Source organism: Chlamydotis macqueenii, chromosome 3 (assembly GCF_036417535.1).
Source record: "Chlamydotis macqueenii isolate bChlMac1 chromosome 3, bChlMac1.mat, whole genome shotgun sequence".
Lineage (NCBI taxonomy): Eukaryota > Metazoa > Chordata > Aves > Otidiformes > Otididae > Chlamydotis > Chlamydotis macqueenii.
In genome coordinates, this window is record NC_141558.1 from 127,609,176 (window position 1) to 127,677,844 (window position 68,669).

The 68,669-nt window shown below is 52.7% G+C and overlaps 4 protein-coding genes and 1 pseudogene across 4 annotated transcripts; 3 read left to right on the top strand and 2 right to left on the bottom strand.

Annotated features, from left to right (window-relative positions):
• Positions 1 to 721: 721 nt before the first annotated feature.
• Positions 722 to 3,288, bottom strand: LOC147601531 (fibrinogen-like protein 1-like protein pseudogene; annotated as a pseudogene).
• A 9,618-nt stretch (positions 3,289 to 12,906) lies between these two features.
• LOC147601532 (coiled-coil domain-containing protein 183-like) lies at positions 12,907 to 19,898 on the top strand. Its single transcript, XM_086744693.1, has 16 exons — positions 12,907 to 12,927; positions 14,265 to 14,398; positions 14,950 to 15,248; positions 15,350 to 15,471; positions 15,631 to 15,708; positions 16,468 to 16,632; positions 16,770 to 16,874; positions 17,074 to 17,196; positions 17,576 to 17,704; positions 17,848 to 17,908; positions 17,998 to 18,098; positions 18,378 to 18,538; positions 18,878 to 19,037; positions 19,182 to 19,307; positions 19,556 to 19,652; positions 19,789 to 19,898. Exons 1-16 carry the CDS (start codon positions 12,907 to 12,909, stop codon positions 19,896 to 19,898), a joined length of 1,992 nt encoding a protein of 663 aa, XP_086600819.1.
• Positions 19,899 to 28,053: 8,155 nt separating this feature from the next.
• LOC147601533 (ubiquitin carboxyl-terminal hydrolase 42-like) lies at positions 28,054 to 30,032 on the top strand. Its single transcript, XM_086743221.1, has 6 exons — positions 28,054 to 28,195; positions 28,642 to 28,752; positions 28,828 to 28,930; positions 29,079 to 29,146; positions 29,308 to 29,378; positions 29,946 to 30,032. Exons 1-6 carry the CDS (start codon positions 28,054 to 28,056, stop codon positions 30,030 to 30,032), a joined length of 582 nt encoding a protein of 193 aa, XP_086599347.1.
• Positions 30,033 to 47,899: 17,867 nt separating this feature from the next.
• On the top strand, positions 47,900 to 48,568 carry LOC147601534 (fibrinogen-like protein 1-like protein). The gene has a single exon (XM_086744500.1). The coding sequence runs from the start codon at positions 47,915 to 47,917 to the stop codon at positions 48,449 to 48,451; it is 537 nt and encodes a 178-aa protein (XP_086600626.1). The 5' UTR covers positions 47,900 to 47,914; the 3' UTR covers positions 48,452 to 48,568.
• Positions 48,569 to 51,929: 3,361 nt separating this feature from the next.
• Positions 51,930 to 54,501, bottom strand: LOC147601535 (fibrinogen-like protein 1-like protein). The gene is made up of 2 exons (XM_086745052.1): positions 54,304 to 54,501; positions 51,930 to 53,352 (listed from the first exon to the last, which is right to left on the bottom strand). The coding sequence occupies exons 1-2, from the start codon at positions 54,404 to 54,406 to the stop codon at positions 52,724 to 52,726; spliced, it is 732 nt and encodes a 243-aa protein (XP_086601178.1). The 5' UTR covers positions 54,407 to 54,501; the 3' UTR covers positions 51,930 to 52,723.
• Between the last annotated feature and the right edge of the window lie 14,168 nt (positions 54,502 to 68,669).

The following is a 68,669-nucleotide window of genomic DNA, read 5'->3' on the forward strand; positions in this document are numbered from 1 at the left end:
TCAGGTCTGCTCCTGGCAAGAAACTGGCAGCAGTTACAAGAAGTTCCCAAGCAAATGAAGGATATTTAGGCATGTCTGTGAAGATTCTGAAAACAATTTTATTCTGCAGGATTGTTGTAGGTTAGCCCTGCTCTGAACCAAGCTACGCAGTCTCTCTCTCACTCCCCCCACCCTCCGAGAGACCGGGGGAGATGATATAAGAAAAAAGGCTTGAGGTTTGAGATAAGGTCAGGGAGAGATCCTTAAAGTTACCGTTATGGGCAAAACAGACTCGACTTGGGGAAAAATAGTCATTTATTTCTCAAACCAAAGCAGGAGAATGAGACAGAGAACAAGATAACCTCCCCCCACCCCCCCTCCCCGGGCTTAACATTATCTCTGCCACCTCCCCCCCCCCCGAATGGCACAGAGGGGGAAGAGGGAATGGGGGTTGCGGTCAGTCCATCACACATTGTTTCACGCCGCTGCTTCATGGTCGGGGGAAGAACTCCTCACATTCCTCCCCTGCTCCTTCGTGGGGTCTCTCCCATGGGCCACAGTCCTCCGTGAAACTGCTCCGGCGTGGGTCATCTCTTCCACAGGGTGCAGTCTCTCCAGAACGGCTGCCCCAGTGGGGCCTCCATGGGCCACAGCCTCCTTCAGGCACCTGCCTGCTCCGGCATGGGGTCCTCCCCGGGCTGCAGGGGGACCTCTGCTCCTCCATGGGCCTCCCCGGGCTGCAGGGGCACAGCCGGCTCCACCATGTTCATCACCACAGGCTGCAGGGGAATTCTGGCCAGGAGCTGCATTACTGCTCCCCCTCCTTCTGCACTGACCTTAGCGTCTGCAGCCGTTCCTCTCACAAGAAATTCTTCTCAACAGGCTGGCAGACGCCTCTCAGAATCTCATTCACATCCCATCTTCTCTACTCTTTTTTTTCTGTTTTCCCCTTCTTAAATCTGTTATCGCAGAGGCGTTATCAGGGAACATTCTGCTACCAATCGGCTCGGCCTTGGCCAGCAGCGGGTCTGCCCTGGGCCCCGCTGAGTCCACTGGATAAAGGGGAAACAACTTCTAGAAGCTTCTTACAGAAGCTGCCACCGTAGCTCCCCTCACTGAATAAAACCAGGACATTCCACCCCTCACCTCTGTGAATTTGTGCATGTCTGTGCAGATTCTGAAAACAATTTTATTCTGCAGGCTAAAAGCAAAGCAAGAAGAGAATAAGACCTTGCTGGATCAGGAGGGTTTTAGGTTTCTGTGCAGTTTTCTCTCCAGATGGAAAATGTTTGGAAACTGCTGTGTTTGTATAAAGACTTGTTCTACTAATGATCCCTAAAAACCCACCACAGGTGAAAGGCTAGAGACAAAGCAGGGAGCTTTGCTACTTTTCAGGAGAAGAGGAAAAGAAAACAGGTCTTCATATACAGGAACAACTCGATTCACCCCCAGTCCCCCAGCCAGCAAAATGGGTCCCAGCAGGACACTGGTCTGGCCGTGTGCCTGGTGCAGACAGGAGAGGAAAGAGTACTAATGGTAGGGAGCTGGTTTGATGAGGATGGCAGAAGCTTTGCAGTTCCCGTTGCACAGGCTGCCCCACTTTATGGCCCCCTTGACGTTCAGCTGTACGGAATAACATGCCGAGTACCACCACCCGCCCCCAGAGCGGGAAGCGCAGTTCCCTCTATAAGTGTCCTGATCCCAATCTTTTGTGGAGAACTTCATGTTGTTGTGAATGTTCCTGGGATTGTCTGAGTCCATGGCATCCTCCGCTGTCCCCGAGTACGTTCCCAGCCTCAGCCGGTACCCGTGGGACTCATCTTCCACACTGAAGAGGTTGTAGTCTGCAAACTTTGTATTGTTTGCGGCATCCCAGATGACAAACCTGACCTGGTAGACTTTCTGCCTGGAGATCTGATGGATGTACTCAGTGCCCAGCCAGAAATCAGTGTGCACGTTCCCAAAGCCATACTTGTAGGTGCTCCAGGACTCAGCCCAGGTGATCTCCGTGCTCTGCCGGTTCCTCTGGATGACCGTCCAGCCCCCGTCTGTTGTGTTCATCTCGCAGTACACCACGATGGGGTGCAGGCCTGTGGGCTGGATGACGTAGACGCCACTGGGGCTGGCAGCAAGGACCTCACTGCAGTCCTTGGGCAAACCTGCAGTGGGAGAGAAGGTGATATAACAAAAGTCTGTGCAACAGGACAAGACCATGTTTCACCCTGTGGCAGGGAAGAGGGACATCTGGCCAGAGTACCTGGGGGATAATCAGCTGTCCCAGCCCAGAGAGGTGAGTGTGCTTGGCTGGAGGTGAGAGTAGGTTGGCCTCAGCCCTCTGTTCCATTTCCATATGGGACACCTAACAGGAGGCAGCCTCAGTGAAAGGCACCAGACCCACTGGGCTCTGCTGGTATCAGACCAGGAGACTAAGGACACTAGTGGGCTGTTCTGGGTCTCCTGAAAAGGGATTGTGTCACTAAAACCGGGTCACGCTGAGGAGGAAGGTGAAGAGGACCTTGCCTCTGCCTGTGACTGAGGGAATGGGTGAAAAATGACCCCTTCAAGCACACAGATACCCTTACCAGTCTGCACAGTGCGTGCGCACACACACACACGCACATGCATGCACAAGTGCAGCACTGCAATCTGCATGAGGTACACCTCCTCACATCCACCATCCTCAGTCCTGGAGCGGGGCCAGGGCTAGGGACAGCGTAGGGCCCTTCCCCACCCGGAGTTGGCTGCACATGAGTGCGCAGCACTGGGTCCCCCCTGTGCTGGCAGGTGTGGTCTCCCCATGCCTTCAGCTTGCTTGCTGCAGGACCTCCCACTGCGGTAAGGTCATCCTGACAGGTGGGCAGAGCTCCTCTCCACAGCTGAGCAAAGACTGGGGTTGATGTTGCCTCTCCCCAGCGTGCCTGCCTGTATACACTATGGAGGTGGTTTTTGGATCTGAGGCATGATGACACACCCTCTCCCAAGTGTCGCTTTACCAAGCCTCCACTGGCCCAGAGCATGGGCTGGGGCTGCTCACTAGCCAGGGCTGACCCAGACCGAGGAACTGAAGGGGGTTGGTGAGAGTACTGCGATGCCCATGGGATGCTACATACTGGTTTTCTTCAGAGCACTTGCCGAAGTGTTGGAGGGAGATTTCTTGAAGATGTTTAGGGTTTGTACACGCATGGAGTGGCCTGGGGCAGCCAAGACCAGCATGCAAGCAAGGAGTAGGAGGCACTGGGCTGCTAGAAAGGGAAAAGATGGAGAAAAGATGAAATGTGACCCTCCCTCCCGAGAGACGGGAAATCCCATGGCTCCAGCATTGCACAGTGTAACACGACCATGTGAGATGCAGGAGTGCACCAAGCATGCTGAGCAGCATCAGACTGGTCCATGGAAGCTGGAAAGCTTGCCAAAAGGCTTCAACTCTTTTGCCCTAGGGATAGAGAACCTTGCCTTTTCCCCTTGATTAGCTCCTGAAAAGTCACGCATGAGATAATTTTGGGTGGAGTGCCACTACCCTCCACAGTGCGCAAAGACCAGTGCACAGAGCCTCTCCCTACGGCTGGGCTGCCCCACCTGTGCTCCTCCCGTTGCTAGCAAGGAGCGCCCGCTTCCCAGCCCCGTACTCACCCACGGTGTTCAGAGAGGGATGCCCTCAGGAGCACAGAGCTGTGGAGTGGCAGGTCTCACAGAGGCATTTGTAGAGTTCCCTGCTGTGGGCGGGGTGAGTGGATCCTAACCCCCCGCTCCCGGCTTTCTTCCTTCTGGAGGAGGAAACTGGGCTGGCTTTCCTCTGTGCCCTTAGAAAACACCAGCTGAGATGAAGGTGCCTGTGGCTCTAGATGCATAGTTTTCTGAGCTGCAAAGAAAATAACTCCTGTGCCAGCAAAATTTCTTTGAATGGTCTCTTCTGTGAGTGCTTAGCTGCTTGGATTGAATTTCCCCTGGAAACAGCATATTTGGGACCTTTGAAGAGTGCAGCTCAGTAAATAAACACTTGAATGCCAGTCACCAGCCAGTGTGGAAAGCAAACACTGGGGATGTCCCCGCCTCACACCATTACAGCAGGGTGCTGCCAGGTCAACTGCTTCTTGTCTAATGTGCTTGTGAGAAGCCCAGCCTAGCTCTTGGTGGGGAAGTTAGAGCAGTCTTGAGACTCCCAGAGAGACTGACTGTTGTGGGACAATATTTGGAGTGGCTAGTTTTTTCTAGACTGCATGACAGCAGGCAGGTGGTCCCCATCTGGGGGAAGCAGAAGAGGTCTCTGTTCCACATTCCCTATCTGCAAGGATGCAGCTGAATGGGTCTGCTGACAGTGGCTAAAAGGTTTCTGTAGGCCAGTTGAGATAGCTGTGGTCTCTGGGACACTGGGTTTGGGAGACTGGCCATGCAGGATGGATGGCTACAGAGTAGAGCAAGTGTCTGCCCAGGAACGGAACTAAACTGGGTAGATGCTAGGCAGCAACGGGGATCTGAGCATGTAGGGAGGGGAGTGGAGAGGTCTGAGCATGCACACAGGCGAAAACAGAAAGCTTGACCCTGTGTTCATAGGGAAGGAATGGGGGAGATATGAATGTGCACGGCGGGAAAGTGGAGGGGAACTGAGGGTGCCCAGAGGGACTGGAAGGGATCTGACGTTGGGAATCTTAGGAATGGAGTACCCACAGAAGGGACAAGTGGGACCTGAGTGTTGATGGAGGGCAACACTGGGAATCTGAGGGCACTTGTGGAAAAGAGAGATGTGAGTGTGCAGAGAGGGGAGAAGTCAGCACTAAGCAGGCACTGAAAGGAACAGAGGAAATCTGAGTATTCAAGAAGGGGAACAGAGGACATCTGGGTGCACACAGAGGGAAATGGAGGACACTTGAGTGTACAAGGAGGGGAATGGAGAAGCTATGAAACAGCTGGATAGGAATGGAGAGCATCTGAGAATGCTTGGAAGTGGACAGAATGAGTCTGAGGGGATCTAGAAGCACCCAGAAGGGAACAGAGGGAATCTGAAAGCATGGTTTGGATGTAAGGCACTCAGAAAGGATAGCGGGGACTGGGGGGTGCACAGAGGGGAGTGGAGGAGACCAGAGCATGCATGGGTGGGAACTGTGGGGTTCCAAGGCACAGGTAGGGAAGCAGAAAGGATCTACAAGCACTCAAAAGGGAATGGAAGGTAATCGAGGGTCCACAGAGGGGAACAGAGGAAGCATGAGCATAGAGAAGAATGGAGGGGACCACAGTACCATGTGGGAGAACAGAGTTGCATGGAGGGGATCTGGATGCATGTAGAATTGAATGAATGGTTTTGGTGTACCCTCTGATGCTCCCCAGGGTCTTTTATTTGCCCTCTGGTGCAATGCAGAGGCTTCCATTTGGTCTCTTGTCCCCTAAGAATCATTCCATTTACCTTTTGGTGCACCCAAAAGAAGGTGTATGTTCGGAGGGCTCTGATTTCCCTCCTGTACACCTCAGACTCCTCTGTTTGCATTCTGGTGCTGCCTAGAGCCCCCCATTTTCTTTGCAGTGCATCACAGTGTTCTACATTTGCTTTCCTTTTCATGCCAGAGCCCTCTGTATGCCCTCAGGTGCTCCCCAAGCCCTCACCTGCACTCTGTTTCCCTTTGCAAATCCTTGTCACCCCAGAGGCCCTGGGTGATGCTGAGTAGAAAGTCAGGATAAGACTCCAGTCTGGAGATAGTGACAGTCCATTCCTTGCTGGGGCCACAGACCAAGCCTGCCTGCAGAGATAGGGAAGGTCTGAGGTCAAGCCCAGTTCTGTCCCATCGGGGCAGAACTGGAGGAATGAGGCTTGGCACAGACATAGCTGCTGCACAGCTGCCATGTAGCCAAGAGTAAAGATGCAGCTTAAAAGCAACTCTCGAGGAGGAGTGGGCCGTCTCTTCTAGCTTTTTTCACAACAGTCCTTTTCAGTGAAGGAGCTAACTTTGGACATGGCCGGCTAAACTCCTTAACTCAGCAAACTATGCTCTGAGAAGGTGGAAACGACTCAAGGGCGCTGGCATTGGCCCACTCTCACAAGCAGTAACAGGGGAATCTCTGCAACAACCCAGGCAAAGTCCTGTGGTACGGGAAGCAATGCCTGATGGTTCCTAGGGCCAGCTCCTGCCTCAGGATCTAGGTCTTCCCTTCCAATAGGGAAGCACAAGGATCCCCAGTGCCAGGTAAAGACAGGTTTTACTTCCATAACTAGGGACAAAGGACAGTCTCTGGATGCCCAGGTATCGTGGTTACTCTAAGGTCTCTTGGGCTATGGCCCCACCATGCATTCTTCTCCCATCTGTAACAGTGACAGTGTCTGGGGTGGGTTGGGTAAGGGCCTGGGTGCTCTGGGCAAATGCAGAGGCCACAAACCTACAGGAGGCCCTTGATTCAACTATAGGATTGTTTTGGAGGGTGTGCTGATCCAGGAGGATGAGGGTAGGGTGTACTGACCTTAATAAATGTGGTCTGACCAGGCCCTCTTTGCTGCCATTGAGGTAAGATGTTTTCCGGCACTGGGGGAAACAAGTGGTTTGCTGAGGCAGGTGGCAATGTGATGGCCTCTCTTGCCATCTCATTGGGATGTGATGGCAAGATGTGAAAGGACCTCTGGAGATCTCCTGGTCCAACACCCCCCTCAAGAAATATCAGTGACAGCAGGCCACCCAGGAAAGTGTCTGCTTGGGTTTTGAATATCCCCAAGGATGGAGACTCTAGCCCTGGGCAACCTATGCCAGTGTTTGGTCAGCCTCACAGTGAAAAAGTATTTTCTTGTGTTCAGATGGAACTGCCTATACATCAGTTTGTGGTCATTGCATCTTGTCCTGGCACTGGGCACCAACTGGAAAGAGCCCAGCTCGCACTTCTTTGTTCTGTCCCTTCAGGTATTTATACACACTGATAAGATCCCTCTCTGAGCCTTCTTTTCTCTAAGCTGAACAGTTCCAGCTCTCTCAGCCTTTCCACAAAGGAGAACTGCTCCAGTCCCTTCATCATCTTTGTGGCCCTTTGATGGACTCTGTCTAGCATATCCATGTCTCTCTTACACTGGTGAACCCAGAACTGGACTCCAGGTAAGGTCTCACCAGTGCTGAGCAGAGGGGAAGGCCTCCTTCAACCTGCTAGCAACACTACTCCTAGTGCAGTCCAGGGTGCTGCTGGCATTCTTTAGCATGACCGTACATTGCTGGCTGATGGTCAGTTTCTTGTCCACCAGGATCTCCATGTCCTTCTTCACAGACCTGCTTTGCAGCTGGATGGCCCCAGGGTTGACTCCAGGAGTATACCACTGGTGACTGGTGTCCAGCTGGACTTTATGCCACTGATCAGCACTCTCTGGGCCTGTCCATTCAGCTGTTTTTCAGTCCACCTCCCTGTTCACTTCTCTAATCCATATTTTGCCAGTTTGTCTGTTAGGAGGTTTTGGGAGACAGTGTCAAAAAGCTTACTAAAATCGAGGTGAACAATATCCACTGCTGTCCCCTTATCCATCATGCGAGTGTCATTGTAGAAGGCTAGCAGGTTACTTAAATACAACTTTCCCTTTGTAAATCTATGCTGACTAGTTCAGATCATCTTCTTGTCTTTCATGTGCTTGGAAATGGTTTCCAGGACTAGCTGCTTCATCACCTTCTGAGGATCAAGGTGAGGCAGACTAGCCTGTGGTTCCCTGGGTCCTCCTTCTTGCTCTTGAGTAACATTTACTTTCCTCCAGTCTTCAGACACTTCTCCCAGTGGCCAGGATCAATCAAAGATTATTGAAAGCGGCCTTCCAGTGACACTGGTCAACTCCCTCAGCATTTGCAGGTATATCCTGCCCATGGACTTCTGTATGTCCAGTTTGCTTAAGTATTCCCTAACCTGATCCTCTTCCAGCAAGAGTATGTGTTACTTGCTTCAGCCTTTCCCCTGATCTCTTGGGCTTGGGATTCCTGAAGACTGGTCTCCCCAGAAAAGCAGAAGTGAAGCCTTTTCCATGTCCTGTGTCACCAGGGCCTCTGAATGGAGATTCAGCAGCAGATTCACAGGAATTCCCATTTCCCATAGTATTCCTTTTGTTTATTTACTTGTAGAAATCTTTCTTGCTGCCCCTCACCTCTCTTGCCAGATGCCACTCCAGGCCAGCCTTGGCTTTCCCAGCCCCATCCCTGAATTGCTGGACAGCATCTCCTTATTCCAGCAGCCATCATACTCTGCTTCCATCTGGTGAACGCTTCCTTTATATGTGTAAGTTTACTCAGGAACTCCTTGCTCATCCACACAAGCTTTCTGCAACTTTTGCTTGATCTCTTGCTTGTTTGCAGAAAATATAAGAAAAGCATAATATAAACATATATAATAAAATCATGTCCCCTATCTCCATCTACTTTTTTGCTTTTGGGGTGAGAAGTGTGCTGGTGGTCCCCACTTCCATAGATTCCTCTGCTGGGGGTGGCAAGGTAGATGGTGCAGAGCATGGCAGATCACCTCTCAGGATGCTGGTACACACTCTGATGCACTGCCAGCCTCCTCTCCAAAGTGACAGCCAGGCCTAAGAGCTGCCGCAGTCTCTGGGGAGGGTCCACTCTAGCCATCTCATCACTGAGATTCTCAGTCAGCCCCAACCTGCAGCGGGCCAGAAGGGCTCATTCCCCTTTGGACAGTCTCAGGAACTGGATTTTGTGCTTGGCAGCTGATGGCTTCTGTGCTAGAGCTCCAGCCAGGCTGGTTGAGCTGCTGCTGTACAGCTGGGCCCTGCGCCAAACAGCTCGGAGCATACAATAATGAGTCAGGGTCCTGGAGGACAAGGTCACTGTGCTCTGTGTAGCAAATGACCATGTAGCAAGCCCTCCGCTGTGAGACTGCAGCAAACCAGCTCCCTCTCTGCCCTTGGCTGCTCCATGCTGTGCTGAGCCCCTCCAGCACTTGCCAGGGCCTGCCATGGAGAGGAGAAAAGAGCCCGAGAGGTCTGAGAGGAAGGGAGAGCCTATGCCCAGTGGTGGCATCTTTCTGTCACCCTCCTTTGCCAGCTGTGTATGCTCCTGTTATCAGCATTCAGGGTGGGAACAGCTTCATCCCCTTCCCTTTACTTCACACAGCCATCCACCTGAGGGAAACCTGTAACTGATTGCTTGGGACTGAATGCAACAGTGGGATATGGGACATCTTCGACTAGATCAGGTTGCTCAGAGCCTCATCCAACCTGGCCTTGAACAAGCTGTGTGGTGCTGTTGACACGCTGGAGGGGAGGGATTCCATCCAGAGGGACCCTGACAGGCTGCAGAGGTGGGCCCGTGCCAACCTCATGAAGTTCAACCAGGCCAAGTGCAAGGTCCTGCACCCGGGTCGTGGCAATCCCAGGCACAAATAGAGGCTGGGCAGAGAATGGATCGAGAGCAGCCCTGAGGAGAGGGACTTGGGAGTGATGGTGGACAAGAAGTCTAACATGAGCCGGCAATGTGTGCTTGCAGCCCAGAAGGCCAACCGCATCGTGGGCTGCATCAAAAGAAGCGTGGGCAGCAGGTTGAGGGAGGGGATTCTGGTGCTCTGCTCTGCTCTGGTGAGACCCCCCCCCCCTGCAGTGCTGCGTCCAGCTCTGGAGCCCCCAGCATCAGGAGGACGTGGAGCTGTTGGAGAGGGTCCAGAGGAGGCCACAAAGATGATCAGAGGGTTGGAGCAGCTCTGCTGTGAGGCCAGGCTGAGAAAGTTGGGGCTGTTCAGCCTGGAGAAGAGGAGGCTCTGGGGAGACCTTAGAGCAGCCTTCCAGTGCCTAAAGTCCTGGACAGGACAAGGGGTAATGGTTTCAAAATAGAGGGAGGTAGATTTAGATTGGATATTAGGAAATTTTTTTTTACAATGAAGGTTATAGAACACTGGAACAGGCTTCCCAGAGAGGTGGTGGAAGCCCCATCCCTGGAAACGTTCAAGGCCAGGCTGGATGAGGCTCTGAGCAACCTGATCTGGTTGGAGATGTCCCTGCTCCTTGCAGGGGGGTTGGACTAGATGACCTTTGAAGGTCCCTTCCAACCCTAACCATTCTATGATTCTATGATTCTATGATATAGGCGTACTCTGCATATACTGCGTTTGTTTTTCTGGTAGTTGTTTCTTTCTAACGTAAGTCTAGGTACATATTAAGGCCACACAGAGCACTGGAGACACTGTGATTTTTTTTTTCTTCAAGTAATCATATACCATTCTTCCTTTACTCTTTGGCCATTTTGTTACAGGCATAATGTCTAGAAAATCTCTAGCAATAGTTTATCCAAGTTACTGAATTGAAGTCAGCTGGGTTATAAAGTGGTATCAAAGTAAATATGTGATAAAATGCTTTTAGGCAAACAATCAGAGGAGAAAGTAACTTGGCATTTGGAGTGGCTATGACATCAGAAGGTATCTTTGATACATCAGTATCAAGAGAAAGCTTTCCTACAGGTAGCAGTCTGACCTTCCCTTAGTGCTAGCTGTTGAAATGCAGGGTGAGGAGCATCAAAACTATGTTTTGGACTGCTTATGTGCTGCGTGGTACCCAGTTATTCTGGACGCAACCCCATAGACTTCTATATGCAAGCCCAAGACCCCAGCTCTCTATCTCCAGCCTAATCCAGATTTTATCACTCTCTGGTTCTGTTTTCAGACTGTTCCCATTTGCACATGTCACCTCCAGCGCAAGAAAAGCAATTGCAGAAATGTTGGTCCTCAGGGATGGATCCAGGTGTCAAGCTCCCATAGTCTGAATCCAGGCATCGGGAATCCCCTGGGGGACCCTGTTGTCCATATCTGTGGGGTGTCCGGAGGTCACTGAGATCTGGGATGCTCTGACATTGCCAGGTGGCCCTGGGAGGCAGAAGGAGGAATGAGAAAGAGGAGGAGAGAGGAGGAGACCCTTATATCCCCATCTTAGGAGGGGTGATCATGGGGCATCTAGGGGGACCAAGGGACAATTGATGGCTCCTGGGGGCAACTGATGGGTCTAAAGGTGAAAGTATGTGACCCTGGGGGAAAGTGGGGGCATCTGGGTCAATTGACTGTAACTGGGACCCTGAAAGGCACAGTGAGAGGTCTGGGGAAAAATGGGGAAAAGTGGCAGGGTCTTAGGGGAAATTAGGGAATCTGGGGGAAGCAAGGCAGCCTGGAGTTGTCCTGGATGCAAGGGAGGGGTCCTGGAATGGGCCAGAGGACAATGGGAGTCACAGGGGGAAATAGGAGGCCCTGTGAGTTTAGGAGTCCCGGCAGCCTACAGCTGCCCCTGGACACCTGGGTCCCGTCACATTTGTAGGGAATCTCAAGAGACTGAGGGTCCAGAGGGAGTTCTGGGAGCCCCTGGTCTGCAGGGGGCTCCAGAAGCATGGGGATTTTGAGGGTAAGGTTTACCATGTCAGGAAGACTCACACCAGCAGCAGGACGAGCGCCATGGAGCCAAGTGCCAACACCAGCCTCAGCCATGCTGTGTGGTGTGGGGCCATCCTGCTGTGGGGCAAGCACAGCGCAGCGCTGAACCGAGCCTGGAGTGCCAGCTCTGCTGCCACTCTGACACTGTGGGGACTCAGGCACCTTGGGGCGCTGTGCCCCAGGGACCGGATGTCCCTGCAGCACCTGCTCCAGCCACAGACCTCACTGCCCGCAGAGAAGCCAGGCATTGGGAGCTCCTCCTCCACTCCATCTGTCCACCATGGACACAGGTGTCCTGGCACCCCGCTTACACCCCCATGCACCCCTCTCCCATGGACCCAGGTGTCTGTGGTCCCACTCCACCCCACACTGCTCACTGACCCCAAGGCACTCAGGTGTCTGGGCCCACCGTTGAGGTAGAAGTACTTAAGAACCATGCGCTCAGAAGGGACCCCTCGGGGACAGGCAAGGATTTCCGAAGTAGGGTCCTGAAGGGTCAGACCAAGAGCTCCATCTGCAATCCCATGCAGCTCCTCAAACATTGACAGATCTTGTGTGTGCATCTGAGGCACAGAGGAACACATCAGTGCAGCCTGGTCCTCCGGGTACACGAAACAGCAGACGTGTGCATGCAAAGGCACCCGTGTCCTGCACATGCTCGTCATGTCCCCTCCATGCTTCTTGTCCCCTTTGCTCATGCAGGTGTTGGATACCTGGAGTACCAGGGGCACTTAGTGAACAATCCAGACCGAATGGAATTGTTATGTTTGTGAGCAGCAGGCCTCAAGGACATCACTGAAGCCGCTTGTGAGAAAGTAATGAAGCCGCCTGTAAGAAAGTACTGAAGCCACCTGTGAGAAAATAATGAGGCCGCCTGTGAGAAAGTAATGAAGCTTCCTGTGAGAAAGTAAACGAAGCAACCTTGAGAAGAAGGAAAACAGCTGGCATACGTGACTGGGGGCTGAATGTGAAGCAGGGTGCAGGTGGAGAGAGCCGTGCGTGTGAACATGGAGACTTAACGAATCATATTTTAGCTAGGAGCGCGTGCATGATATAGTTAACCAATTAGTAGAGAGCTTGCGTATGATACGGAATTAGAAGGGCTATATTAACCGGGATGTATCAACAATAAATTGGCATTTGCTTGATCATATTGGTCGTCAGCAGTGTCCGTTACTTCCGCGTCAACACGCAGGTGCATGCCCCTCATGTCCCACACATGCTCCTCATGCCCCATGTGTGTGCACACAGAGATGCACAAGCAGAGCATACAGAAAAGTCACTTCCTTCACAGACGCGTACACACAAGTGGACATGGATCTGCAAACACACAAGCGACCTGCCTCTTGCTTGTGTGCACCCTTCACATGCATGAGCATTTGCATGCATCCTGTGCATGCTTATACACATGCTACTTATAGCACACACACCTACTGTAGAAGCAATACCTGCATCTCTTGACAGTCCTCATGCCAAGTGCACAACTGTGTGCGTGCAGGCGGTGGGACCCATGCCCAATCCTCTCATGAATATCTACATACACTTTTGCACATGCATGTGCAACTCATGTCCTTAGCAAACATCCAGGTAATGGGCAGGTGGTGGGGGGTGTCGCAAAGGGTGCGTCGCAGTGCAGCGTAAGGGCTGGGGGGGTGCTGAGCCCAGCTTGGATGCCCATACCTGGGCAGTCCAAGAAAAACTGGCAGTCCATGGGATAGCGGGTCACACGCTGGAAGATGCAGGCACTGGCTGGTACCCAGGGAGGAAGAGACTTGGTGGTCCCAGGGGGATGTTAGATGTAGTAGGGGACAGGGTGTGGCAAGATAGAGGGATAGGCACTCACCACAGGGAGGGACGCACGTTGGAGCTGGTGGGGAGGCAGCAGCTTTAGACTGGGGATCATTGTGGATCCACATCCCTGTGATAAGCCGTAAGGGCTCAGCCTTTGTTCAGCCCAGAAGGGTTCCCTGGGGGCCCAGGCCCTAGGGTGGGCCAGGTTGGGGGTGCCCTAGGGTGTAGATGTCCAGAGTGGGGGGGCCTGTGACAGTCCCTTGAGTGGAGGTCCTGGGTGTTCCCCAGGGTGGGAGTTCTGAATGGGTGATAGCACTGGCCCTGTACCTTTCTACAGCTGGCTCACCTTCACCCAAATTAGAATCAGAGAACCCTAGAATAGTTTGGGTTGGAAGGGACCTTTAAAGGTCATCTCGTGCAACGCCCCCCGCCCCTGCAAGGAGCAGGGACACCTGCAACCAGATCAGGTTTAGGGTGTCTCTGCACACGCCTCGGCCCAGTCGTGCTGACGGGGTCGTCACCTTTGGGGAGGGATGTGTGCATCACCCCTTCCTCCGTCCCACTGCAGCCGCTCACCGCTCCTGCACCTGTTTGGATATTATTGAATACCAGACTAAAGTCCGAGAAGATTTACACGAAGCCCTAGTGTTTGAAGGGAAAAGACTTTTTATAGATGGCTCCTCTAAATATTTTAATGGAAAACACTGTAGTTAGCCGTTAGGGCTTCCCTTTATCGGGAAGAACCTGTTTGTGGATCTTGCTGAAAGTATAGCGGGAGAATTGGAGGTTACCAACTGTTGGGTTTGTGGGGGTCTTCTAATGAGTGAAGAATGGCCATGGAAAGGAATCAGTTCAGGTCCCCTCCAAATTCAAAGGTTTTCACGACACACTAGTCCAGACACACGCAGGGTCTAAGGGAGTGACTGTGAATTACTTGAACCTTCAAGCGCCTGTCATTCAGAACAACCAGCCATGCCTGTGTTTCTATATGCATTCATTCACAAAAGCAACCAACTAGTTTCAATATTTTCTTAACTGGTTGTTTCCTGGGCTGCATCCCCAGCAGCGTGGCCAGCAGGTCGAGGGAGGGGATTCTGCCCCTCTACTCTGCTCTGGTGAGACCCCCCCTGCAGTACTGCATCCAGCTCTGCAGCCCCCAGCATCGGAAGGACGTGGACCAGTTGGAGCGGTGTGAAGCGACAGGGGATGAACTGACCATCACCCCCATTCCCTGTTCTCCCCTGTGCCGCTCGGGGGGAGGAAGGAGGTAAAGTTAAGCCCGGGAAGAGGGAGGGGTGGGGAGGAAGTTTGTTCTCTGTCTCATTCTCCTGCTTTGGTTTTAATATTTTTCCCCGCGTTGAGTCTGTTTTGCCCATAACTGTGACTTTAAGGATCTCTCCCTGACCTTATCTCAAACCTCAAGCCTTTTCTCTTATATTATCTCTCCCTATTCCCTCGGAGGGTGGGGGGAGTGAGAGAGAGACTGCGTAGCTTGGTCCCGAACAGGGCTCAACTATGACGCTAAGGAAGTCCAGTTTCCAAAGCTACATATCTAGGTAGCAATAGACTCCTCTTGGCATTTGAAATAAGCTGGCAGATGGGAGGTGAGCGCTGGTAGTGTGTTTGGGGGTGTGTGTACACATATTGTCCCTGAAATTGCCCTCGCCCTGGTGGGGCTTGGAGGGCTCGCTCGTCTGGGCAGGTGCGACTGCCGTAGCCACGGTGACGGGAAACAGAACTGGGGTCCACGCTGCCCACTCTGCCTTTGTTACCTCAGAGAGCTCAGTGGCTGCTTCTGAATGAACCTGTTGCCTGCAGAAGCAGAGAGGAAGGGCTGTGGGTGTCAATGGCCAAGTGGGAGGCGACGGCTGAGCAGAAGGTGTGCGGCGTGAGGCAGTTGGAGGTGCCACAGCAACGGTTCCACGGCCACCGGGAGCTCAGCTCCGTCCGTGGTGACAGCCCGATGGCGACGTCTCCACGGGGCAGTGGAGCCGCAATGGCTGCCGCGCAGGTAGCCAGGTCGGAGGGCGAAGAGAGGAGTGCCGGTGCCGGGCAGGGCCGGAAAGCAAAGCCCAGCCAGCGTGTCCAGGAGCTGCGCGCCATCTTGGCCTTGCAAGGTGCTGCCCCTTCGGTTTGGCGGGCGTAGCCCAGGGTGAGTGGGGGCTCTTGGTGCGCCCATCGTCCTGCATGGTACCAACACCACCTTAATGTCCTGCAGAGCAAGGGAGGAAGTTTCTCACGCAGTCACGTGAGGAAAAGCTCAGTCAGAACAGAGAGCTGCTCCCCGGCCTGCGTGAGGTTTTGGAGGAGGACGCCCATGCCCTGGGCATTGCCCAGAAGGTACCGACAGGTCCCGTGTGCTGTGTCCCTGCCTGGTGCTGGTCCTGCAGAGCCAGCTCCTGCGCCGGTCCTCTCCGGGAGCAGACTTTGCAGGGCAGCAAGAGGACGTGACCATCCCCAGGCTGGCGGTGATATTCTCTGCCCCTCTCCTGCCCACAGCGCAACAAGCTCACCATCTCCGAGGCTTGCGGAGCGCAGAAGCACTTGGACGTTGCTTTGGCCAGGAAGACAGTGGAGGTAACAGCAGGGTCCGGTGGGCGTGGGCTGCTCGCAGAGGGTCGGGGCTCCGGGAGCGCTGGGAAGAACAGGGTGCACAGCGGAGGGACGTGGTCCTGGCACAAGGACAGCCCCACAGGGCTAGTGTGGTGCGACACAGGGTGTTCACGTCTGTTGCCATAGGTCCCTTTTCACCGTGGGAGCTATCCACACGTGTCCTCCTTTAGCCCCCTCAGCGGATGCTTTGCTCCAGCAGAGCTCCTCGCCTTCCCACTCTGTGTGTCCCCAGGGCTGCTCGAATTCCTGCGGGCTCCAGCTGCACCCCTGGGAGAGAGATGCCGTCTCTGCCCTCGGCTGCCTGTCCCAAGGGTATCACCTGGTCATAAGGCCATGGAAATAGAGGCGCCGGCCCCGCGGAGCTGCCTTTGCCCAGGGGCCTCTTGCAGGGACAGAGTGGCGCCACCGCTCTCTGCCAGCTTCTGCATCTAGGGCACTGGTTGATTTTCTTGACGCCCAGCCCCCGGTCTGCGTTACACGGAGTCCCTAAGCCCGACCCGCCACTGCCGTCAGCAGATGCCCACCTCTCCCTTATCCCAGTCAGCCCCCCAGAGCAAACCGCTCCCAGATCCCGTCCTGCCAAGGGAGTGACAATGTCCCGGACCAACATCCCAGCGTCCCCGGCTCTACCTTGGGAGGAGTTTTCCAGGCAGGACCCTCTTCTCCCTCGGGTGTCCAGTGAGCCCTGTCTCCAGCCTGGCGGACTCTCGTGCGCCCATCCAGGTGGGCCAGGAGAAGGTCCGGGCCGAAATCTATGACCGAGCAAACGTGTGCAACATGCTGCTGTACCAGATGAGGCAGCGCAGCCAAGTGCTGGACGAGCTGCAGCAGAGGTGGCAGCGGCAGCTGCAGGCTGCCGCCAAGGATGAGAAGCGGCACCAGGCGCAGGTGCAGGTAGCCAGGACCCCTTCCCAGGGTGGCAGCACCCGGCGGGGGGGCTCGAACCCAACCCCTCCGTTCCCCGGGTGGGCACTGGGCTCAGCACATGGAGTCATCCCGTGTCCCCCCACCCGTCTCTGCCCCAGGCAATTTGCCAGCTGGAGAACAACATTGAGAAAATGTTCACCGCAGTTCACACGGGACAGACGGTGACCGCCCTGTACTTGGCAGTGCGGGATGTCCTGAGAAAGGTGAGCTCCCCTTCCCTGGGCCATCGGCCCTCCCACTCCCCCTTGCAAAGGCAATGAGGTGCCCCAGGGGCTGCGCTGGTGGGATGTCCTCCTGGCTTGGTGAGGTCCTCCTGCACCCCTCCATCCCCTGTCACAGCGCCAGGGACCCCCAGGGCTCCGTGAGGTGACATGCTGTGGCTCCCTGTGTCCCCTGTCCCAGGAGCTGGCCCACCTGCCTCCGCAGCTGGACCTCCTGTGCGGGATGGCTGAGCTGTGCCACGGGGAGTTGGAAGACATGGAGCTCATAGCCTTGGATGCTCTCAAAGCTGCTGATGTAACCAAGGTGAGATGGGGCAGGGCATCTTGGGGCCCTCTCCCACCCTCCAGAACCCACAGACAGCAGCACGCGCCCGGGCTGGTGAGTCTTCCTGCAATAAAGAGCAAAAGAGACTGAGCTGGGCGTGCCCGCAGCAGCCAGGTGCCTCCATAGCTCCTCCCATGTCTTGCTCTTGGGCCGGGCCGCCCTGGGGTCAGCCAGCCTGAAGCACCAGGCGTGGTGAAGGCAGCATGCTCCATCCTTCAGCCCTCCCCGCCCTCCTTCCACCCCAGTTTCCTACCCAGCCCATTTACACGGGGGGTCATTTTGGACGCTGGCCATCCCAGAAGCTTGGCAGGTCCATGCCAGCTTGGCAGCCACTTCTCCCTTCCCTGATGTGCTCCAGGAGGACATGGCCGAGATGAAAACCCGGTTTCTCGCAGAGAGAGACCACAGGTATCGCTCCCTGGCCACCCTGAAGGAGCACACCAAGAGGCTCTGGCTGAAGGAAGCAATGAAAAGGCACCAGAGAGCGGTGAGCTGGGGGCAGCCGGTGCAGGCAGGGCTGCGGGCAGATGGCAGGCATCAGTGCCAAGCCCCCCGTGGGTGTGGGGGCTGCAGGGCCAGCTCCCCCAGGGTGCTAGCAGCTCGGGGGGGTGACAATGAACATCCTTGCAGCACGGCACTGACGAGTTCACCGTGGACAACTCAACCCTGAACCCAGATGACCCACTGGTGGGTGAGTGCCTGGTGGGGTGCGGGGGGTGGGGGAGCGGGACGAGGGCGCAGCTGCCGGCATCCTTCTGTGCCGCTTTCCTCCCACCACAGGTGCCACACTGGAGGCCACCAAGTCCCGGCTGGGGCACGAGGCCTGGGTGACCGAGAAGATGGAGAAGGCCAAGGCTGCGGCGCAGTGCTCCTGCCTCTGGGTAACGTAAAAACCTGTCTCTGCTAGAGAACCCAGTGCTGCTCGAGCCCCGGGGAGCCAAGACCTCTCTGCTCTCCTTGTTTCATTGCAGGGTTATCTGCTCTGCTCTGTCCCTGGAGCCCCCCAAAGCCCCTCTTGTGCAGGCAGAGATGGAGCTGCCTTTCTCCACGCCACGAGGCTGAAGTTGTCCATGGAGCAGAAACCGCTCCGAGGCCATAGCTCAGATCCTGCACCCTGCAGGAGCACCCTGGGCTGAGTCCTCATGCTTTCCCCTGGCTAGGACATCCCCATCAGGCTCCTGGAACAGCAGAAGTCCTCGGTGGACATGGAGGCCTACCTGAAGGAGTGCAAGGAGAAGAAGCAGGCGCTGGAGCAGACGCTGAAAGAGCTGGAGCTCAAGCAGGCGGAGCTGAAGTTTGGCCAGCCCCCCGGCACAACCAGGTACTGCTGGCCTCGGCCCAGTCGTGCTGACGGGGTCGTCGCCTTTGGGGAGGGACGTGTGCATCACTCATTCCTCCGCCCCACTGCAGCCGCTCACCGCTCCTACACCGGGAGGTTTTCTGAGCAGGGTGCTCCCCCAACTCTGGTCCTGGCAGAGCAGCCAAAGCTGCTGCTGCGGCAGCAGGACCCTTGCTCCTTGCCTGGCGTGGGAAGTTGGGTTGCCAGCAGCATCTCTGCTCTGCAGTTGGAGCGGGGACAACCTGAGCAGCTTTTGCAGCAGGTTTAGGGTGTCTCTGCACACCTGTGCAGTTGTATGGATGTGAATGTGGTTGGCTCCAGGATACTGGAGGAGGAGCTGAGGATGAAGCTGCAGCGGGAAGAGGCCCGGCTGGAGCGAATGCGAGCCCAGATGCTGAGGAATCGGGAGCTCCTGCTGGAGTTTGAAAACGGCATTGACAACCTCTTTGTCCGTCTGCATGGCATCACCATGCCCGGCCAGGTACCCACGTGGCCCTGGGGTGAGCACGACCCCGGCCGGTGCTCGGTGGTGCAACAGCACAGCGCGGTGACACTTGGGGCAGCCACCCTCAGCCCAAGTGGTTCATTTTCCCCACCAAGGTTGTTGTTCTCTCTCTGACTCCAGGATGATTCTGTCAAGGCCAGGAGGGTGGAGGAGAAGCTCCAGCACTGTGAGCAGAAGCTGCAGTACCTGGTGCAGCGAGTGGCCGACCTGCCCACACACAGGCAAAGCCCTGACGAGGAGAACGAGGTGCGCCGGGACTCAGTCCTTGCTGTGGTCTTTGGGGACCCACACGGGGTTCTCCCGCATGGCCCATCCCAAGCCGTCCTCCCAGCTGGGAGGATGGAGGTGGCCCCAGGGAAGAGCCATGGAGCAGCTCAGCCCCAGGTGGCCCTGGGCACTGTGGGGCATCCCCCGCAGAGGGGCATGGAGGTGGGGTGCCCCTTGGGTTGTAACTCACCTCCCCGTCAGCAATTACCCCAGGATGTCTTTCACAGACTTTTGTGAAGGTCAGAAACATTCTGGAGCAAGCAACCGCAAACGATGCACAGAACCTGAAGGTTTGCTTGAAGGACATAGGCAGTAGCGTCCAAGGTAGGAGAGCACAGCGGGGACACGTCCCCCAGCGACTGTCACAGCCCCTGCACGCTGGGATTTCTGAGTGTCTTTGCCTGTCTATCTCCCACTGTCCCAGCAGACCCCAACCGCTCCTCTCCGCTCTCTCCTCCAGACCCCTTTGATTTCGGTGACAAGGACCATGACCTTGTCCTCACGCGGGAAGACATCAAGAAGCAGGGGCTGCACGTGATCGAAAGCAAGAAGAAAAGCAGGAAGAAGTAGCGGTTGCGTCATGAGAGCCTTGGATGCCCGAGACCACCAGTTATACCCTTTTCCTGGCACGTTTAATAGAGCAGATCTTTTTCATTCCTCCCAAGCCTGCGGTAAAACTGGCACAGGGGGCCTAGGTCAGTTCTGTCTCCCGGGACGCATGGGGGTCAGAGCCTGAGGGGTGCTGAGCTGGGTTTGGAGGCAGCCCCATCCTCCTGTCCGTTGCCCAGCTGCTCTCCCCGCAGAGGTGGGGATGGGCTGGGGTGGGGACTGCTTTGCCGGCCAGAGCAAAGCTGAGGGCGAGCTGGCTTTCTCCCCCTTCGTCCTGTGGGGCCAGCCACCTTCCTGCGACGTCTGCCCCCCAGGCAGCTCTGGGACACCCATGGGCTGGCGTGTGTTTGAGGCAGCTATGGGGCAACATGGGGCAGTGGCCAAGACCTGGACGGGTATCGGACCCGAGGGTGGGTGTTGTGGTGTCCGTGCATGGGAGGGGAAGGGCAGAGCCTGCCTTGGAACGGAGAGGGAAATCTGAGATGAAGCCCTTAGACTGGGGCTGCCTGACCTGTCATAGCGTCACTGAATCCTAGAATAGTTTGGGTTGGAAGGGACCTTTAAAGGTCATCTCGTGCAACACCTTCAACCAGATCAGGTTGCTCAGAGCGCTGTCCAGCCTGGCCTTGAATGTTTCCAGGGATGGGGGGGATCCACCACCTCTCTGGGCAACCTGGGCCAGCGTTTCACCACCCTCGTTGTAAAAAACGTCTTCCTTATATCCAGTCTAAATCAAACTTCCTTCTAGCTTAAAACCATTACCCCTTGTCCTGTCACAACAGGCCCTGGTAAAAAGTTTCTGCCCATCTTTCTTAGAAGCCCCCTTTAGGCACTGGAAGGCCACCAGAAGGTCTCTGCCGAGCCTCCTCTTCTCCAGGCTGAACAGCCCCAGCTCTCTCAGCCTGGCCTCACAGGAGAGGTGCTCCAGCCCTCTGATCATCTCTGTGGCTCCTCTGGACTCGTGCCAACAGGTCCGTGTTCTTGTGATGCTGGGGGCTCCAACATCAGTGGGAGGCGGTTGGCAAAACGCAGCCAGCGTGTCCAGGAGCTGCGCGCCATCTTGGCCTTGCAAGGTGCTGCCCCTTCGGTTTGGCGGGCGTAGCCCGGGGCGAGTGGGGGCTCTTGGTGCGCCCATCGTCCTGCATGGTACCAACACCACCTTAACGTCCTGCAGAGCAAGGGAGGAGGTTTCTCATGCAGTCACGTGAGGAAAAGCTCAGTCGGAGCAGAGGGCTGCTCCCCGGCCTGCGTGAGGTTTTGGAGGAGGATGCCCATGCCCTTGGCATTGCTCAGAAGGTACCAACAGGTCCCGCGTGCTGTTAGAGGCAGCGGGGCCGAGGGCCCGGCTCTCGCACGTGGGGAGGCGGGAGGGTGAGACCAAAAACCCCACCAGTCAGGCTTAGGGGCCTGCAGGAAAGGATGCAAGAGTCAAGTCATTGGCCCCACCAATCACGCCTGTCGGGAGAGCAGCACACGGATGACTGCTGTGGTCTTTGGGGACCCACACGGGGTTCTCCTGCATGGCCCATCCTGGCCAAGATTCCCCTGCAGCCGGTGGTGATGAGCATGGTGGAGCAGGTTGTCCCCCTGCAGCCCATGGAGTTCCACGGAGGAGCAGAGATCCACCTGGAGCCCGTGGAGGACCCCACACCGGGGTGGGGTCCGTCAGCAACTGGCTGAGTGTGTGGAGTGTGTGGAGCTCCGCCTGGCGATGGAGGAGGAGCTGACAGAGAGCTTATGGGTCAAGATTAGATGATGGGGATGGACAGGGGACATTACGGTGGGGGTCTGTTACAGGCCGCCTGGCCAGGAGGACAGAGCATATAAAGTGCTCTATAGGCAGATAGGAGCAGCCTCACGGTCACAGGCCCTGGTCCTCATGGGGGACTTCAACCACCCTGACATCTGTTGGAGAGACAACACGGCAGGGCACAGGCAGTCCAGGAGGTTCCTGGAATGCGTGGATGACAACTTCCTCCTGCAGGCGATAGAGGAGCCGACAAGGAGGTGTGCCATGCTCGACCTTGCGCTCACCAACAGGGAGGGTGCTCACCAACAGGGAGGGTGCTCACCAACAGGGAGGGGCTGGTGGGGGATGTTAAAGTAAAGGACAGCCTTGGCTGCAGCCACCATGACATGGTGGAGTTCAAGATCCACGGGGCAGCAAGGAAAATACACGGCAAGCTCTCTGCCCTAGACTTCAGGAAGGCGGACTTCGGCCTCTTCAGGGACCTGATGGGCCAAGTGCCATGGGAGGTGGCCCTGGAGGGAAGAGGGGCCCAGGAAAGTTGGTCTATATTCAAGGAGCACCTCCTCCAAGCTCAGCAGAGGTGCATCCCGATGAAAAACAAGTCGGGCAAAAAGGCCAGGAGGCCGGCCGTGGATGAGCAAGGAGCTCCTGGACCAACTGAAAGTAAAAAAGGAAGCCTATAGAGGGTGGAAGCGGGGACAGGTAGCCTGGGAGGACTACAAAGAGGCTGTGCGAGTGGCCAGGGATAAGGTAAGGAAGGCCAATGCCCTGGCAGAACTGAATCTGGCCAGGGGTATAAAATGCAACAAGAAGAGCTTTTATAGGTACATAGGGGACAAAAGAAAGTCCAGGGAAAATGTAGGCCCCCTCCAGAAGGGAACTGGTGTCCTGGTTACCCAGGACATGGAGAAGGCTGAGGTTCTCAATGACTTTTTTGCCTCAGTCTTCACCAACAAGAGTTCCTGTCCCACCGCCCAAGCTGTAGAAGGTGCAAGCAGGGACTGCGAGGATGAAGAACCGCCCATTGTACTCGAAGAGCAGGTTCGGGATCATCTGAGGAACCTAAAGGTGCACAAGTCCATGGGACCTGATGAGATCCATCCGCGGGTCCTGAGGGAACTGGCGGATGAAGTTGCCAAGCCACTGGCTATCATATTTGAGAAGTCGTGACGGTCTGGTGAGGTCCCCGATGACTGGAAGAGAGGGAACATAACCCCAATTTTTAAAAAGGGGAATAAGGAAGACCCAGGTAACTACAGGCCAGTCAGCCTCACCTCTGTGCCTGGCAAGGTCATGGAGCAGATTCTCCTGGAAACCATGCTAAGGCACATGGAGAGCCAGGAGGTGGTTGGTGACAGCCAACATGGCTTCACCAAGGGCAGATCGTGCCTGACCAATTTGGTGGCCTTCTATGACGGGGTGACGGCATCGGTGGACAAGGGACGAGCAACTGACATCATCTACCTGGACTCGTGCAAAGCTTTTGACACTGTCCTACACAACATCCTTCTCTCTCAACTAGAGAGACATGGGTCTGATGGACGGACCACTCGGTGGGTAAGGAGTTGGCTGGATGGCCACACTCAGAGAGTGGTGGTCAACGGCTCAATGTCCATGTGGAGACCGGTCACGAGTGGCGTCCCTCAGGGGTCCATGCTGGGCCCGGCCCTGTTCAACATCTTTGTTGGCGACATGGACAGTGGGATAGAGTGCACCCTCAACAAGTTCGCCGACGACACCAAGTTGTGTGGTGCTGTCGACACGCTGGAAGGGAGGGATGCCACCCAGAGGGACCTTGACAGGCTGGAGAGGTGGGCCCGTGCCAACCTCATGAAGTTCAACCAGGCCAAGTGCAAGGTCCTGCACCTGGGTCACGGCAATCCCAGGCACAAATACAGGCTGGGCGGGGAATGGATGGAGAGCAGCCCTGAGGAGACGGACTTGGGAGTGCTGGTGGATGAGAAGCTTAACATGAGCAGGCAATGCGCCCTTGCGGCCCAAAAGGCCAACAGCATCATGGGCTGCATCAAGAGGAGCGTGGCCAGCAGGTCGAGGGAGGTGATTCTCCCCCTCTACTCTGCCCTGGTGAGACCCCACCTGGAGTACTGTGTCCAGTTCTGGAGCCCCCAACACAAGAAGGACATGGACCAGTTGGGGAAGGTCCAGAGGAAGGCCACGAAGATGATAAAAGGGCTGGAGCACCTCTCTTATGAGGACAGGCTGAGAGAGTTGGGGCTGTTCAGCCTGCAGAAGAGGAGGCTCCGGGGAGACCTGATCGCGGTCTTCCAGTACCTCAAGGGGGCCTACAAGAAAGATGGGGAAAGGCTGTATAGTAGGGCCTGTTGCGATAGGACGAGTGGTAATGGTTTTAAAATAGAGGGGGGTAGATTTAGATTAGAAATTAGGAAAAAATTTTTTACGATGCGAGTTATAGAACACTGGAACGGGTTGCCCAGAAAGGTGGTGGAGGCCCCATCCCTGGAAACGTTCAAGGCCAGGCTGGATGAGGCTCTGAGCAACCTGATCTAGTCAGGGATGTCCCTGCTCCTTTGCAGGGGGGTTGGACTAGATGACCTTTGAAGGTCCCTTCCAACCCTAACCATTCTATGATTCTATGATTCTATGACCGCAACCCCCATTCCCTCTTCCCCCCTGCGCTGCCCGGGGGGGGAAGGTGGTAGAGATAATGTTAGGCTTGGGAAGAGGGAGGAGTGGGGGAAGGTTATCTTGTTCTCTGTCTCATTATCCTGCTGTTTGTAGTAATAAATTAAGTTTTCCCCAAGTTGAGTCTCTTTGCCTGTAATGTTAACTTTAAGGATTTCTCCCTGTCCTTATCTCAAACCTCGAGCCGTTTTTCTTACATTATCTCCCTCTAGTCTCTTGGAGTGTGGGGGCAGTGAGAGAGACACTGAGCAGTCTGGTCCGGATCAGGCCTGAACTATGACACAAGCCTACACTTAACTAAGATTAATTCTTTGTTGATTTTAATGCTAAAAATTACACTGGCTTATAGATAAGAAGCATTCTAATGAAGAGGGAGTCCCTAAATGTTTAAAACACATGAGCGGTACAAAAAAGTATAGGTAACCAATCAATTATTTTATTGTGGTTATTACTTTGTAGAAAATGCCCCTTGTACTTCTAAGAGGCGTGCTGGCTGTGTTAGATACCTAGCACTCGCCACTGCCACTACAGATTGAAAAGAAATGAGTATCTCAACTCAGTATGTTGATTGGCTCTTGCATAGCGGGTAAAAGAACTTCTGCTTTGGGGAAAACTGATGGCATGAGGCACATCAGTTGTAAGAGAGAAGTCAAATCCACAATAAATTGTAAAAAGAGTGGGTTAATGAAGTGTAATGTTAAATGATACAGTCGTTTAACAAGATTCAATGGCAAGGTACACTGCATTATTTACTGCATACAGGACAAGGTCAGACAAAATTGTCAGGGAGATCTTGCCGTTTAGCGGTGCGTTTCAGAAAGGGCCCCTTACTTTCGAAACTCCTAGTCCCAGACTTTATCAACTGTTAATGTCTAAAAGACTACATATGCACAATGTAGTCTTTATCATCTTAGCAAACCTTTCAATGTTAGGCATCCTGTTAATCCTGTTGTGGCAAGAAATCGCTCAACTCCGAGGAGTAACCTTGAGAGGCATCCCTACTGTTGGCGTGCAGCTCACTCTGCTAGAAAAGAGCTCAATGATTCCTCGGATGCCCCTGATTGATAAAGTATGATTGACTTGCAGCTATAGTTGCATGTCAGCAAGATATCTGGGCCACTTTTCCACAGAGACCTTGGATACCATGTTCCCATCCGTCCCGGTCTCCAGCTTCAGCAGCATGCAGCCATCACAATCCCCACTGGTGTTTATGGCTTAAGTGGGCTGGGGAGCACACAGCCCTAAATTGTCATTCACAGAATGCCAGGTGTATTCCCCGAATCCTGTGTCCCCAGCCTCAGGGTCCTCAGTCATTATTATTGGGGTGGTGTTTTGGTTTTTTTTTGGCAGCCACAGGACTCCCTCCCTCTTTTCCAGGCAAAAGATGCCCTTACAGATGATGATGGTCTTGAAAGGCCTCTTCTTGTGGCTCCCAGTGGCTCTTGGTGAGTTTGCAGGAACAAATACCTGAGAGCAACACCCTAGCTGTCAGCTGTCATCTGGCCAGCTTTACTTGTTGGTTGATACGGCTGGAACTGTGGTGGTCCAAGTGCTTCCTGAGCATGTGCTTGACTGTAACTGGCTTTTGGACTACCAGGAAGATGGACAGTCCCCCAGGTCACGTTGCTGCTCTGGCTACTGGACCAAATGGCTTGCTTAGTGTGCAAGTCTCCAAGAAAAGGGCACGTGCATTTCTGAGCCTGAACTGGGGATTGCCGTACAGGGGGACTGGTGGAGAGGTACATCTCCTGACCTATGCAGCTCAGTGCTCACGGAAGCAGTGAGGGAAAATGGTGGGGCACCGAGTAAACCTCAAGATCATGGCTGTGCCGTCCCCTCAAGCCTGAGGTGATGCCTACCGATGACAAGATGACTCTGGGTGAGATGAACTGCAGGACCCTTACTGCCAGTGTGGATAGAGTGAGCAAAGGGACAGATAGAGGTGGGTAACTCTGGTGTTCCAGCCACCTCCTGCAAGGGAGTCTTGCTGACAGTGCTTGAATAAATTCTGTTGCTTCGCTTTTTAAACACTTAGAACAAACATCTAAATGCCTAATAAATTGTATGCTGCAACTGTAAGATACAGTTTAAGCAGTAAATTATAAAACTTTAACTTTTATAAGTTTTGATTTATTATTTAAAAAAGAGAGACCTAAGACATGCCCCATGTGATTTTACTTTAAGAAACAAAAAAAAATCCCCAGCACTACAATGGAAAGGCTACCAAAAAGACAGGCAAATTTGCTAATGCCTTTGACTGTATCGAAGCATGCAGAGGAACACACTTTTATGGTATCTCAACTCTTAAAAACGGAGAACCCAAAAACATGCACTACGACCAACCGTAGAAGATTTGCATGGGCTGCCATCAACTTTTTGGAGACTGTGCTGACTACGTGAGGTGCCCGGGCTGTGGTAGCTGCGTGGCCACTGTATGTCCCCATGCGCCTCCGTATGGCCCCGTGTCACAAAGAGGCAGTGATGCGGAACCCGCCTGGTGCTTGTGAGCTTGCCTGGCCACGCCTTGGTATCCCGGAAAGCAGGCCAGCAAAAGCTAGTTGGACTGAGCTGGCCTTCGGGATAGCTCGGCTCCTTCCTTTGCTACTTGTGTGGCTAGTCTTTTCCAACCGCTTATCGTTTACTGTCCGCTTCTCCTCAACTTCCATCCTCTTCCAAAGGCGATTATCATTTGACTTTCAGGACAGATAGGGGAGAAAAGCATAGGTTGGTCTAGACCTTCCAAGGTGCAGGCTGAGCTAGTACACCCTTATAGGCTGGCCAGATAAGCATATGGGGAGAGTTCCAGTTTGCTAATTGTTATTTCTTTACCGTATCCAAGGATAGTGAAGTGGGGGAGGGGACAGTGTAGTCTGAGGCATTGGGCTGATGACAAGAGGCCCATCCTGAGTGAAGCGGTAGGCAGGGAGAGAGAAAAGGAGCACAGCAAAGGCAGCTGTTAAAGTAATGGCCGAAAGCCGGCCCCTCCTGCGTACAAGGTGGGAAAGTGTGGGCTGGAGAACCAGAGGGCTCTGCTGCTAACCCTGGCAACAGGCAAGCAGCAGGTCCTCGTCAGAGAAGGTGACACGCAGTACAGTCTTTCAAAAGGGCCTTCATCACTGCTGTCAACTGGATTCCCATGACAGGGACAGTAGGGCTGTCAGCCTGTAGCTCTGCTGCAGTTCCAAGTACCACTGAAACACTTTTGATGGTGGTTGCTGTTCTGTGGGTTGCTGTTTTAAATCATTTTCCTGAGGTGCAATCATTTCTTTGCAACCAGGTGACGGGACTGGCGCTGATCTTCTCTTTCTGCAGCATGTCCTTTGTCCTCCAGAGCTTTCCCCTCTGTTCCTGAGAGGAGCGATGGCTGCAATGGGAAACGACTCCTGTGAGTAACAGCCTCACCCGCAGGCTTGGACTTTGTGAGTCCCCAAAGGCAACAGACGTAGCTGGTGCCCGATCCCTGAATGCTGATGTGCTGACCAGCCTAGCGTGAATTCTGGGGCATTTCCTGAGAGCAACCATGCTTCTGGGTTGGAGGTTCTAGCTGGTTGTCCTGCGTGCTCCTGTACAGAACTCGACTTTGACCATATGCTTTCGTGCAACAATATCGTCTCATCTCTTTTCAAATGTCATTTCCCTGCAGTTGTTGTGGAGGGAATGGCTCCTCCACAAAGAATCCTCTTTCCTCCGGAGAAGATTTGCATGGGCTGGCAGCAAAGACAGAGAGCTGGAGCAGGACTCAAGAACCTGGGCAATACATGCTTCCTGAACTCCGTCCTGCAGTGCCTGACGTACACACCCCCTCTGGCCAACTACCTGCTCTCTCGGGAGCACAGCCGGTTGTGTGAGTGCTTTTATGAACATCTCCTTGTAAATCTGTTGGGCACTTCCCAAGGAGTCCCACAATCTGGAAGCTGATGGAGGAGAAAAGCAGCCCCTTCTCTGGCCATCGCCCAACTTGGTGTTCTTTGGACACTCAAGCCTAGAAGCCACTTGTCGTATCTAGGTGTGTTCATCTTCAGAGAGCCACCTCTTCCTAGCCCTGGGTCTTGGTCCCTATCCCTGCAAGTTATACTCTCCTTGCTTATTGCACAGAAAACTTCTGTCAGTTTAGCATCCCTCTGCAGAACGTTTTCTACGCACGAAAATGTCCCGGGCTTGTTGGGACATTGGCACCCTGGGAGGAGAGGGGCGGAGACTCTTCTTGTAACTTCATGATCTCCGTTAGGTTTCCCATCGCTATGGACATTTTGCTAACCTGAGAAGCTTACTTCCGCCCTCCCTGTTCAGGTCACCAGCAAGGCTTCTGCGTGATGTGCAGAATGGAACAGCACGTTACCAACGTCTTGCATTCCTCAGACAGTGCCATCAGGCCTTTGGCACTCGTCAGTGTTCTCACAAGTAAGTAATTTCAGGTGCTTTGACATGTTTTCTTCCCTTCTTGTAGGACAGAACTACTAACTTCTTCTTTCTTAGGAATAGGAGAACACTTCAGGTTTGGAGTGCAGGAAGACGCCCACGAGTTCTTACACTGTACTGTCAATGCCATGCAGAGAGATTGTCTGACTGGAAGCAGCAAGTAAGCAGAAGCAAGTTACCTTTTCAGTGTTCATGAGCCCTTTGGACTCCTTGATGTCCTCCCATCAAGGAAAAGCTTACACCCAGTGCTTTCAGACAAAGCAAAACTCTTGGAGGAGATAACTGTCTGCCTTTCCATTTGTTCCCAGCTTGGACATCTCTTCTCAATCAACTACCATCATTCATCAAATATTTGGGGGCTTTCTGAGATCCAGAGGTACTTTCCCACAGCTATTGCTCTCCTTGCAATTGTCTGTGCCCTTCTGTCTGCCTGTGACAAACAGCTGATCATGTGACTGGCATAGCAGGTATGAAGAGTGCCTACCAACACGGTCAGTTGACCTCCTCTATCGCTGAGCGTTTTGTTTTGCCTTCCAGTCGCGTGCTTGAGCTGCAAAGCGGTTTCCAACTCGTACGAGGCCTTCCTGGATATGCCTTTGGCTATAGAAGTAAGAGGGTTTGTAACTGTGATTCAAGACGTTCCAAGGCCCCTGTAGCTTTCCAGAATCAAGGCAGTTGTCTTAAAAAACGTATACTGCAAACACAAGAGAGCTTGCTGGTGGGGGGGAAGCGGAATGGACGGTGTCCTTCTGGTGCGGCCATGGCAGTGGTCTCCCTGGAGGTGCTGGCTTTAAGCTGGACAAGCACGCATTGTCCTCGCTGCACCCTTGACACACTCTCATCCTTGTTCCCTTTGCCCTCCCTCAACACCCAGTCTAACTCCCAGGCTGATGGGTTGTGTTGTCTTCATTATTGATGACCCTGCACACCATCGGTAGCCGAACCGTGCGGTGCCTCAGAGAGGTAGCTCTTGATAGCCCTGGGAATCCCTGGGAATGGAGGAAAATGTGCATCACCATATCCTCCTTCTGCCACCTGCTGGACGCTGCTTGTGGGTTGACAGTGGGTCTCCTCAGCATCAGCTACCTGGCTCTCCTTGTCTGCTCCTAGTAAGTGTTTGGGCGAGGGCGCAAACACCTACCGCAGCTCAAGGCTCTCCTTTCTCACTCCTCCAGGCAGCCTCGTCTCTCATCGCAGCTCTGGAGGACTTTGTGAAACCCGAGCAGCTGGATGGTGAAAACTGCTTTAAATGTAGCCAGTAAGATGATTACTAACGACATAGTAATACTAGAGCCTACGAGAAGGTGCTCCATGTCATCGAGCATAAGTTATCTTTTCACATTGGTTAGATGCACGAGAATGAGACACGGACGGTTTTTAGTATGGCCTTATGGTACTGAATAGCCTTAAAATCACGTAAGGATGTGTGAGAAGATGTGAGAGCTTGTCTGGCCTTCTGGGGCGGAGAAAGGGTGCATTTCAGCAGCTGGCTCTGTGCTTGGTTTCAAGGTGTGACAAGATGGTTGCCGCCTCCAGGAGGTTTACAATCCATCGCGTGCCCAAGATTCTCACGGTGTGTCTGAAGAGGTTTGAAGCTTTCACCGGCAGGAAGATCAGCAAGGTGTGTACGCAATTGGAGTGCAACCTTCTTTTCCTGGAGCAGGAGATCTCTCAAAGCAGCAGGCTCTTTCAGAAGCTCTCGTGTTCATGAGCCCCAAAGATGCATTTATACCCCTCTGGCCCCTGGTCTTGGAAGGCTATTTCATCTGGTATTTCAGGATCATTTGTGAGCCCTCTTTGTCCCTCCATAGTTTGTGGAGTATCCCGAGTACTTGGATCTTCGGCCGTACACATCTCAGACAGCTGGAGAACCACTCCTCTACTCCTTGTATGCTGTCCTGGTGCATAGCGGTGGCAGCTGCCATGTAGGACACTATTTCTGCTACACAAAGGTAAAGAGCGACTTCCTTCCTAGCAAGGGAAAAATGTGTCCTGGGGAAGACAAACTCTCATGCTAGTGTTACCGGCAGCCCAGGTTTTGGGGGAGAAGGTCTCCTTACCAGCTGGATTGGATTTGTTTTGACGTACTCTTGGTTCTATAGTTTTTCTGCCTGGGGTTTTGTGGGGAAGCCACCTGCAGATACCAATGCCTTCTTTGCAGGCCAGCAATGGGCTGTGGTACAAGATGGACGATGAGAATGTGGTTCTTCACAACATCAACACAGTTCTCAGGCAGCAAGCCTATTTACTGTTCTACGTCAGGTAATGACAAGCGTCAAACTGTGCTCACAATACGTTTCCTTTTCGTGGTGTTGCTCTTCTTCTTCACCTCATCTTCCTGAGTGTTTCTGTCATAGGAGACAAAGACTACCTGCATTGCTCAGTGCCGAGGTCTTGCTCTGACAGGGGCGGACCTGGTGGGAAGACCTCAATCAAATTTTTATTTGTAGTCTTGCTTATGTCTTCTCTTTGTCATAGAAACCACCCCAAGAAAATGACTGAACCCCGGAGGAGACTGTAAGAAAGGCCCTAAATGCAGATAAATTGTTTCCCTGCAGGTGCTCTGATTTGAAAATTGAAGAAAGGGCTTCTCCCTCACCGGCCCCATCACATGCCCGTTCCTTCCTCAGCCAATGGGCAGCCGGCAGCAAGCAGGCGGGACCTGTGGGACCCCAGGCTCTGCCTGGTAGGACTAAGGTACGTCTGAGGGAGGTGGGTCTGGGCACCAGATGGACACTGAGTTTCTTTCTGGGTCCTTGGCATTGCTCTCGTTGCCCTCCAACACTGCAACTTTCTTCCCAGTTGCAACGCTGCTCCCTCTCAAAGCATCCCGCCTAGATCCATCCCGTTTGTGCGCCTTTGGCCCTTCTGCCTTTGCAGCCCTCCAGGAGAGCTTTTGGGAGGCCCTTAGCTGTCCCCTCACACCCACTGTTCTGGTCCTCTCAGGAGGAAAAAGCAGGATGTTTTCACTGCTCTCTTTGCAGGACATGGCGGTGGGCATGGAGGACTCTCCAGAGGACAGCAGCTCCTCCACAACAGCCAGCACCAGCCAGCTAAGCTGGGCAGCTGCACAGGAGGCATCTGCAGGCTGGCCATGCCCCCACCTGGCCACACAGGCTCAACATGGCCTCCTGGTCCATTGCCAGCCATGGGACCGTGTGCTGCACGCTGTGCAAGAAGACGGCAAGAAAGAGGAGCATGCTTTGAGCCCTTCTTCTTGCTGCCAGAGGAACAGGGCCAGGGAGAGGGCCTGGAGCAGATCACCGCAATGGGGCAGGGATCTCTACAGCAGGTTGCTGGTCAGCATGGACTACGAGCATTCAGCAGGGAGGAGGAGAAATAGTCCTCCTAGCCATCTCCGTGCTCGCAGGCATGACACAGCTCCAGGACTGTCCAACGGCAGCTTCCGGTTGGCCCCCATGGACGGTGTTGCTTGGGAGCAAACCCTGCCAATGCAGAGTCAGTGGGGCACATCCCTGCAGTGGGGCTATGATCTCCACAGCCGGTGTGTGGAGTGCAGAGACTACAACCCGTTAGTGAGCAGGAGGAAGAGGAAGTGGAGAACAAGTCCTCCACACTGTGCCCAGGCCCCAGGGGATGATATAGCACCAGGACCCTCCAAAGCCAGCTCGAAGTGGGCTCCTGCACCCAGGGCTGCCAAGGAGAGCACTCAGCTGAAGCAGAGAAGGTGGAGCAGATCCCTGCAGCGGGGCTATGATCTCCGCAGCCGGTTCGTGGAGCACACGGACTACCAGCCGTCAGCCAGGAGGAGGAGGAGCTGCACAACAAGTCCTCCCCATTGTCCCTGAACCTCAAGGGAGGATGCAGCTCCAGAGCCCTTCAACGCCAGCTCCAAGTCGGGTCCTGACCCCAGGGCTGCTCAGGAGCAAACTCAGCTGAGGCAAGAGAGAGTACAGCAGATCCCCGCGGCAGGGCTGTGATCTCCACAGCCACTTTGTGGACACTACGGACTATCCATGTTCCACTTTTGGGATCAACTTGCAAAAATAACACTCGTTTGGTACCAACAGGTAGAAAAGCAAAAGCCAGAATTAAAACCACTTGTTGGCATTGCGTATGTAATTTCTGAGGTGTTTTCTTCCCTGTAGCTTTTGTGGCAGTTGCTGGAAATACCCAGTGTGGGAGATTTATGTCTTGGGATCTGGAAAGCAGTGTGCTTGCCTGTGCCCATCTTGCAGTCTCTTCATTCTAAATATGGAATTCAAGTCAACCTCAGGGAAATGGGCTGGATGAGCCGACAGGGAGGGGGACTTGACACCGGATAAACGTCCAGGCCCAGAGGGTGCTGCTCAGCGGCACCAAGCGTAGCGTGAGGCCAGTAACTGGTGGTGTCAGCCAGGGATCGGTACTGGGTCTCATCAGCGTGCAGAAATTCTGCTCTGAGCCATGGAGGATGCAAGGCTGGCGATTCTGTGAAAGGGATGCCTAGAAGAGGATCCAGCCACCAATGCTGCCCCCCCTCAGGCGGCCATCGACAGCTCCAGCAGGAAGCTGCAGCCCGTGGAGAGGAGCCCAGGCCGCAGGAGGCTCCTGGAGGAGCTGCGGTCCGTTGTGTGAAGCATTTCAGTGGTGGTCCGAGTAGGGCCACTCTGGGCAATTACAAGCTGCACACAGCTGTGGGAACGCGACCTTGGAGAGGGGAGCTAGGAGGGTTGTTATCTCAGAGAGGGGAGCTAGGAAGGTAGTTCTTGAGCAGGATGTTGTATCCGGGAACAGCTGTTCGCCTTTCTACTACGTCGTTTTGTTTGGTTTTTTTTCCTCACCTCCCTTGAGGTGGTGTCAACAAAGTTCTGGCTTGTTTCTCAAGCCAAGTGGCAACCAAGGCAGGAGACTGTTGGCCCCTGCCCGGCCTGTGGCTCAGCTGCACCCAGCAGCCAGGAACGGTGGGGAAAGGGTCTGTGCTGCTCGTACCAGGGGTGCCCTGAACCGGTGCTACACTGGGGGTAACTGTTTTGGGCTGCTGATCAGAGCCTCCTCAGCTGCCTCTGGCCCAGCTCACCTTGCCTTCTCCTCAGCCTGCTTGGGCCTCTGCCCCTCGGGCCCCAGGCCGGCTGTAACTGACAGGCCACCCTCTGGCTCTGCTGATTGGCTCTGCTGTGGCCAATGGCACAGCTGTTGCCAGGCTGCCAGTGAGAGCCCGGGCCTCCCCTCACCAGCAGGAAGATCAGGGGATTCACAAAGTCCAAGCATGCGGGTGAGGCTGTTACTCACAGGAGTCATTTCCCATTGCAGCCATCGCTCCAGTTACGTCATGGTAAAAGTCGGCGTCGCTGTTGCGCCTCCCCGGTGGGCACAGAAGGGCCTCCCGGAGCTCCCCGGAGGTGGGGACGCATCTGTCTGTATTATAGGGTGAGCGGTGACTCGTCCGGAGGGCAGTGTCAACCAAGGGCTGTTAGACGGTGTGCGAGACCGAGGTGGCTGAGGCAGTGAAGGGGCGAAGCACGGTGGCTGTAGTAGCCGGCACTCTAGCGCTGGAAGGCTGGGGCAGCGGCAGACGGCCGAGGAGGCGTGCGGAGCGTGTCCACAGCTCCCCCAGCCCCCAAGAGCCTGATGATGTGGAGCGGGCGAGGCGGCGGCACTGCTGCCTGCTGGTTCTCCGTTTTCCCCCGTGTAAACCCCACGTGGGCGGCCAGCGGGGTGCAGGGTCTCCCGGCTTGCCGGGGTCTGGAGGGCTCGGTGAAGGGACTGCATAGCATGGGCCAAGGTGGTGGCACCTCGTCCCCAGTTTCCCTGGGGCATGTGTTTCCCCACGGGGCAGGGCGAAGACCGGTGGCCAGCAGCGCTTGATCGGCACTCGAACGCTGAAAAGTCCGGGGGGGCAAGGCCTGCTGTGGCTTCCCCCGGGCTCCCCGGCAAGGTCCCCTTCACGGGGACGGGCGGTGGTGGCGGCACCTCGCCCGCTTTTTTTTTTTTTTCCCTGTCACTCTGGCCTTAAGCTGGAAGCCCGCGAAGCAGGGCAGATCGAGACCAAACGCAGATGGCCCCGGCGGCATGTGGAGCCCGCCTGCAGCTTCCCCTCTAAGAGCCCAATGACGGTGCGGGCGAGGCGGCGTCACCTCGCTGTCTTTTTTGCTGGTGTGAGACAAGCCCGGGCAGCCCGTGGCATCTGGCCTGCCCCGGCTTTGCCAGTTGGCCCTGAGGGCTCGGCAATGGGACTGCGTAGCGCCGGCGGTGGGTGTCAGCTGGAAACCGGTCCTTTTGTTTTTCCGCTCATTTTCTGGCCTTAAGCTGCCCGCCGGACCCCGTGGCCAGCAGCCGCGGGCAGACGGGACGGCCGGGGAACATGGAGCCTGCCGCAGCTTCCCCCGGCCCAGGAGAAGCCTGGCGGCGGCACGGGCAAGAGGGGGGACGGTGCCTTGCCTTCCTTTTCCTCCGGCCCTAAGCTGGAGCCCGCCAAGCGGGAAAGAGGCACGGTGGTGGCCAGCAGTTAAATGCAGATGGACCCGGGGTGTCGAGCCTTCAGTGGCTTTCCCCATCTCCCCAATACCGGGCAATGGCACAGGTTTGAGACTCTGTGCCACCTGGTTTTCTGTGTGGTACTTTTTTTTCTTTTTTTCCCACCCCACACTTCTCACTTCTCATAATGCCAGGAAACAGATGATACAAAAAATTTGGAAGCAGTTATGACTTGTAAAAAATAAGCTATTCCATCTTCTCCAATGAACGGTGTTTGACCTTATTAAATACTGAAAAGCAAGAAAAAGATTATAGGTGGTGGTCTCTATTTATTACTCCCTCTTCTTTAGATAGAGAAGTAGCTGGAAACACTAAAGGAAATAAAGCTGGGGCTAGTAAATCCCTAAATCTTACAAATAAAAGAAGTTAAACAGAACAGGTAACACTACATTAGGACAAAAAGTACATCCTGCAGAATGATAGCATGCCACCTGCAGCAGCTAATCAAATCTAACTCTTCATGTTGTTTTTATTTTTCATCTCAAAGGCTGTCATTCTTCCCTGGGGTCTCAGCCTTCCAGGCCCGCCTTACACTCGGTGGCTCCTCCTTTTCTGCTGGCGTTGCAGCATCACGAACCGGGTGAGGATTCGTTACTGGAGTGGGGGAGGCCGTTTCCGTAACTGCAGAAAACGGAATGCCTGCTGTGTGTAAAGGGGCCGGTAGATTAGCCCGACTACAACAGTAAAAAAGTTGCGGTGCTGCTCTCCCAGCTCTTGCCGGGAGGGCAGAGATAAGGCGCGGCGCGGGGGAAAGGGGCGGCCCGCTGGGGCTGCTCGAGCAGAGGAGGCCGCTTTCCGGTACTGCGAGACCGCCCGGTTCCGAAGGGACGATAACGCCCAGGGAACCCAGCTGGCAGCCCCTCGGGGCTGCGGCTGTCCCGGGCCTGGCCCCCGGGCCCTGCTTGGGGTGTCCCCCGGAACCGCCGTCCGAGCGCAGCCCGGCCCCGCCGCTTCCGCTGCCGCCCGTCCGTGGCGGAAAGGGCCGTGTGCGGCGGAGCGCTTCCGGGGCGGCGGGGCCGGCGGGAGAAGCGGCGGCAGCATGACGACGCTCCGCGCCTTCACCTGCGACGACCTCTTCCGCTTCAACATGTGAGCGCCGCCCGCCCGCCTCTCCTCTCCTCTCCCCGCTCCCGCCCGGCCCCGGGGAACGCGCTGGCGGCTCCCCCTTCCCGCCGCCGCCCCCTCCCCTCTCCACCCCTCTCCCGGGGGAGCTCGGGGCGGCCCTCGGCCGGCGGGCGGGTCCCGGGCCCGTGGTGAGCGTCGCTCTCCGCCCCCCCGCAGCAACCTGGACCCGCTGACGGAGACCGTATCCTTCCCGCTGCCGCCGGGGAGGGGGCGCGGGGCCGCGGCGACAGCTTGCTCCTTAACCGAGCGCCGCAGTACGGGACACCCTTCTACCTGCAGTACCTGGCCCACTGGCCCGAGTATTTCATCGTCGCCGAGGCGCCCGGCGGGGAGCTGATGGGTTACAGTGAGTGCGGTGCGGTGCGGCGCCGGGCTGGCCGGCGCGGCCGTCCCGCGGCGTTGCGTGTTTGGGGGGGGATAGCGCGGGAGCTTTTCGTGCTCTTCGCGTTTTCCAAATAGCTGGCGGGGAAGAGGAGCCTTGTGTAGCATCTTCCCGCTTCATACGTGTCTGAGGGTGTCCACAGGCCTCGCAGCAGCAGTTTCTGGTTTGACGTGCCCAGCGCAGCAGGGACTGCGGTAACCTCCGCCCAGGGTCGTGCAGGTGAACGCGTGTGCGCCTTTCTGCCATCCTGGAACTGGGCCCCTGCACCCCGCGCTGGGCTCGCGCGCTGTCAGCCATCAGGGAGTACAGATGCTGGGCTGGGGTTTTGCATGGGCCTGCGAGGGAGAGCTCTGGGTCTGGATGTCAGTTGCTTCTTTGCCGTGGAATACTTGTGTTTCTCAGAAATTATTCCAAATAGAGCTGGTGGTCTGTTTATTCCTTCCAGCATTTGCTGTGCAGAAGGTTTCTCTGTACCCACCACATCAGTTGCTTATTAGCAGTGACTGGGATGTTTATGGGAGTCCCGTGTGGAAGTATGGAATACTCGAGTGAACTAACACTGGTTTGGCTCTGTGTAGAAAGGAGAGGAACTGTAAAGAAGCCCCCCAGAACAATGTCCCTCTTTTTTTATTTTCTTTTTTTTTTCCCCCTCCCTTAAACATACTGTGTTTGCAAGCCTTAGCTTTCTGCTGCCAGCTTGGCAAAATGTCCCAAGCTCTGTTCTCTCTTGGTCACCAAAAGTCTCCAGTAGTTGTCGGGATGGTGAATTAGCTTTGGGCCTCTAGCCCTCCGTTCCTCCGTTACTTTAGTCAGGTCTTGAATTCAGCTCAGGGAAAGACTCATGAGACTTGCTCAAAACTCGGATTTGGAAGTCATTCCTCAAACAATGAATTTGCAAAAAAAGTTTTGTTTTGTTTTGTTTGTTTTTTTTTTACACTGGTCAAGAGACCACTGTAATACTTGAGCAAAATGACATTTTTAATGGTTGCTGAATCGGAGCAATAACATAGAGATCCCTCTCTGAGCCTTTACCACTGTCATTGCAATGTTTGTTTCTACGCTGTTTGGTTCTTTTGTAAAGATGTACAGCTGTGGGTGGTGCATCATTCCAGAGGCGCTACCGCGCTGATGCTCTGTATGTTCACAGTCATGGGTAAAGCGGAAGGCTCTGTGGCTAGGGAAGAATGGCACAGACACGTTACTGCTCTCTCTGTTGCACCAGAATTTCGACGGCTGGGTTTGGCTGCTAAATTGATGGAACTACTGGAAGAAATTTCAGAAAAGTGAGTACTATGCTTATCTTTACATTTGTCTTTTAAAGTGATCTTTCTACAGATGCATGTCTGTGGCATAGATATTTGATTTGCATGAAACAGACCCAGAATTTTGCGTTGAGTAGTGTTCTGATTTGCTGAAATTCCCCATAGCTGGAGAACAAGAATTATGAATGTTGCTTGGTGGTTTAAAATCTCAGGGTTTCTCTGAAAGCTGCCTTGCTAGGATGAGTCGGAAGTAGCCTGAATTCCAATAGAGATACTATATAAAAGATCCTTTTCTTGGCAGGAAAAGAGCTTCACTAAGCATCAGCACTGTTTCCCACAGGGTCTCCAACATAGGTGTTCAGTAATCGTGGGCTTTGTGCAATTCCCTCAGGCACAAGCTTGGAGCAATTTTGTACGGCAGAGAGAATCTGAGCTTAGTTTTCATCTCGTGTGTGGTTACGTGTACCCGCACAAACTTTAATTTAGCGTCAAATGAACCCACAGGGAAATGTCCCCACCTCATGCTAATAGGGCAACAGCACTGTAGTTGGTAAAATCAGAAAATAGTATGATTTTCTGAAAAATCTGCCTTGTGAGGAGAAGGACTGTCTCCTGTTAGGCAACTGAATTTTGTGGCTGATTCCACTGCCCCACCTATGCACTTTGAAGGAGGTGCTCCTTAAGCCGATGCAATCTAAAATGTGGATTTTATAGAATCATAGAATGGTTAGGGTTGGAAGGGACCTTCAAAGGTCATCTAGTCCAACCCCCCTGCAAGGAGCAGGGACATCCCCAACCAGATCAGGTTGCTCAGAGCCTCATCCAGCCTGGCCTTGAACGCTTCCAGAGATGGGGCCTCCACCACCTTTCTGGGCAACCTGTTCCAGTGTTCTATAACTCGCATCGTAAAAAATTTTTTCCTAATTTCTAATCTAAATCTACCCCCCTCTATTTTAAAACCATTACCCCTTGTCCTATCGCAACAGGCCCTACTAAACAGCCTTTCCCCATCTTTCTTGTAGGCCCCCTTGAGGTACTGGAAGACCGCGATCAGGTCTCCCCGGAGCCTCCTCTTCTGCAGGCTGAACAGCCCCAACTCTCTCAGCCTGTCCTCATAAGAGAGGTGCTCCAGCTCTTTTATCATCTTCGTGGCCCTCCTTCCGACCTTCTCCAACTGGTCCATGTCCTTCTTATGTTGGGGGCTCCAGAACTGGACACAGTACTCCAGGTAGGGTCTCACCAGGGCAGAGTAGAGGGGGAGAATCACCTCCCTAGACCTGCTGGCCACACTTCTCTTGATGCAGCCCAGGATGCGGTTGGCCTTCTGGGCCGCAAGGGCGCATTGCCTGCTCATGTTAAGCTTCTCATCCACCAGCACTCCCAAGTCCTTCTCCTCAGGGCTGCTCTCAATCCATTCCCCACCCAGCCTGTATTTGTGCCTGGGATTGCCGTGACCCAGGTGCAGGACCTTGCACTTGGCCTGGTTGAACTTCATGAGGTTGGCACGGGCCCACCTCTCCAGCCTGTCAAGGTCCCTCTGGGTGGCATCCCTCCCTTCCAGCGTGTCGACAGCACCACACAACTTGGTGTTGTCGGCAAACTTGCTGAGGGTGCACTCTATCCCACTGTCCATGTCGCTGACAAAGATGTTGAACAGGGCCGGGCCCAGCACAGACCCCTGAGGGACGCCAGTCGTGACCGGTCTCCACATGGACATTGAGCCGTTGACCACCACTCTCTGAGTGTGGCCATCCAGCCAACTCCTTACCCACCGAGTGGTCCGTCCATCAGACCCATGTCTCTCTAGTTTAGAGAGAAGGATGTCGTGCGGGACAGTGTCATAAGCTTTGCACAAGTCCAGGTAGATGATGTCAGTTGCTCGTCCCTTGTCCACCGATGCCGTCACCCCGTCATAGAAGGCCACCAAATTGGTCAGGCACGATCTGCCCTTGGTGAAGCCATGTTGGCTGTCACCAACCACCTCCTGGCTCTCCATGTGCCTTAGCATGGTTTCCAGGAGAATCTGCTCCATGACCTTGCCAGGCACAGAGGTGAGGCTGACTGGCCTGTAGTTACCTGGGTCTTCCTTATTCCCCTTTTTAAAAATTGGGGTTATGTTCCCTCTCTTCCAGTCATCGGGGACCTCACCAGACCGCCACGACTTCTCAAATATGATGGCCAGTGGCTTGGCAACTTCATCCGCCAGTTCCCTCAGGACCCGCGGATGGATCTCATCAGGACCCATGGACTTGTGCACCTTTAGGTTCCTCAGATGATCCCGAACCTGCTCTTCGAGTACAATGGGCGGTTCTTCATCCTCGCAGTCCCTGCTTGCACCTTCTACAGCTTGGGCGGTGGGACAGGAACTCTTGTTGGTGAAGACTGAGGCAAAAAAGACATTGAGAACCTCAGCCTTCTCCATGTCCTGGGTAACCAGGACACCAGTTCCCTTCTGGAGGGGGCCTACATTTACCCTGGACTTTCTTTTGTCCCCTACGTACCTATAAAAGCTCTTCCTGTTACATTTTATACCCCTGGCCAGATTCAGTTCTGCCAGGGCATTGGCCTTCCTTACCTTATCCCTGGCCACTCGCGCAGCCTCTTTGTAGTCCTCCCAGGCTACCTGTCCCCGCTTCCACCCTCTATAGGCTTCCTTTTTTACTTTCAGTTGGTCCAGGAGCTCCTTGCTCATCCACACCGGCCTCCTGGCCTTTTTGCCCGACTTGTTTTTCATCGGGATGCACCTCTGCTGAGCTTGGAGGAGGTGCTCCTTGAATATGGACCAATTTTCCTGGGCCCCTCTTCCCTCCAGGGCCGCCTCCCATGGCACTTGGCCCATCAGGTCCCTGAAGAGGCCGAAGTCCGCCTTCCTGAAGTCTAGGGCAGAGAGCTTGCCGTGTATTTTCCTTGCTGCCCCGTGGATCTTGAACTCCACCATGTCATGGTGGCTGCAGCCAAGGCTGTCCTTTACTTTAACATCCCCCACCAGCCCCTCCCTGTTGGTGAGTACAAGTTCGAGCATGGCACCCCTCCTTGTCGGCTCCTCTATCGCCTGCAGGAGGAAGTTGTCATCCACGCATTCCAGGAACCTCCTGGACTGCCTGTGCCCTGCCGTGTTGTCTCTCCAACAGATGTCAGGGTGGTTGAAGTCCCCCATGAGGACCAGGGCCTGTGACCGTGAGGCTGCTCCTATCTGCCTATAGAGCACTTCGTCCGCTCTATCCTCCTGGCCAGGCGGCCTGGAACAGACCCCTACCGTGACGTCCCCTGTCCGTCCCCATCCTCTAATCTTGACCCATAAGCTCTCTGTCAGCTCCTCCTCCATCCCCAGGCGGAGCTCCACACACTCCAGCCGGTTGCTGACGTAGAGAGCGACACCCCCTCCTCGTCTCCCCTTCCTGTCCTTTCTAAAAAGCCTATACCCCTCCATGTTGACGCTCCAGTCGTATGTGTCATCCCACCACGTCTCCGTGATGCCAATGAGGTCGTAGCCCTGCTCGTGTGCAAGCATCTCCAGCTCTTCCTGTTTATTCCCCATGCTGCGTGCATTGGTATAGAGACACTTCAGCTGGGCCCCCGACAAAGCCGACTTGCTGGCTGGAGTGACAGGGGTGCTATTGGATCACAGTTTAGGTTTATTTGCACTTTTCTGTGATCCTTCCTCAGCTTCTGGACCCTCGGTGCTGGCACTGGCGCCATGCTGACAGCAGTGGGCTGGACTGTGCTCCCTCTTCCCCAGCAACACCAGTTTAAAGCCCTCCGGATGAGCCTGGCAATATATATATGTGTATATATATATGTACATATAAAAAAATTCTTATGCTAAAATTGAGATTTTTTTTTTTAAATAATTTCTTACAGATATGAGGCTTATGTGGGTGTTTAGCTTGTCCTGTTCTTCCTGTTCGTAATTCTGAACCTACTGGCTAGTGTAGAAGAATGGTCGTGTGACAAAAATAAAATGGGATTTGTGCCTATACAGGATTTGTTCCTCGGTAAAGGAGTGCGCCTGTTGTTATTGCAGCGTGAAAGATGTTTGATTAGCGCACCACGTGATCAGACCTGTCTTGGTCTGATCACGAGTTAGGGGCTATTATTCAGAAATACGTTAATGTACTATTCCTTACTGTGCTTTCTTGTTTTTCATTTTTTTCAAAGAAAGGGTGGATTTTTCGTGGATCTTTTTGTGAGAGTATCAAATCAGGTTGCAGTAAAAATGTATAAGCAACTAGGCTACAGCATGTACCGTACGGTATTAGAGTACTACCCTGCTAGCAGTGGAGAGCCAGATGAAGATGCTTATGGTAAGTACTTGTTCTGCCTCAAGCTGAATGGAAAGAGTCTCATGTCAAGGTTTCCTGGGCTTGCTTGTATGATTTTTTTTTTCTTTTTCCTTTTTTTTTTTTATGTGAAGCAAGTTCAGATAGTTGTTGATGAAGGGGATTTTGCATACTCCTTTAGATAGCTTTTCATACTGAAGATTACATCAGTTGCAAAACTTAACCTCGCAATTTACACATTTTGTAGCATCTGTGGCAAAATAAACTACAAAACAAGAATAAGTTAGTAAGTACAAAGACACTTATCCTGTAGGTAAGATGAAAATTAAAATGCAGTTTTTAATCTAATTTTTCTTTCTGAGGGGCCCACACCCAGTGGCTGGGCTTTTTGCTGATGTTACTTGGGGAAGGAATTACAGTGCTTTCCTCGTTTCTTCCCATAGCAGCGACTTGAAAGTTTGTTTTACTCAAATGTCTGACTACAAATTTAAAAGTGTCAGTGGTCAACAGTGGCAGAGAATTGGTTGGCCTTTTCAGCTTAAAAGCGAAGGAACATGGAAATTTAAGTATATTAACGTTAATTCTGTCAATAAAACTGAAGTACCAGCTGCTTCCTCTTTCTAGATCTTTCCTTAAAGTATTCTCCCCTCAGAGTTACACGACCATGCTGTGTATCTTTTCTGTTCTTGCACTGTTCATTTGATACGCAGGGGCTGCGGACAGACATCTACTGTTGCTGCAGACACCTTAAGTCACATTTTTGTCCCTTTAGCCTAGCATTTCCTTTCCATTTGGTTGAGTTTCATGCAGTGTTATATTCCAATTGATAATGTAGCCACTGAACATTAAGGTCATCAGACTATCAGAGTGCGTCCAGAGGAAGGCGACCAAGATTGTAAAAGATCTCGAGGGCAAGACTTACAGGGAGCAGCTGAGGTCACTTGCTTTGTTCAACTTGGAGAAGAGAAGGCTGAGGGGTGACCTCACTGCAGCCTACAACTCCCTCAAGGCGGGCAGCGGGGAGGGAAGGGCTGATCTCCATCTCTCTGGTGACCAGCGATAGGACACCAGGAAATGGAATAAAGCTGCATCGGGGGAAATTCACATTGGACATTAGGAAAAGACTGAGAGAGTGGTCAGTCACTGGAACGGGGTTCCCAGGGAAGTGGTCACGACACCACGCCCGTTAGAGTTGAAGGAGTGTCTGGACAATGTTCTTAGTCATATGGTTTAGTTTTAGGTAGTCCTGCAAGGAGCAGGCAGTTGGACTCGATGTTCTTTATGGGTCCCTTCCAACCTGAGATATTCTATGAAATCTTCTTGATTAAAAATGGTCTTATTGTAAGAGAAAATATGGCTTTGCACAATGACTGTCTTATTACAATAGCTTTTTTTTTTTTTTCTTTTGCCACAGATATGAGAAAAGCTCTTTCCAGAGATACGGAGAAGAAATCGATTATACCTCTGCCTCATCCCGTGAGACCAGAAGACATTGAGTAGCTGTAAGCTGTGATTCTCGGGCAACTCACTAAGAGCATCAGGTTCCTTCTCCCCCTAGCCCCCAAGAACTTATGGATAAGAAATCTTTGGGTTGATGTTTTTCACCATGGAATACCAGAAAGCAATACCGAGAAGCGTACTAATGCCACTTCTGTTGGTAATGTCTGCATACTGCTGCACTTTGCCCATTCTTTTTCCTCTCAAATATTGGACCGTGAGAGACTATTAAAATGGGATTACCTCGTGTATGATGTTTTCTTGTTTTTCCTTCAAACCAAAAATACCTGAGGTCAGTAATAATAAAAACTCTTTCTCTTGTTCATGACCAATGAAAGTAGCGTACAATACCCAAGAAGCACAGCAGGAAGAGGACCATGTAATAATACTTGCATAAAAGATAAACCTCTTATACACAATGTAGAAATGTCTTTCCCCCTTTCACGGCACAGGCGCAGTACTAAACGTGGTTCACTGTCGATTTGAAAAAGCCACACAACCAAGGTAGTCACGGCTTTCTGTCCACCCTGGACCAGGTTCAAGATCAATTCTGTGTTCTGGGTACCCATACACACCTTAACATGCTGCGTCCGCTGGAGTAATCTGCGGTAAAGGTTTCTTGTTTTCTCATACTCCTTTTGCTCAATTTCAAAGTCAATGTAGGATTTCCAAAGAACCTGCAAAAGAGAAGTCTCTCATTATGTTCACAGCATCTTCAAACAGCCCTATAACACTGAGATCACTGACATAATGCTTTTTTTTGTTTTCCCCTTGTTTTAATGGAGGAGCATGGATAAATGTGGAATTTGTAGCAATGAAATTCAGACATAAAAGTGTTGACTGTACAGATAGGATTAAGACTAAGTAATATCAAATCTTGTGCACATAATCCATTTAGCTTAGTCCTGTAAGCGTGTTTTATCGTGGGTTTTATAGTCCTGTGTACCCTGTCAAGAAAGACGGTAGCTTAGATGAGACACAGGCTAAGCCACTCTGGTAAGCAGTTCTGTTCAAGATGATAGACTGTTTACATTTTAATTAGCCACACTGTGTAATAAGTACTGTCGTTTTTTTTCCCAATTTTCTTCCATTCTTATATCCTGCTTTCCATCCCTTTTCCCTCTCACTTTCTGTCCAGTGTCCTGTCTCTCATCTTCTCTTACTCTGTCTGCTCCCCATCTGTATCCCATTCCCCATCACTATTCTGCTCTCTCCTTTCTCTCTTTTCTATCTTTTAAAAAAGTTTCCTGTGCCTTTATTTTCTTTTTTTTCACTTCCCCCATTCCTCTGTCTTGTGCCATGTCCCATTTCTGGGTCCATGGAAGTGACATTAGGAGTGACAGGTTGTCTGAAGCATGTCCCTCTGCCCATTTCTGTTTTCTGCATTCTCCGTCTCTTTGTCCCAATCTGCATCTCTCTCTGTTATCACGCAGTCCCTCTCCCCTGTTCTCTGTCCTACTTTTTCTCTCCATATGCCACATTCCCTGTCCCCATCTTTATTCTTCCTTCTTCCTCTCCTTTTTCTGTCCTTTTGTACTGCTCCCTAACCTTATTTCTTCCTTAATCTCAATGTCCTTTTCCCTGTACCTTTCTGTCTCTGCTTCTTAGTCCTCCTCCCTCGTCTTATTTCTATCTTTATAACCCTCTGTCCTGCTCGCCATCCCTCTCTCCCTCCATTCTTCTCTGCTGCTCCTTGCCCGTGTCTTTCTCTCCCCTCCCCAGTCATTATTTATCTCCCTCTGTCCTTGTCTCCCTCTTTGTCTCTCTGTCCCTCTCTACTGCTCTGTCCTGCTTGCTGCCCCTCTTTCTCTCATTCTGTCCCAGTGTCCTGCTCCCTGATCCTCTTTCCCACTGTTGCTGTATCCTTTTGTCTGTCCTCTCCTCACCCCTCACTCTGTTTCTCTCGTGCTCTCTCTTCCTTTTAAATTCTCTCTCTGTCCTGCTGCCCGTGCCATTGTTTCTTACAGCATCCCTCTGTCCTGCTCCTTGCCACTGTTGTTTTTCAGTTCCTCTCCTGTTGTGCTGCCCATCCCTGGTTTTAGTTCATCTCCATCTTGCTTCCTATTCTTATTTTTTTTCTGTCCTGCTCCCACTCGCTCTTTCTGCCTCTCCTCCTCTGTCCTTGCTGCTTCTTTATCTGTCTCTGTCCTGCTGCCTTTTTTTTCTCACTGTGCATCTGTCCTTCTTCTTGTCTGTGTCTTTCTCTTGCCATCCCGTTCCTTGCCTCATGCATTCTCACAATGCCCCCCTGTCCAGCTGGCTGCCACTTTTCTCCTTTCTTCTGATGTCCTGTGCCCTGCTCCTCATTTTTGGCAGCCTCCACCTCTGCCTAGCAGCCCAGCCCAACAGGAGCCAGTCAACCGACCATGCGAGACGAACATAGCTCTGGAAACGGCTGCCGAGGCATTCCAGGGGCTGGGGGAGCGTTGGCTGCACCTCACTTCTGGGGCTGAATAAACACTCGCCGTGTCCTTTGACTTTCCGGCTGCGTTTCTGCTCCCTGTGCCCGGGGCCAGGGGCTGTGAAGAGCCCATGGGAGGAGGTGATGCAGTGTGGGGGTCAGGCGATGGCCCCCAGTTCCTGCCGGGCTCCAGCTGTGGGCTGGGGCTGGAGGAGCCCCAGGTGCGGGCAGTGAGGGTGATGGAGGCGGCCCCTCCCTGTAAAGGGGTGGGTGCTGCTGGAGGGGCTGGTGCTGCCCTGCCCCGGGTGGCCGTGGAGGGGCCAGTGCGAGCCATGGGAGGACTTACTGGCTGTGGACAGGAGCTGCTGCAGCGGGAAGCTGGAGAGGCTGGTGAAAGGTAAGGAAGAAAAAAACAAATGCCGTCTGACTGGTATCTGCCTCCTGCTGCAGCCCAGAGGGAGCCTCCCTCTCCAGGTGAGGAAGAATTCCTCTTCGTAGCCGGCGGCAGGCCAGACTGGCAACATGCACCGCAGGGTCTGTATGCAACCGAAAGCGCAGGACAGGCACGTGTGTGCGCGTGAGGCTGTGTGTCCTCAAAGCCTCCTACTGTAAGAGTGTAAGACGCCAGTCTGTTCTCTTAAGTGGATGACAGTGAAGTGACCAGAGGTACAGAGGAGGAAGGGAGGGTGGGGTGAGAGAGAGAGAGAGAAAAACTCATCCAAACCGTCAAATTCTCGCAGCAGATCTGAGAGCAGGAGAAGCAATGGGTCCTGGACCAGCAGCGTTGTTTCATCCCTCTTCTGCATCCTCATCCCTCCCTGCCTCTCCCTCTCTTTCTCTCACTGCTGTAGGTTTTTTTTACTTCCCTATACCTCTCCCTCTCTCCTGCTACCTCTTTGCTTTATTTTTCTCTCTGCTGCCCATTTTTTTTCCATTTATCGGTCTGTCTTCCTATCACAATTTTCAAAATTTCTCCTCATCTGCCTTTTAGCCTTTCACAGTTCCCACCCCCCATCTCTCTATGTCCAGGTCCATGTCCCTGATTTTTCAGTTCCTCTCTCTCTGCCCTGTATCCTACATACACCTTTTCTTTCTTACATTAGATTAAGTTATTCCAGGTCCCTGTCCCTTTGTTTTAATTTCTTCCCTTTCTGTGCCATAGATACTTTTGTCTGTATCATTCTCTCTCTGTCTGGCTCCCTTGGTCCCTCCCCTTAGCTCTTTGAGGTTTTTTGGTATTTCTCCGCCCCCCCCCCCCCCCCAACAACCCCTGCCCTCCTGTCTCATGCCCTCACTCCCCCCTCCACCCCTGTTCTGCCTCCCTATATTCCACCCTGACCCCCATAACCCCCTCTGCCTGCAGACCCTGGGGTGATGCCTGCCCCCCACCACCTGACACCTCCCACCTGCTTCCCTGCACCTCACTCCCATCTCAGTTGTTTTAATTGATAATTTGCAATTGTTTTCAGTTTTATCACTTGTCTTTCTGGGGGTTTATTGTTCTCTATTTGTTATCTTTTTACTCTTTTCCTCACAAGTGGTGGTGGTGGTTTGTTTCCTTTTAATTATTAAACTGTTTTCATCTCAACCCATGAGTTTCCTCACTTCCACCCTTCTCATTCTCTCCCCCTCCCACAAGGGCAGGGGCAGAAGACCAGCCCCAGCGGGGTGTATGTCATCCAGCCAGCAAGGTCACCCCCCCCGCGTGGTGTGGTGCGACATGGACACCGAAGGCAAGGGCTGGACTGTTGTCCAGAGGAACTCTCATGACACTGAGATCACGTGGAAGCAATCCTGGACTACATACAAGTATGGCTTCGGGAATGTGCAGGGCGATCACTGGCTGGGCACCGAGTATCTGCACCTGCTGACGCAGCAGGGCACCTACAAAATCCGCTTCATCGTGCGGAACAAGGCCAACGTCACCCATTACGCCGAGTACGACATCTTCAGGGTGGAGAGCGAGGATAGCGGGTACCCGCTGAGGCTGGGCAGGTTTTCTGGTGATGGGGATGACTATCTGACCAGCTATCACCCCAAGAAGGGGGGCATACATGACAACATGAAGTTCAGCACGACCGACAGGGACCAGGACCAGTACAGCGGGAACTGCGCCAACAGCTACGGGGGCTGGTGGTATGACCGGTGCCAGAATGTCCTGCTCAATGCCAAAAAACACATCATTTGGCCAGGATTCTGTGATAATGGCGACTGCACGTCCTCCCTCATCCTGGTCAAACCCACAGATGTGTGCTGACCGTGCCACAGTGCCCAGCCTCCTGGCAGTTTGTGGGAGTGCTGCCGTCCCCAGCTCAGTGCCCTGTTCCCGTGCCTGCCAACAGCCCTGTGCCAGCCCTGCTGCATGTCCTGCACTGCCTGCGGCTCCCGCACCGTCACCAGCTGAACGACAGCAGCTCTGGGGCTCAGGAGCGATCGCCCAGAGCCCCCAGAACGCGGGTGACTTCACTCAGTGCTGCGGTGGTGCCTGGCACTGGGACACAGGCACTGGTTTGGGGTGGGCGCTCCCGCTCCTGTCCTGGGGAGGGGAGACAGTGCAAGTTCCTTCCCTGTGCGATTGGTGTGTCCCTGCTTTGCTCAGGCCCTGCTCCCTCCCCGGGCCCCATACGCCCCACAGCTCTGCTACCCATGGTGGGAGAAATCATCTGCAATAAACCCTGGAGCCAAACTTTGCTGCCTCATGTCTACCAGCCGTCGTGACACTGCACACACGCGCGGGAGCAGTTGAGGTTGAGGTGGTGGATCTAGGGGAAAGTAGGTGTATGATGCAGATCCTCTCCTAGGCAAGGAGACACGCCTGCTTAAAGGATGCCCCATCTCCCTGGCATGTGCAGAGCTCACCTCTCACAGGGCTGACATGGTGGCTTCTGGTTTCAAGATGGTTTGCTCAGCCAGCTGATTCTGCTCCCTGGCTGAGCTGGTGCAGAGCTGGCATAGAATCATAGAATCATAGAATGGTTAGGGTTGGAAGGGACCTTCAAAGGTCATCTAGTCCAACCCCCCTGCAAGGAACAGGGACATCCACAACTAGATCAGGTTGCTCCAACCTGGCCTTGAACTTTTCCAGGGATGGAGCCTCCACCACCTCTCTGGGAAACCTGTTCCAGTGTTCTATAACCCTCATTGTAAAAAATTTTTTCCTAATATCTAATCTAAATCTACCCCCCTCTGTTTTAAAACCATTTCTCCTTGTCCTATCGCAACAGGCCCTACTAAACAGCCTTTCCCTGTCTTTCTTGTAGGCCCCCTTGAGGTGCTGGAAGACCGCTATCAGGTCTCCCCGGAGCCTCCTCTTCTCCAGGCTGAACAGCCCCAACTCTCTCAGCCTGTCCTCATAAGAGAGGTGCTCCAGCCCTTTTATCATCTTTGTGGCCCTCCTCTGGACCTTCTCCAACTGGTCCACGTCCTTCTTGTGTTGGGGGCTCCAGAACTGGACACAGTACTCCAGGTAGGGTCTCACCAGGGCAGAGTAGAGGGGGAGAATCACCTCCCTAGACCTGCTGGCCATGCTTCTCTTGATGCAGCCCAGGATGCGGTTGGCCTTCTGGGCCACAAGAGCACATTGACTGCTCATGTTGAGCTTCTCGTCCACCAGCACTCCCAAGTCCTTCTCCTCAGGGCTGCTCTCAATCCATTCTCTGCTCAGCCTGTATTTGTGCCTGGGATTGCCATGACCCAGGTGCAGGACCTTGCACTTGGCCTGGTTGAACTTCATGAGGTTGGCACGGGCCCACCTCTGCAGCCTGTCAAGGTCCCTCTGGATGGCATCCCTCCCTTCCAGTGTGGAAGCATAGCATGCAGCGGTTCTGTGCTGCTTTTACTTTTTTTTTTTTTTCCTGAAATATTTCAATGTTCCACAGCACTAGCCTGTACCGTGAGCTTTTCTCCCTTCAGTACGGTTGTTTGTTACAGCTGAGCACAGCTGTTGTACTTAATTCTGTCTGTGGTTTAATTCTTAGGTCTCTGGATGCAACATTGCTTCCAATGGCTTGTTTCAGCCACTGGGCACTGAACTGCGGCTGGAAGATTACGATTAGCCAACAGGGCCAGCAAAGCCCAGCGTTTTGCAAAATCCTTGCCCATAGTTTGCCCCTGTCCATTACTGGGTGGTTGGGGAAAGGGAAGAAACCACGGATTGAGGTGTGGAGAGGGTGGTGGGCTCCATGAGGGTGTGAGAGATGTGGGTCAGTCAGTCCCATAGTACTCTGCTGCACAGGGGGAATGTGGCTATGGATCTCCTTTGCAATGGAGGCAAGTTTCAACTTAGGATTCAAAAGAAGCCACGGTTCCTCTCCTCTTTTTTTTTTTTTGTAAGAAAACATGAGCTTGAGGAAGGCTTGTGGCTGTGAATCCTGAACAACTTGGGACTCTCAGGCCAAGATCTACAGCTGAGGTCCCAGGGCACCCTGCAGAGCTATAGCAGGGTTGCGCCGGCAGCCCTAACTGCCCTGGAGGCCTCTGTGGGCCTGCAGCCCTGATGCATGGGGAGATGAATGTATGAGGGTGCTGCTTGTTAAGAAAGGCTTCCCAGTTTGAGCTATGCAGCACATACAGATATCACCACACTGGAGCAAGCCTCTACAGACCCAAGCTGATCCAGGCCTCTTAAAATTCTGGGATCCCGGCCATGTCAGGCTGCCTCAGCTTTTAAACCTGCCCCAGATGTCCCTGTCATGCAGTGCTGTGTGGCTTTGCAGTGCTGTTGTCCCTTTCTTCCCTGTCCACTCTACCAGTTACCTTCCACGGCCTGGGCCAGCATTCACAAGGTTAACACGGCAGGGTGGTTGGCTCCAGGTCATGGCTGATAGGGCTGAACTGGGCTGATGCCTGCCTCCTACCCTCAGTGCTTGCTCTTGGCCATGTGGTACTGCATTCCCTTTTTGAAAGATGCTCACCTTGAAACACAACTATCTTCTTTAAGTGAAAGTTTTGTCTTTAATTCCTCATTTAAGCCTAATGAAAAATTTTCCCTTTGAAAGTCTTTTCTTACTGCACAGGAGCCTCAGGTCTGCTCCTGGCAAGAAACTGGCAGCGGTTACAAGAAGTTCCCAAGCAAATGAAGGATATTTAGGCATGTCTGTGAAGATTCTGAAAACAATTTTATTCTGCAGGATTGTTGTAGGTTAGCCCTGCTCTGGACCAAGCTACGCAGTCTCTCTCTCACTCCCCCCACCCTCCGAGAGACCGGGGGAGATGATATAAGAAAAAAGGCTTGAGGTTTGAGATAAGGTCAGGGAGAGATCCTTAAAGTTACCGTTATGGGCAAAACAGACTCGACTTGGGGAAAAATAGTCATTTATTTCTCAAACCAAAGCAGGAGAATGAGACAGAGAACAAGATAACCTCCCCCCACCCCCCCTCCCCGGGCTTAACATTATCTCTGCCACCTCCCCCCCCCCCGAATGGCACAGAGGGGGAAGAGGGAATGGGGGTTGCGGTCAGTCCATCACACGTTGTTTCACGCCGCTGCTTCATGGTCGGGGGAAGAACTCCTCACATTCCTCCCCTGCTCCTTCGTGGGGTCTCTCCCATGGGCCACAGTCCTCCGTGAAACTGCTCCGGCGTGGGTCATCTCTTCCACAGGGTGCAGTCTCTCCAGAACGGCTGCCCCAGTGGGGCCTCCATGGGCCACAGCCTCCTTCAGGCACCTGCCTGCTCCGGCATGGGGTCCTCCCCGGGCTGCAGGGGGACCTCTGCTCCTCCATGGGCCTCCCCGGGCTGCAGGGGCACAGCCGGCTCCACCATGTTCATCACCACAGGCTGCAGGGGAATTCTGGCCAGGAGCTGCATTACTGCTCCCCCTCCTTCTGCACTGACCTTAGCGTCTGCAGCCGTTCCTCTCACAAGAAATTCTTCTCAACAGGCTGGCAGACGCCTCTCAGAATCTCATTCACATCCCATCTTCTCTACTCTTTTTTTTCTGTTTTCCCCTTCTTAAATCTGTTATCGCAGAGGCGTTATCAGGGAACATTCTGCTACCAATCGGCTCGGCCTTGGCCAGCAGCGGGTCTGCCCTGGGCCCCACTGAGTCCACTGGATAAAGGGGAAACAACTTCTAGAAGCTTCTTACAGAAGCTGCCACCGTAGCTCCCCTCACTGAATAAAACCAGGACATTCCACCCCTCACCTCTGTGAATTTGTGCATGTCTGTGCAGATTCTGAAAACAATTTTATTCTGCAGGCTAAAAGCAAAGCAAGAAGAGAATAAGACCTTGCTGGATCAGGAGGGTTTTAGGTTTCTGTGCAGTTTTCTCTCCAGATGGAAAATGTTTGGAAACTGCTGTGTTTGTATAAAGACTTGTTCTACTAATGATCCCTAAAAACCCACCACAGGTGAAAGGCTAGAGACAAAGCAGGGAGCTTTGCTACTTTTCAGGAGAAGAGGAAAAGAAAACAGGTCTTCATATACAGGAACAACTCGATTCACCCCCAGTCCCCCAGCCAGCAAAATGGGTCCCAGCAGGACACTGGTCTGGCCGTGTGCCTGGTGCAGACAGGAGAGGAAAGAGTACTAATGGTAGGGAGCTGGTTTGATGAGGATGGCAGAAGCTTTGCAGTTCCCGTTGCACAGGCTGCCCCACTTTATGGCCCCCTTGACGTTCAGCTGTACGGAATAACATGCCGAGTACCACCACCCGCCCCCAGAGCGGGAAGCGCAGTTCCCTCTATAAGTGTCCTGATCCCAATCTTTTGTGGAGAACTTCATGTTGTTGTGAATGTTCCTGGGATTGTCTGAGTCCATGGCATCCTCCGCTGTCCCCGAGTACGTTCCCAGCCTCAGCCGGTACCCGTGGGACTCATCTTCCACACTGAAGAGGTTGTAGTCTGCAAACTTTGTATTGTTTGCGGCATCCCAGATGACAAACCTGACCTGGTAGACTTTCTGCCTGGAGATCTGATGGATGTACTCAGTGCCCAGCCAGAAATCAGTGTGCACGTTCCCAAAGCCATACTTGTAGGTGCTCCAGGACTCAGCCCAGGTAATCTCCGTGCTCTGCCGGTTCCTCTGGATGACCGTCCAGCCCCCGTCTGTTGTGTTCATCTCGCAGTACACCACGATGGGGTGCAGGCCTGTGGGCTGGATGACGTAGACGCCACTGGGGCTGGCAGCAAGGACCTCACTGCAGTCCTTGGGCAAACCTGCAGTGGGAGAGAAGGTGATATAACAAAAGTCTGTGCAACAGGACAAGACCATGTTTCACCCTGTGGCAGGGAAGAGGGACATCTGGCCAGAGTACCTGGGGGATAATCAGCTGTCCCAGCCCAGAGAGGTGAGTGTGCTTGGCTGGAGGTGAGAGTAGGTTGGCCTCAGCCCTCTGTTCCATTTCCATATGGGACACCTAACAGGAGGCAGCCTCAGTGAAAGGCACCAGACCCACTGGGCTCTGCTGGTATCAGACCAGGAGACTAAGGACACTAGTGGGCTGTTCTGGGTCTCCTGAAAAGGGATTGTGTCGCTAAAACCGGGTCACGCTGAGGAGGAAGGTGAAGAGGACCTTGCCTCTGCCTGTGACTGAGGGAATGGGTGAAAAATGACCCCTTCAAGCACACAGATACCCTTACCAGTCTGCACAGTGCGTGCGCACACACACACACGCACATGCATGCACAAGTGCAGCACTGCAATCTGCATGAGGTACACCTCCTCACATCCACCATCCTCAGTCCTGGAGCGGGGCCAGGGCTAGGGACAGCGTAGGGCCCTTCCCCACCCGGAGTTGGCTGCACATGAGTGCGCAGCACTGGGTCCCCCCTGTGCTGGCAGGTGTGGTCTCCCCATGCCTTCAGCTTGCTTGCTGCAGGACCTCCCACTGCGGTAAGGTCATCCTGACAGGTGGGCAGAGCTCCTCTCCACAGCTGAGCAAAGACTGGGGTTGATGTTGCCTCTCCCCAGCGTGCCTGCCTGTATACACTATGGAGGTGGTTTTTGGATCTGAGGCATGATGACACACCCTCTCCCAAGTGTCGCTTTACCAAGCCTCCACTGGCCCAGAGCATGGGCTGGGGCTGCTCACTAGCCAGGGCTGACCCAGACCGAGGAACTGAAGGGGGTTGGTGAGAGTACTGCGATGCCCATGGGATGCTACATACTGGTTTTCTTCAGAGCACTTGCCGAAGTGTTGGAGGGAGATTTCTTGAAGATGTTTAGGGTTTGTACACGCATGGAGTGGCCTGGGGCAGCCAAGACCAGCATGCAAGCAAGGAGTAGGAGGCACTGGGCTGCTAGAAAGGGAAAAGATGGAGAAAAGATGAAATGTGACCCTCCCTCCCGAGAGACGGGAAATCCCATGGCTCCAGCATTGCACAGTGTAACACGACCATGTGAGATGCAGGAGTGCACCAAGCATGCTGAGCAGCATCAGACTGGTCCATGGAAGCTGGAAAGCTTGCCAAAAGGCTTCAACTCTTTTGCCCTAGGGATAGAGAACCTTGCCTTTTCCCCTTGATTAGCTCCTGAAAAGTCACGCATGAGATAATTTTGGGTGGAGTGCCACTACCCTCCACAGTGCGCAAAGACCAGTGCACAGAGCCTCTCCCTACGGCTGGGCTGCCCCACCTGTGCTCCTCCCGTTGCTAGCAAGGAGCGCCCGCTTCCCAGCCCCGTACTCACCCACGGTGTTCAGAGAGGGATGCCCTCAGGAGCACAGAGCTGTGGAGTGGCAGGTCTCACAGAGGCATTTGTAGAGTTCCCTGCTGTGGGCGGGGTGAGTGGATCCTAACCCCCCGCTCCCGGCTTTCTTCCTTCTGGAGGAGGAAACTGGGCTGGCTTTCCTCTGTGCCCTTAGAAAACACCAGCTGAGATGAAGGTGCCTGTGGCTCTAGATGCATAGTTTTCTGAGCTGCAAAGAAAATAACTCCTGTGCCAGCAAAATTTCTTTGAATGGTCTCTTCTGTGAGTGCTTAGCTGCTTGGATTGAATTTCCCCTGGAAACAGCATATTTGGGACCTTTGAAGAGTGCAGCTCAGTAAATAAACACTTGAATGCCAGTCACCAGCCAGTGTGGAAAGCAAACACTGGGGATGTCCCCGCCTCACACCATTACAGCAGGGTGCTGCCAGGTCAACTGCTTCTTGTCTAATGTGCTTGTGAGAAGCCCAGCCTAGCTCTTGGTGGGGAAGTTAGAGCAGTCTTGAGACTCCCAGAGAGACTGACTGTTGTGGGACAATATTTGGAGTGGCTAGTTTTTTCTAGACTGCATGACAGCAGGCAGATGGTCCCCATCTGGGGGAAGCAGAAGAGGTCTCTGTTCCACATTCCCGATCTGCAAGGATGCAGCTGAATGGGTCTGCTGACAGTGGCTAAAAGGTTTCTGTAGGCCAGTTGAGATAGCTGTGGTCTCTGGGACACTGGGTTTGGGAGACTGGCCATGCAGGATGGATGGCTGCAGAGTAGAGCAAGTGTCTGCCCAGGAACGGAACTAAACTGGGTAGATGTTGGATACCTGGAGTACCAGGGGCACTTAGTGAACAATCCAGACCGAATGGAATTGTTATGTTTGTGAGCAGCAGGCCTCAAGGACATCACTGAAGCCGCTTGTGAGAAAGTACTGAAGCTGCCTGTAAGAAAGTACTGAAGCCACCTGTGAGAAAATAATGAGGCCGCCTGTGAGAAAGTAATGAAGCTTCCTGTGAGAAAGTAAACGAAGCAACCTTGAGAAGAAGGAAAACAGCTGGCATACGTGACTGGGGGCTGAATGTGAAGCAGGGTGCAGGTGGAGAGGGCCGTGCGCGTGAACATAGAGACTTAACGAATCATATTTTAGCTAGGAGCGCGTGCATGATATAGTTAACCAATTAGTAGAGAGCTTGCGCATGATACGGAATTAGAAGGGCTATATTAACCGGGATGTATCAACAATAAATTGGCATTTGCTTGATCATATTGGTCGTCAGCAGTGTCCGTTACTTCCGCGTCAACAGGTGGCGCCCGAACAGGGACCCTCAGATCGGCGTTGGACATCCCGACGGAACCGAAATAGGAAAAGAAGAGGGGGCGGAAGCCGGTCGAAGGCGAGTGCTGCCCCGGCACTCGGGAAGTCGCTATAGCGCAAAAAGGTACAAAAGGTACGGAGGGAATCTCGTCTTGGCCAGGCGAGCGGCCGGGGAGGAGATGGGGTCCACACTGACCAAAGAGGAGTCAGCAGTGGTTAAGCTCCTCCAACATATGCTCTCTATGAGAGGACTGAGTTATGACTCGGCCGTCCTAGAAGCTTTGCTGCAGTGGGCAAAGAAAAGGGAATTAATCTCCACAGTTGATGATGCTTTTGAACTCCCGACATGGGAGAAGATAGGAAAAGAGCTGTGGGATGAAAAAAGTAAAGGATCAAAGGAGGCGAGCAAACTCTCCACCGTGTGGAGGCTAATTAACGAAACATTGATAAGCATGAAAGCCGAACGTTCAGTTGCCACATCTGCTTTTGTGGCCTTAACTCCAGCCGGCAGGTCCACCTCCGCTACTAGCATGCCGTTCTCGGGTTTAACGAGCCCTGCCGCCGCCCCGGCTCGTGCTGAGGGTGGGGGGGTTCGAGTCCCAGCAAGGACTGCAGGAGCTGCAGCCACAGCCCCTATAACTATAGATATACAAGCACCAGAAGGAAAAACTGCCGAAAGCCTTTCACCATCAGATGTACCACCACCAGGCACCCCGCCACACTGCGCCAGTGCAGGCTCAGAGTCACGAGCCTTTTCGCCGGCGCCAGCAGCTCCGGTTTATCCCCCGTTACCACCTTCTTCCCTGCCACCACGGCATGAGGAAGAGGGGGATGAACATTCATCCGGCTTGAAGGATGCACAGCTGCAAGAGACACTAAAAAGGCTAGAAGCCCTAGAGGTTCGCCTAGAAGCGTCGCTGGGAAACTTGTCAACTCCTTCGCCTGTGCCACATCGAGACCTGTCAGCATCCAACCTATTCGTTCCGAACGGAGCATCGGGTGAGATCAGTCTTTTTGCACCTTTGCAAGGGACGCCGGCGGGAGGGGCCGGGGTTTTGAATCCGATAGTGCAGTGGAAAGAGGTGATTCGAGGTGCTTTGATAGAAGGAGAGCCTTTGCCCATGGCATTTCCAGTTGTGACCAATAATACTGGGAGAAGTGTGTGGCAAGCATTAGACTGGAAAATATTGAAGGAAGCTAAAAGTGCAGTTACTCAGTATGGGCTAAAATCATCATATACTCAATCTGTGTTGCAGCATATTTTTTTTTGTCACAGTTTTTAACTCCTTATGATATTAGAATGATTGTCCAGATGCTTTTGCTACTGTCACAGCAGCTGCAGTTCTTTCAGTACTGGCAGGCTGCTTGTGATAGGGCACCTGCAACGCCTCGACAACAGGGTGATCCATTATTCGGGGTGCAAACTCAAATGCTGATGGGAGTGGGACCCTACACACGATCTGATTGGCAAGCGCAATTTGCTACCGAAGTGTTACAACTGGGCCAAGATTTGGCTTATAGAGCGCTTGCTAGGGTGTATGATGAAAAGTCCGGACCTGCCGTTACGTCAGTAAGGCAAGGTCCCACAGAACCATATGGGAAATGTATTGATCGGTTGCACACCGCAATTATGGCTCACCCTGATCTGGATGATGACATGAAAGCAAAGTTCTTAGATATGCTTGCCTTTAATAATGCTAACAAAAAAAAAAAAAAAAAAAAAAAAAAAAAAAGAAAAAAAGCCTAAGAGAGCCCTTAAGAGCCCTTAGTGTGCTGCCAAAAGGATCTAGTACAGGGCAACTGCTGGAAGCTGTTGAGCGAATGTTAGAACAAGAAAAGGCTCCGGTCATGGTTGCTGCTGTAGGTGCAGCCGTTAAACCGTTGATATCAATAAAGCAGTGCGTGATTAACTGTCTGTAACCCCCATTCCCTCTTCCCGCCCCCCATCCCTGTCCCGCTCAGGGGTCAGGGGAGGGAGGTGGAGATGGTGTTGGGCCTGGGAGGAGGGAGGGGTGGGGGGAGGTTGTCTTGTTCCTTTTTTCATTGTCCTGCTTTGGTTTTAGTGATGGTCTGTTTTTTGCCTGTAGCGGTGGCTTTAAGGATCCCTCCCTATTCTTGTCTTAAACCTCGGGTTTTAGTTTTCTTTCCTCCTATATGCCCGGGGCCACAGCCGCCGCCAGGCGCCCCCACCCCCCCGCCCCTGACGTGGTTAACAGATACTCCTGTCTGAGTCGAGCTTTGTATAAGTGGAAGGACCGTTCCCTCTTATAACATGGGGGAAGGGATACGCTCATGTCTTTACAGGAGCAGTAAACAAGTGGATCCCTGTCTGTCTCATCTGCGGGTATTTCAGAACATGTTTGATTGACCTGCCAGATACCGGTTGGACAGCAACTCTGTGTAAAACAGCAGCAACCACGAGTGCTGAGTGCTAAAACTACAAAAGATGGAACTTTTTGGGATCAGTAAAGATGGACTTCTGTCTATTTTTTAACTATTCAAGAACTAATGTTTCTAGAGGGGTAATGACTGTAAATGCTTTAAGATCTACACATTGCAACGACACAGCATGACGTAATCATGCGAGCACATATCAAAATCCAGACAGCATAAAAGACCTAAACGAAGCATACATAGCATTGAATCTGATTGCCAAGACAATACAGAGTTTTGGAAACTAAGTAAAATTATTGCTGCTTCAGTCTTTACACCTGGTGTGGCAAGTGCCTAGGCATTAACTATGCTAAATAAATTGGACTGTTGGCTTGCTAAGCAAATAAATACAACTGCATCGGCACTATTAACGCTGTTAACTGATGTAGATTCTATATACTATGCTACTTTACAAAACAGAATCGCTGTTAGCCTGCAGAGCACATATTTGACAGGCCTTGTTGTATGCACTGGCCATGCATGCAGCAACACCTAGTCAGTACTCTTTCACTGAATCTGCTGAGGGGATAAACAGAGGTGGCTCGGAGCGGAGGGGAGAGGACAGACCCAGAGCACACTTTATTTACAACAGGGGACGCCCTGAAGGTGCTGCGCCTGTCTCCCTTCTCTGCTCTGACCCGGCTGATAAACAGCCTCTTGCTCAGCGGTGTCTTTCGCATAGTTGGGTTAGTAACAGAATAGATCAGCAATAGATTTTTTTATTATTATTAGCACAAAATCATGACTGTCAGGATTTTGATGGGCTTTGCTGCATGAATCTGTCTGATCATTCGGAATCTATTCACAAAAGTATTCAAAACTTGCAAAAAGGAGTACAAAAACAGCAACAAAGTGATGGTTTTGATATTCAGAAATCTTTTGGTGACTTGATATAAGCTTGTTACTAATAGTTGTGGGATGCTTATTCATTCCTTTTATATATGTATTTTGATCTATATTCTGTGTCTTAAAATGTGTGCAGACTTTAACAGATAAAGCGTTGAAACAAGCCTCTTCTCATAAAAAAAGAAGGGGGAGATGTGGTATTTCGCTGAGCCAGTATGGTATCAGTGAAAGCACACCGACCTTGAGGGAGGAATGCAATCATGCTCTCAGGAAGAAAGCCATGGAATGAGAAGGGAAGCTTTAAGATACAAAACATTGTTAGCAGAATTTATGGCTTGTTTCAACAGAGGCCTGCAGAAAACTAGTCATTGCTCTTATAGATAAGTTACTGGAGTTGTTATATCTATAATAGTAGAAGAATGTTATAGTAGAAAATTACTAGAAGGTAGTGAAACTTAGCTTTGCTTCATAATCATGAATATGTATAACGTGTGATCAGTAATTTTATTAACTAAGCTTGTGTGTGGCATAATTGGGTGGTTGCTGTCCTTGGTTAAAATCGGAATTGTGATACTAGGCATCATACTAGGCATAATCATTAACATACCATGCTTGCAAAAAATGATTAACAACTCAATACAGACAATCTGGCTAATAAAAAAAAAAAAAAAAAAAAAAAAGGGGAGATTCAGTAGAGGCCTACATGAACCTAGTTGATATTGTAGTAAAATAAGGTCAGGAGTACCAAAAAGGGCCATAGGAGGACCATGTTATTTTGGAAAATTGATAGTGTTTGCTCCACCTATGAGAACATTACGGTATCATACGCGAGCAAGAAGATCGCTAAAAGTATTGACTCCCCATTGTGACGGCAATTTAACCCTGTTGGGTACAGCTGAGCGGATAGCATTATCTTTATTTGTTCCTTGGGCAGCAACTGCAAAAACTTTAGCTAACTTAAATAAATTAGCTTGTTGGGCACAAAAGCAAATGAATTTAACCTCTAGCATGTTATCAGGATTATTAGAAGACATGGATAGCATGCGTCATGATATTTTTGCAGAATCTAGCAGCCATTGATTTTTTGTTATTAGCGCATGGACATGAAGATTTTGAAGGTATGTGTTGCATGAATGTTTCTGATCACTCTAAGTCGATACGCTATCAGTTGGCAGAGTTATGATGCAACATGCATGCAATACAAGTGGAAAGCAGGTTAACAGACTGGTTGAAATCCTTGGGGGTCACAGGCTGGCTAAAAGATTTGATAGTTTATGGGTTGGTATTATTGACGGGTTTGCTGTTGACACTGATGATTTTGGGGTATATTTAAAAATGCTTTGTGAAAGCTATGGAACGTATGATGAAAGTGGGTCTGGATTGTTCAAAACAAAAAGGGGGATTTGTTGGATACCTGGAGTACCAGGGGCACTTAGTGAACAATCCAGACCGAATGGAATTGTTATGTTTGTGAGCAGCAGGCCTCAAGGACATCACTGAAGCCGCTTGTGAGAAAGTACTGAAGCTGCCTGTAAGAAAGTACTGAAGCCACCTGTGAGAAAATAATGAGGCCGCCTGTGAGAAAGTAATGAAGCTTCCTGTGAGAAAGTAAACGAAGCAACCTTGAGAAGAAGGAAAACAGCTGGCATACGTGACTGGGGGCTGAATGTGAAGCAGGGTGCAGGTGGAGAGGGCCGTGCGCGTGAACATAGAGACTTAACGAATCATATTTTAGCTAGGAGCGCGTGCATGATATAGTTAACCAATTAGTAGAGAGCTTGCGCATGATACGGAATTAGAAGGGCTATATTAACCGGGATGTATCAACAATAAATTGGCATTTGCTTGATCATATTGGTCGTCAGCAGTGTCCGTTACTTCCGCGTCAACAGGTAGATGCTAGGCAGCAACGGGGATCTGAGCATGTAGGGAGGGGAGTGGAGAGGTCTGAGCATGCACACAGGCGAAAACAGAAAGCTTGACCCTGTGTTCATAGGGAAGGAATGGGGGAGATATGAATGTGCACGGCGGGAAAGTGGAGGGGAACTGAGGGTGCCCAGAGGGACTAGAAGGGATCTGACGTTGGGAATCTTAGGAATGGAGTACCCACAGAAGGGACAAGTGGGACCTGAGTGTTGATGGAGGGCAACACTGGGAATCTGAGGGCACTTGTGGAAAAGAGAGATGTGAGTGTGCAGAGAGGGGAGAAGTCAGCACTAAGCAGGCACTGAAAGGAACAGAGGAAATCCGAGTATTCAAGAAGGGGAACAGAGGACATCTGGGTGCACACAGAGGGAAATGGAGGACACTTGAGTGTACAAGGAGGGGAATGGAGAAGCTATGAAACAGCTGGATAGGAATGGAGAGCATCTGAGAATGCTTGGAAGTGGACAGAATGAGTCTGAGGGGATCTAGAAGCACCCAGAAGGGAACAGAGGGAATCTGAAAGCATGGTTTGGATGTAAGGCACTCAGAAAGGATAGCGGGGACTGGGGGGTGCACAGAGGGGAGTGGAGGAGACCAGAGCATGCATGGGTGGGAACTGTGGGGTTCCAAGGCACAGGTAGGGAAGCAGAAAGGATCTACAAGCACTCAAAAGGGAATGGAAGGTAATTGAGGGTCCACAGAGGGGAACAGAGGAAGCATGAGCATAGAGAAGAATGGAGGGGACCACAGTACCATGTGGGAGAACAGAGTTGCATGGAGGGGATCTGGATGCATGTAGAATTGAATGAATGGTTTTGGTGTACCCTCTGATGCTCCCCAGGGTCTTTTATTTGCCCTCTGGTGCAATGCAGAGGCTTCCATTTGGTCTCTTGTCCCCTAAGAATCATTCCATTTACCTTTTGGTGCACCCAAAAGAAGGTGTATGTTCGGAGGGCTCTGATTTCCCTCCTGTACACCTCAGACTCCTCTGTTTGCATTCTGGTGCTGCCTAGAGCCCCCCATTTTCTTTGCAGTGCATCACAGTGTTCTACATTTGCTTTCCTTTTCATGCCAGAGCCCTCTGTATGCCCTCAGGTGCTCCCCAAGCCCTCACCTGCACTCTGTTTCCCTTTGCAAATCCTTGTCACCCCAGAGGCCCTGGGTGATGCTGAGTAGAAAGTCAGGATAAGACTCCAGTCTGGAGATAGTGACAGTCCATTCCTTGCTGGGGCCACAGACCAAGCCTGCCTGCAGAGATAGGGAAGGTCTGAGGTCAAGCCCAGTTCTGTCCCATCGGGGCAGAACTGGAGGAATGAGGCTTGGCACAGACATAGCTGCTGCACAGCTGCCATGTAGCCAAGAGTAAAGATGCAGCTTAAAAGCAACTCTCGAGGAGGAGTGGGCCGTCTCTTCTAGCTTTTTTCACAACAGTCCTTTTCAGTGAAGGAGCTAACTTTGGACATGGCCGGCTAAACTCCTTAACTCAGCAAACTATGCTCTGAGAAGGTGGAAACGACTCAAGGGCGCTGGCATTGGCCCACTCTCACAAGCAGTAACAGGGGAATCTCTGCAACAACCCAGGCAAAGTCCTGTGGTACGGGAAGCAATGCCTGATGGTTCCTAGGGCCAGCTCCTGCCTCAGGATCTAGGTCTTCCCTTCCAATAGGGAAGCACAAGGATCCCCAGTGCCAGGTAAAGACAGGTTTTACTTCCATAACTAGGGACAAAGGACAGTCTCTGGATGCCCAGGTATCGTGGTTACTCTAAGGTCTCTTGGGCTATGGCCCCACCATGCATTCTTCTCCCATCTGTAACAGTGACAGTGTCTGGGGTGGGTTGGGTAAGGGCCTGGGTGCTCTGGGCAAATGCAGAGGCCACAAACCTACAGGAGGCCCTTGATTCAACTATAGGATTGTTTTGGAGGGTGTGCTGATCCAGGAGGATGAGGGTAGGGTGTACTGACCTTAATAAATGTGGTCTGACCAGGCCCTCTTTGCTGCCATTGAGGTAAGATGTTTTCCGGCACTGGGGAAACAAGTGGTTTGCTGAGGCAGGTGGCAATGTGATGGCCTCTCTTGCCATCTCATTGGGATGTGATGGCAAGATGTGAAAGGACCTCTGGAGATCTCCTGGTCCAACACCCCCCTCAAGAAATATCAGTGACAGCAGGCCACCCAGGAAAGTGTCTGCTTGGGTTTTGAATATCCCCAAGGATGGAGACTCTAGCCCTGGGCAACCTATGCCAGTGTTTGGTCAGCCTCACAGTGAAAAAGTATTTTCTTGTGTTCAGATGGAACTGCCTATACATCAGTTTGTGGTCATTGCATCTTGTCCTGGCACTGGGCACCAACTGGAAAGAGCCCAGCTCGCACTTCTTTGTTCTGTCCCTTCAGGTATTTATACACACTGATAAGATCCCTCTCTGAGCCTTCTTTTCTCTAAGCTGAACAGTTCCAGCTCTCTCAGCCTTTCCACAAAGGAGAACTGCTCCAGTCCCTTCATCATCTTTGTGGCCCTTTGATGGACTCTGTCTAGCATATCCATGTCTCTCTTACACTGGTGAACCCAGAACTGGACTCCAGGTAAGGTCTCACCAGTGCTGAGCAGAGGGGAAGGCCTCCTTCAACCTGCTAGCAACACTACTCCTAGTGCAGTCCAGGGTGCTGCTGGCATTCTTTAGCATGACCGTACATTGCTGGCTGATGGTCAGTTTCTTGTCCACCAGGATCTCCATGTCCTTCTTCACAGACCTGCTTTGCAGCTGGATGGCCCCAGGGTTGACTCCAGGAGTATACCACTGGTGACTGGTGTCCAGCTGGACTTTATGCCACTGATCAGCACTCTCTGGGCCTGTCCATTCAGCTGTTTTTCAGTCCACCTCCCTGTTCACTTCTCTAATCCATATTTTGCCAGTTTGTCTGTTAGGAGGTTTTGGGAGACAGTGTCAAAAAGCTTACTAAAATCGAGGTGAACAATATCCACTGCTGTCCCCTTATCCATCATGCGAGTGTCATTGTAGAAGGCTAGCAGGTTACTTAAATACAACTTTCCCTTTGTAAATCTATGCTGACTAGTTCAGATCATCTTCTTGTCTTTCATGTGCTTGGAAATGGTTTCCAGGACTAGCTGCTTCATCACCTTCTGAGGATCAAGGTGAGGCAGACTAGCCTGTGGTTCCCTGGGTCCTCCTTCTTGCTCTTGAGTAACATTTACTTTCCTCCAGTCTTCAGACACTTCTCCCAGTGGCCAGGATCAATCAAAGATTACTGAAAGCGGCCTTCCAGTGACACTGGTCAACTCCCTCAGCATTTGCAGGTATATCCTGCCCATGGACTTCTGTATGTCCAGTTTGCTTAAGTATTCCCTAACCTGATCCTCTTCCAGCAAGAGTATGTGTTACTTGCTTCAGCCTTTCCCCTGATCTCTTGGGCTTGGGATTCCTGAAGACTGGTCTCCCCAGAAAAGCAGAAGTGAAGCCTTTTCCATGTCCTGTGTCACCAGGGCCTCTGAATGGAGATTCAGCAGCAGATTCACAGGAATTCCCATTTTCCATAGTATTCCTTTTGTTTATTTACTTGTAGAAATCTTTCTTGCTGCCCCTCACCTCTCTTGCCAGATGCCACTCCAGGCCAGCCTTGGCTTTCCCAGCCCCATCCCTGAATTGCTGGACAGCATCTCCTTATTCCAGCAGCCATCATACTCTGCTTCCATCTGGTGAACGCTTCCTTTATATGTGTAAGTTTACTCAGGAACTCCTTGCTCATCCACACAAGCTTTCTGCAACTTTTGCTTGATCTCTTGCTTGTTTGCAGAAAATATAAGAAAAGCATAATATAAACATATATAATAAAATCATGTCCCCTATCTCCATCTACTTTTTTGCTTTTGGGGTGAGAAGTGTGCTGGTGGTCCCCACTTCCATAGATTCCTCTGCTGGGGGTGGCAAGGTAGATGGTGCAGAGCATGGCAGATCACCTCTCAGGATGCTGGTACACACTCTGATGCACTGCCAGCCTCCTCTCCAAAGTGACAGCCAGGCCTAAGAGCTGCCGCAGTCTCTGGGGAGGGTCCACTCTAGCCATCTCATCACTGAGATTCTCAGTCAGCCCCAACCTGCAGCGGGCCAGAAGGGCTCATTCCCCTTTGGACAGTCTCAGGAACTGGATTTTGTGCTTGGCAGCTGATGGCTTCTGTGCTAGAGCTCCAGCCAGGCTGGTTGAGCTGCTGCTGTACAGCTGGGCCCTGCGCCAAACAGCTCGGAGCATACAATAATGAGTCAGGGTCCTGGAGGACAAGGTCACTGTGCTCTGTGTAGCAAATGACCATGTAGCAAGCCCTCCGCTGTGAGACTGCAGCAAACCAGCTCCCTCTCTGCCCTTGGCTGCTCCATGCTGTGCTGAGCCCCTCCAGCACTTGCCAGGGCCTGCCATGGAGAGGAGAAAAGAGCCCGAGAGGTCTGAGAGGAAGGGAGAGCCTATGCCCAGTGGTGGCATCTTTCTGTCACCCTCCTTTGCCAGCTGTGTATGCTCCTGTTATCAGCATTCAGGGTGGGAACAGCTTCATCCCCTTCCCTTTACTTCACACAGCCATCCACCTGAGGGAAACCTGTAACTGATTGCTTGGGACTGAATGCAACAGTGGGATATGGGACATCTTCGACTAGATCAGGTTGCTCAGAGCCTCATCCAACCTGGCCTTGAACAAGCTGTGTGGTGCTGTTGACACGCTGGAGGGGAGGGATTCCATCCAGAGGGACCCTGACAGGCTGCAGAGGTGGGCCCGTGCCAACCTCATGAAGTTCAACCAGGCCAAGTGCAAGGTCCTGCACCCGGGTCGTGGCAATCCCAGGCACAAATAGAGGCTGGGCAGAGAATGGATCGAGAGCAGCCCTGAGGAGAGGGACTTGGGAGTGATGGTGGACAAGAAGTCTAACATGAGCCGGCAATGTGTGCTTGCAGCCCAGAAGGCCAACCGCATCGTGGGCTGCATCAAAAGAAGCGTGGGCAGCAGGTTGAGGGAGGGGATTCTGGTGCTCTGCTCTGCTCTGGTGAGACCCCCCCCCCCCTGCAGTGCTGCGTCCAGCTCTGGAGCCCCCAGCATCAGGAGGACGTGGAGCTGTTGGAGAGGGTCCAGAGGAGGCCACAAAGATGATCAGAGGGTTGGAGCAGCTCTGCTGTGAGGCCAGGCTGAGAAAGTTGGGGCTGTTCAGCCTGGAGAAGAGGAGGCTCTGGGGAGACCTTAGAGCAGCCTTCCAGTGCCTAAAGTCCTGGACAGGACAAGGGGTAATGGTTTCAAAATAGAGGGAGGTAGATTTAGATTGGATATTAGGAAATTTTTTTTTACAATGAAGGTTATAGAACACTGGAACAGGCTTCCCAGAGAGGTGGTGGAAGCCCCATCCCTGGAAACGTTCAAGGCCAGGCTGGATGAGGCTCTGAGCAACCTGATCTGGTTGGAGATGTCCCTGCTCCTTGCAGGGGGGTTGGACTAGATGACCTTTGAAGGTCCCTTCCAACCCTAACCATTCTATGATTCTATGATTCTATGATTCTATGATATAGGCGTACTCTGCATATACTGCGTTTGTTTTTCTGGTAGTTGTTTCTTTCTAACGTAAGTCTAGGTACATATTAAGGCCACACAGAGCACTGGAGACACTGTGATTTTTTTTTTCTTCAAGTAATCATATACCATTCTTCCTTTACTCTTTGGCCATTTTGTTACAGGCATAATGTCTAGAAAATCTCTAGCAATAGTTTATCCAAGTTACTGAATTGAAGTCAGCTGGGTTATAAAGTGGTATCAAAGTAAATATGTGATAAAATGCTTTTAGGCAAACAATCAGAGGAGAAAGTAACTTGGCATTTGGAGTGGCTATGACATCAGAAGGTATCTTTGATACATCAGTATCAAGAGAAAGCTTTCCTACAGGTAGCAGTCTGACCTTCCCTTAGTGCTAGCTGTTGAAATGCAGGGTGAGGAGCATCAAAACTATGTTTTGGACTGCTTATGTGCTGCGTGGTACCCAGTTATTCTGGACGCAACCCCATAGACTTCTATATGCAAGCCCAAGACCCCAGCTCTCTATCTCCAGCCTAATCCAGATTTTATCACTCTCTGGTTCTGTTTTCAGACTGTTCCCATTTGCACATGTCACCTCCAGCGCAAGAAAAGCAATTGCAGAAATGTTGGTCCTCAGGGATGGATCCAGGTGTCAAGCTCCCATAGTCTGAATCCAGGCATCGGGAATCCCCTGGGGGACCCTGTTGTCCATATCTGTGGGGTGTCCGGAGGTCACTGAGATCTGGGATGCTCTGACATTGCCAGGTGGCCCTGGGAGGCAGAAGGAGGAATGAGAAAGAGGAGGAGAGAGGAGGAGACCCTTATATCCCCATCTTAGGAGGGGTGATCATGGGGCATCTAGGGGGACCAAGGGACAATTGATGGCTCCTGGGGGCAACTGATGGGTCTAAAGGTGAAAGTATGTGACCCTGGGGGAAAGTGGGGGCATCTGGGTCAATTGACTGTAACTGGGACCCTGAAAGGCACAGTGAGAGGTCTGGGGAAAAATGGGGAAAAGTGGCAGGGTCTTAGGGGAAATTAGGGAATCTGGGGGAAGCAAGGCAGCCTGGAGTTGTCCTGGATGCAAGGGAGGGGTCCTGGAATGGGCCAGAGGACAATGGGAGTCACAGGGGGAAATAGGAGGCCCTGTGAGTTTAGGAGTCCCGGCAGCCTACAGCTGCCCCTGGACACCTGGGTCCCGTCACATTTGTAGGGAATCTCAAGAGACTGAGGGTCCAGAGGGAGTTCTGGGAGCCCCTGGTCTGCAGGGGGCTCCAGAAGCATGGGGATTTTGAGGGTAAGGTTTACCATGTCAGGAAGACTCACACCAGCAGCAGGACGAGCGCCATGGAGCCAAGTGCCAACACCAGCCTCAGCCATGCTGTGTGGTGTGGGGCCATCCTGCTGTGGGGCAAGCACAGCGCAGCGCTGAACCGAGCCTGGAGTGCCAGCTCTGCTGCCACTCTGACACTGTGGGGACTCAGGCACCTTGGGGCGCTGTGCCCCAGGGACCGGATGTCCCTGCAGCACCTGCTCCAGCCACAGACCTCACTGCCCCCAGAGAAGCCAGGCATTGGGAGCTCCTCCTCCACTCCATCTGTCCACCATGGACACAGGTGTCCTGGCACCCCGCTTACACCCCCATGCACCCCTCTCCCATGGACCCAGGTGTCTGTGGTCCCACTCCACCCCACACTGCTCACTGACCCCAAGGCACTCAGGTGTCTGGGCCCACCGTTGAGGTAGAAGTACTTAAGA

Excerpts from the sequence above, each read along its gene's own strand:
- LOC147601532 (XM_086744693.1), top strand. The coding sequence starts at position 12,907 with ATGTCCTTAGCAAACATCCAG. Across the intron at positions 14,399-14,949 it reads CGCTCGGGGGGAGGAAGGAG|AAGCAGAGAGGAAGGGCTGT; the intron begins GTAAAGTTAAGC and ends TGTTGCCTGCAG. Across the intron at positions 19,038-19,181 it reads GCATCACCATGCCCGGCCAG|GATGATTCTGTCAAGGCCAG; the intron begins GTACCCACGTGG and ends CTCTGACTCCAG.
- LOC147601533 (XM_086743221.1), top strand. The coding sequence starts at position 28,054 with ATGGGCTGGCAGCAAAGACAGAGAGCTGGAGCAGGACTCAAGAACCTG. Across the intron at positions 28,196-28,641 it reads TCGGGAGCACAGCCGGTTGT|GTCACCAGCAAGGCTTCTGC; the intron begins GTGAGTGCTTTT and ends CTCCCTGTTCAG. Across the intron at positions 29,379-29,945 it reads ATATGCCTTTGGCTATAGAA|GCAGCCTCGTCTCTCATCGC; the intron begins GTAAGAGGGTTT and ends TCACTCCTCCAG.
- LOC147601534 (XM_086744500.1), top strand. The coding sequence starts at position 47,915 with ATGGACACCGAAGGCAAGGGCTGGACTGTTGTCCAGAGGAACTCTCAT.
- LOC147601535 (XM_086745052.1), bottom strand. The coding sequence starts at position 54,406 with ATGCTGGTCTTGGCTGCCCCAGGCCACTCCATGCGTGTACAAACCCTA. Across the intron at positions 53,353-54,303 it reads AAGTGCTCTGAAGAAAACCA|GTTTGCCCAAGGACTGCAGT; the intron begins GTATGTAGCATC and ends CTCCCACTGCAG.